This window comes from Ovis aries, chromosome 12, assembly GCF_016772045.2.
Source record: "Ovis aries strain OAR_USU_Benz2616 breed Rambouillet chromosome 12, ARS-UI_Ramb_v3.0, whole genome shotgun sequence".
Lineage (NCBI taxonomy): Eukaryota > Metazoa > Chordata > Mammalia > Artiodactyla > Bovidae > Ovis > Ovis aries.
Window position 1 is genome coordinate 42768685 of NC_056065.1, and position 60948 is coordinate 42829632.

The 60948-nt window shown below is 43.1% G+C and overlaps 1 protein-coding gene across 1 annotated transcript; it reads right to left on the reverse strand.

The window, feature by feature from the left end:
* Window positions 1-36658: 36658 nt before the first annotated feature.
* Window positions 36659-53767, reverse strand: RBP7 (retinol binding protein 7). The gene is given in 5 exon segments (XM_004013735.6): window positions 36659-37106; window positions 37108-37163; window positions 37591-37733; window positions 37736-37783; window positions 53639-53767. Coding segments are annotated over 5 exon segments (378 nt in total). The 5' UTR covers window positions 53712-53767; the 3' UTR covers window positions 36659-37048.
* Window positions 53768-60948: the final 7181 nt, after the last annotated feature.

Here is a 60948-nt window from a genome sequence, read left to right on the forward strand (position 1 = left end):
GGCACCCCACTCCAGTACTTTTGCCTGGAAAATCCCATGGACAGAGGAGCCTGGTAGGCTGCAGTCCATGGGGTTGCTAAGAGTCGGACATGACTGAGCAACTTCCCTTTCACTTTTCACTTTCATGCATTGGAGAAGGAAATGGCAACCCACTCCAGTGTTCTTGCCTGGAGAATCCCAGGAACGGGGGAGCCTGGTAGGCTGCCGTCTATGGGATCGCACAGAGTCGAACACGACTGAAGCAACTTACCAGCATGATGAGCAAAGCACTATGCAAGATACAAAAATGAACTGGTGAATAAGACATGTTAAGTGTTCTCCTACCCATAAGATACAGTCAAGGAGAGAAATCAAACACTTACACAATTCTCCTGGGCATATATATATCCAGAGAAAACTATAATTCAATAAGATACATGCATCCCAATGTTGACTGCAGCACTATTTACAATAGCCAAGACATGGAAACAACCTAATGTCCATTAACAGATGAATAGGAAAAGAAGATGTGATACATATATAAATGGAATACTACTTAGCCATATAAAAAAATTTAAAATGCCATTTATACCAACATGGATGGAACTAGAGATTATCATACTAAGTGAAGTAAGCAAGACAGAGAAAGATAAATTATTGTATGACATCACTTATATGCAGGATTGAAAAAAAAAGATACAAATGAATTTATTTACAAAACAGAAATAGACCCACAGGCATAGAAAACAAACTTATGGTTACCGGAAAGGAAAGGGGAGGAAGGGAAAAACTAGGAGGTCGGGCTTATCAGACACACGCTGTCTTGTGCTGTGCTTGGTCACTCAGTCATGTCCAACTCTTTGTGACCTCATGGACTGTAGCCTGCCAGGCTCCTCTGTCCGTGGGATTCTCCAGGCAAGAATACTGGAGTGGGTTGCCATGCCCTCCTCCATGGGATCCTTCCAACCCAGGGATTGAACCCAGGTCTTCCACATTGCAGGTGGATTCTTTACCATCTGAGCCACCAGGAAAGCCCCAGATATACACTACTATATATAAAATAGGATCTACATGTAGCACAATATTATACTCAATATTTTGTAATAACCTATAAGGGAAAATAATATGAAAAATAATATATGTATATACACATATATATTTATATAGCTGAATCACTGTGCTGTATACCTGAAACTAACATGGCATTGTAAATCAAGTATACTTCAATAAAGTTAAAAAATGTAAAAGTTAAAAACAAACTGCAGAACACATACACAACTATAAGAAATGGTACATAGTGTTAGCGAAAGTTGCTCAGTCATGTCCAACTCTTTGCAACCCCATGGACTATACAGTGGGTAGCCTTTCCCTTCTCCAAGGGAACTTCCCAACCAAGGGATCCAACCCAGATCTCCTGCATTGCAAGCAGATTCTTTACCAGCTGAGCCACAAGGGAAGTCCAAGAATACTGGACTGGGTAGCCTATCCCTTCTCCAGAGGATCTTCCCAACCCAGAAATCAAACTGGGATCTCCTGTCTTGCAGGCGAATTCTTTACCAACTGATCTATCAGGGAAGCCCACAAAGTGTTTAAGTGCCATAAAAGAAATTATAAGGAGGAATTCCCTGGCAGTCTGCTGGTTAGGACTCTGCACCTTCACTGACAGAAGCCTGGGTTCAATCCCCAGAGAGCTAAGATCACACACACACACACACACACACACACACACACACACACACACACACACACGTTCCAGGAAAGCACTAGAGAAACCAACAGGGTAAAGAGACTATTACTTCTGATTTGGAGGGCATTGCTCTGACTCACTGAAGCAGGCAGGTATTCTGAAGATAATCTACTCAACAGCCTTCCTCCCAATGATCTCAACTAATGTCAGTATTTCCCCACATTTTAAAACATGATCTCCTGGAAAGCCGGAGCAACTTGACCCCACATTTCATTTTACAGCCAAATGAGCTGACTCCATCTCTTTTCAATAAAAAAATTTCTATTCCTGTTATATGTACTTAAAATTTAATATTAAAAGTTTCACTTAATTTTTAAAACCTAATGAACAGTTGTATTTGAACAAAAACAAGATTTAACATGTTTGCAATCAGATGAACTACTCTCAAACTCAATATCTACATTTCCTCATTAAGTGAAGGGTATTACCTGCATAAAACTCCTGTTGTCTATATTTTCGTCATGTCACCTACTTTCCTCTCTCTCTGCTCTTACAAAAGAACTGATAAATGTGTCAGCGAGCGTAACAATGGAACATGATAGAAGAAACCACCTCACAAAGGAATAAGTCACTCACATCAGATTCAAAGGGTTTGGAAACAATTTTTTTTTAATTAAAAAAAAAGGGGGTTGGGGAGAAGAGTAAAGTACATCACAAGCTAAAAAAATACTAATTGTGTCCCATTCCCCTACTTCTCCTCTCTTAATATTTCCAGTAGCTTCAAATGTGACCTGGCTGACATCACAACAGACCCAACAGAGGCCAAAAAAATTTATACACTGAATTTGGGAAAGCATTCAAAAAAGTGTAATTTGTTTTGTTTTATAAGGCTAAAAGTTCAATATGAGGGAAGGATAAAGACAGCATATTCCTGCCTCTGGCAACTTCCAGCAGTGTGTGTGTTTAAGAACAATTGAGGTGGTCCAACGGCTAAGAATCCTCTTGCAATGCAGGGACATAGGTTTGATCCCTGGTTAGGGAACTAAGATCCCGCATGCCTTGGGACAACTAAGCCTTCAAGGCAATTACTGACCACGTGTATCACAACAAAGATCCCACGTGCTGCAGCTGAGACCTGACACAGCCAAATAAATAAATAAAATTTTTTTAAAAAAAGAGCAATTGAAGAGGAACTAGAACCATTACAAAGAAGGCAAATCAATGATGTAAACTGTAAAACATACATGCATTTCAATTTTTTGCAATCACATAAGAATCACGTTTTCGTCAACATTATATCTATGGTTTTAAGAGATCCAAAAATGTGTATGAGGTTCCAGGATACAGTTTTAGTTTGCACAGTTCTGAGAAACAGGTTTTTAAGTGATGTTCTAGAACATTTCTCTCCAACTGGACTTAATCACGGAGGTAGTGCCTTTGTTTCTGGAAAATTGTGCCAACGATAAAAATAGCAGAGCAAACAGTGAAAGATCTGTAACTCTTATCCATTTCTCTAAGGGTATCTTTTTTCTCTATTAAAAAAAAATGTTTTCTTGTGAAATATAACACATATACAGAAATAGGCATAAAGATGATTATAAGTTAAACCTGTATATTCACCACCTTCCAAAGAAGCCTGCATTAGTAGACCTTAGTCACCTCTCAATCACAACCCTGTCCTTTACGTCTAGTGAGGTCACTGTCCTGATTTCCGTGGTGATCATTTCCTTGCTCTTATTCACAGATAAACACTCTTCAAAGTGATGAGGTAAACCTACAACTCCTCATTAAAAAAAAAAAGATTCACCTAATTTTATGGCTACTGACTTTTATATTCACAGAAAACATTTTCATGGAGGGAGATGGGATTGGAAATGTACCTGTTAAACAACCTAAACCAAAGCTTGTTTATTGTTACTGGTTAGATGACTGTTTTGCAAAGGGCCCAAAATATTGCACCCAGAAGATATAATTGAATACTAATGAGTACATCAGGTAAGTCTCAGAAACAACCTGTCATCTGTGGCAAACTGAAGAACTTTCAAAAGAAGGGAGGCTGGGAAAATTAGGGAAAATAATATCCTATAAAAGATCTCAGAAAATAAAGTGGAGCTTCTTGCCCTGGGAAGAAACGAGTGAATACAGAGAGCATTCATTGGGAATCCCCTGGTGGTCCAGTGGCAAGGACTCAATGCTTTTACTGCCTGCCCCAGTTCAATACCTGGTCTGGAAAGAAGATCTGCAAACTGCAGTGCAACATAAACAGCATTCATTTTAAGGGTATCTGCTGAAGTCAAGATCTGAAACTCCAGAAGAAGTTATAAAGTAACAATAGTGGGACTTCCCTGGTGGCCCAGTGGCTAAGAGTCAGCGCTCCCAATGCAAGGGGCCTGGGTTCAGTCCTTGGTCAGGGAACTAGATTCCACATGCTGCAGCTTTGTTCACATGTCATAAGTAAACGATTCTGCAACTAAGACCCGAGGCAGCTAAATAAATAAATAATTTTTTTATATAAAGTAAAGTAGTAATAGTCAGCAAGCGGGATCGAGGGGACTTTTTGAAGTGATGGACTTGCTCTGAAACTAGATGGTGAGGATGGTTGCACAACTATAAATGGACTAAAAATGATCGCACTGTACACTTTATAATAGGTGAATTTTATGGTATGTAAATTGCAATTCAATAAAGCTATTAAAATTAAGAAAAAAAAACCCAAACAAGAATCTTATTCTAAGTAATTGCATTTTTATTACAAGCCACATTGAATTGCTTGTCCTCCTCCCCATCCTGTTGCTTCTTCTTTTTCCTTCAAGTGCATCCAGAGGATGTAGATAACAGAGGTATTCTTTTGCTAAGGATGAGCCTTTCTTGCTGGTTGTCTGAAGTGCCAACATCTGCTAGTGATTTCACGGAAAGATCTTTGATCAGTGCTCCTTTTAAATAAAAACTTGAGAGATGCAGAGTCAAAATCCATGAAGTTTCTTTATGAACAATAGAAACATTGAGCTTATGTTTTCATTTCAGTTTTAGTGAGGTATAATTGATGTATAATGGTGGTCTTAATCAAGTTTTCTATTTGACCCAGCTGGTTGGCAAGTCAAAACCGGAATCTGGCCCATCTTGTCCCGGAGGCCATGCCTTATCCTGGGAGATGATGTGGAGCCTTGAGAAAAAAACATGTAACTCACAGAATCCGAAGATGGAGAGTGCTGTTTTCAACTCCCTTTTTGTCAAGTTCTTTCCTCGCCTCACTACTATAGTTAGAAACCAACACATCTGAATTCAGGACCAGTGACCTGAACCTAGGGATAAAACTGCTGTTTGTATGGAGCCTTGGAATATACAAAGTTCATAGCATCTTAAGTGTCCCTGGGTTCCAAACAACCTGCACGTACAAGCACAAAGTGTTTATGGAAGGAATGAAGAAATGAGTAACTGAGAGTTTTCTCATAGACATAGTCTCCTGGTGTTCTAGTGGCCAAGATAGCAAATGTAAGGGGAGAAGTGTGCATGAGGAACAAGGGGCAACATTTTATGAAGCAGCAAAGTTGACCCAGGATGAAGTGATGCATTATGTGGGAAATACTAAATGTTCTCCAGCAAAAGTTTACAATTACAAGTATAGACTCTGGAACCCAGACTTTTAAGTCTGACTTCCTTGGTGGTCCAGTGATGAAGAATCCACCTGCCAATGCAGGGGACATGGGTTCAATCCCTGGTCAGGAAAATAAGATCCAACATGTTTCAGTTCAGTTCAGTTCAGTTGCTCAGTTGTGTCTGACTCTTGCAACCCCATGAATCCCAGCATGGCAGGCCTCCCTGTCCAACACCAACTCCTAGAATTTACTCAAACTCATGTCCATCGAGTCAGTGATGCCATCCAGCCATCTCATCTTCTGTCGACCTCTTCTCCTCCTGCCCCCGGTCTCTCCCAGCATCAGGGTCTTTTCCAATGAGTCATCTCTTCGCATGAGGTGGCCAAAGTATTGGAGTTTCAGCTTCAGCATCAGTCCTTCCAATGAAGACCCAGGACTAATCTCACTCAGAATGGACTGGTTGGATCTCCTTGCAGTCCAAGGGACTCTCAAGAGTCTTCTCCAACACCACAGTTCAAAAGCATCAATTCTTTGGCGCTCAGCTTTCTTCATGGTCCAACTCTCACATCCATACACAACCACTGGAAAAACCACAGCCTTGACTAGACAGACCTTTGTTGGCAAAGTAATGTCTCTGCTTTTTAATATGCTGTCTAGGTTGGTCATAACTTTCCTTCCAAGGAGTAAGCATCTTTTAATTTCATGGCTGCAATCACCATCTGCAGTGATTTTGGAGCCCCAAAAGATAAAGTCTGACACTGTTTCCACTGTTGCCCTATCTATTTCCCATGAAGTAATGGGACCAGATGCCATGATCTTCGTTTTCTGAATGTTGAGCTTTATGCCAACTTTTTCACTCTCCCCTCTCACTTTCATCAAGAGGCTTTATAGTTCCTCTTCACTTTCTGCCTTAAGGGTGGTATCATCTGCATATCTGAGGTTATTGATATTTCTCCCGGCACTCTTGATTCCAGCTTGTGCTTCTGCCAGCCCAGCATTTCTCATGATGTACTCTGCATAGAAGTTAAACAAGCAGGGTGACAATATACATACAGCCTTGATGTACTCCTTTTCCTATTTGGAACCAGTCTGTTGTTCCATGTCCAATTCTAACTGTAGCTTCCTGACCTGCATATAGGTTTCTCAAGAGACAGGTCAGGTGGTCTGGTATTCCCATCTCTTGAAGAATTTTCCACAGTTTATTGTGATCCACACAGTCAAAGGCTTTGGCATAGTCAATAAAGCAGAAACAGATGTTTTTCTGGAACTCTCTTGCTTTTCCATGATCCAGTGGATGTTGGCAATTTGATCTCTGGTTCCTCTGCCTTTTCTAAAACCAGCTTGAACATCAGGAAGTTCACAGTTCATGTATTGCTGAAGCCTGGCTTGGAGAATTTTGAGCATTACTTTACTAGCATGTGAGATGAGTGCAATTGTGCGGTAGTTTGAGCATTCTTTGGCATTGCCTTTCTTTGAAATTGGAATGAAAACTGACGTTTTCAGGTCCTGTGGCCACTGCTGAGTTTTCCACATTTGCTGGCATATTGAGTGCAGCACTTTCACAGCATCATCTTTCAGGATTTGAAACAGCTCAACTGGAATTCCATCACCTCCATTAGCTTTGTTCATAGTGATGCTTTCTAAGGCCCACTTGACTTCACATTCCAGGATGTCTGGCTCTAGGTAATTGATCACACCATCGTGATTATCTGGGTCATGAAGATCTATTTTGTACAGTTCTTCTGTGTATTCTTGCCACGTCTTCTTAATATCTTCTGCTTCTGTCAGGTCCATACCATTTCTGTCCTTTATCGAGCCCATCTTTACATGAAATGTTCCGTTGGTATCTGTAATTTTCTTGAAGATCTCTAGTCTTTCCCATTCTGTTATTTTTCTCTATTTCTTTGCATTGATTGCTGAGGAAGGCTAACCCACATCCAAGGTAAGAGAAACCCAAGTAAGACAGTAGGTGTTGCAAGAGGGCATCAGAGGGCAGACACACTGAAACCATAATCACAGAAAACTAGCCAGTCTGATCACACGGACCACAGCCTTGTCTAACTCAATGAAACTAAGCCATGCCATGTGGGGCCACCCAAGAGGGATGGGTCATGGTGGAGAAGTCTGACAGAATGTGGTCCATTGGAGAAGGGAATGGCAAACCACTTCAGTATTCTTGCCTCGGGAACCCCATGAACAGTATGAAATGGCAAAATGATAGGGTACTGAAAGAGGAACTCCCCAAGTCGGTAGGTGCCCAATATGCTACTGAAGATCAGTGGAGAAATAACTCCAGAAAGAATGAAGGGATGGAGCCAAAGCAAAAACAATACCCAGTTGTGGATGTGACTGGTGATAGAAGCAAGGTCCGATGCTATAAAGACCAATATTGCATAGGAACCTGGAATGTTAGGTCCATGAATCAAGGCAAATCGGAAGTGGTCAGACAGGAGATGGCAAGACTGAACATCAACTTTCTAGGAATCAGAGAACTAAAATGGACTGGAATGGGTGAATTTAACTCAGATGACCATTATATCTACTACTGTGGGCGGAAATCCCTTAGAAGAAATGGAGTAGCCATCATGGTCAACAAAAGAGTTCGAAATGCAGTACTTGGATGCAAAAACATACCTCAGTGTGTCTAAAAAAGTAAAGAAAGAAGAAAATTTGAAGAAGTTTAAACACTGTCCTAAAATTTACAGATGCGGCACAGTGATGAAGAATCTGAATGCCAACGCACAAGACACAAGAGATGAGGGTTCGAACCCTGAGTCAGGAAGATCCCCTGGAGAAGAAAAGGGCGATCCATTCCAGTATTCTCGCCTGGAAAATCTTATGGACAGAGGAGCCTGGCGGGCTACAGTGCCTGTGGTCAGAAAAGAGTTGGATACAACTTAGCGAGTATATACGAACATTCTATCAATACTGACCCTGTGATCTCAGGCAAGTAACTTAATGTAGGTAAATAAGACAATTTATGTCTAAACTGTCTCACGTGTAAAACTGGAACAAGGGACTTATCTGGCAGTCCAGCGTTAGGACTCCTTGCTTCTTCTGCAGGGGGCATGGGTTTGATCCCTGGTTAGGGAACTAAGATCTCACATGCCAAATGGCCATAATAATAATTATGGAAATAAGAATGGTAGCTCTTACATATGTTATGAAAATCAATGAGTTGAGCTCTGTAAAGTACTAGAACTTTGCTTGACCCTTTGTAAACATATATAAGTGTTTTATTATTATCAACAATTTTTTCAACTTCCCTTTTAGCTTTTTCTATTCTTCCCTATATACCATACATACCCTTCCATACTGAGACTCATTCTTCACTACCAAAGATATCTCTCCTCAGCTTGATATCGTGTCCTCCGTCACTAACCAACTTTGTGACCTGCACTTACCCTTTCTGAAACTCAATATCCTCATCTGTAAAATGGGACTAAGACAACATTGCCATGTTAACTTCAGTGGAGCCAAATGAAATCCCCCAAGCAAAATGAAAATCCCATCATCCACTTCATTAGTTAGAAAGCTAAATGACAGCTCCTCCTGAGAAATAAGTGACTAAGTAAATTGTGGTAAGTTGCTAATTTTGATGATATCAAGGATAGAGCTAGGTTTTGTAGTACCTAAAACAAACAATTTTGGAAGCTTTCTTTAAGAAAACAGAATATAAAATTAGCCTCAAATGTCAATTTTAAAAATCAGAAAGATAACAGGTTTACTAACTGCCTCTAAATAACTGTTTTCTGCAACATACTCATCACCTCTTCATCAGTTCAGTTCAATTCAGTTGCTCAGTCATGTCCAACTCCTTGCGACCCCATGGACTGCAGCATGCCAGGCCTACCTGTCTATCACCAACTCCCAGAGTTTACTCAAACTCATGTCCATTGAATCAGTGATGTCATCCAACTATCTCATCCTCTGTCATCCCCTTCTCCTCTTGCCTTCAGTCTTTCCCAACATCAAGGTCTTTTCAAATGAGTCAGCTCTTCACATTAGGTGGCCAAAATATTGAAGTTTAGCCAGAAATTTAAATTTTTCAACTCACTCCCTTTTTTAAAAAAATTTATTTTATTCAAGAATAGCTGATTTACAATGTGGTCTTAATGTCTGCTGTACAGCAAAACAATTCAGTTATACATTCTTTTTCATTTTTTTTTTCATTGTGGTTTATCACAGGATATTGAATAAAGTTCCCCTGCTATACCGTAGGACCTTGCTCTTTATCCATTCTATATATAGTAGTTTGCATCCTCTAATTCCAAACTCCCAATCCATCCTTTCCCCATGGCAATCACGTCTGTTCTCTATGTCTGGACTCCCTCCTTTTCTTAAGCGGGTTATCACATAATTTCAGGAACTATTCACAGTTATTCAAAAATTATCTGTATAATAAGCTGCTTCTTTGGGTATAACTTAAAAACAATTTTAGGGGGTTACAATTCACTCCTGTTTTTAGATTTTATTTATTTTTATTTTGGTTGTGCTCAGGCTTTCTCTAGTTATAGTGAGTGGATTACTCTCTAGTTGTGGTGTTCGGGCTTCTCATTGAGGTGGCTTGTTTCCAAGCACAGACTCTAGAGCACGTGGGCTCAGTAGTTGCTGCGCAGGCTGAGTTGCCTCCTGGCATGTGGAATCTTCCTGGACCAGGGGTTGAACCTGCATCCTCTCAATTGGCAAGCAGATTCTTAACCACTGGTGCACAGGGGTGTGCTGTGCCCTAAGTCACTTCAGTCATGTCGGATTCTGGGCGACCCTGTGGACCATAGCCCGCCAGTGTCCTCTGTCCATGGGTTTCTCCAGCCAAGAATACTGGAGTGGGTGGCCATGGCCTTCTCCAAGGGATCTTCCTGACTCAGGGATTGAACCCAGGTCTCGCACATTGCAGTGGATTCTTTACAGCTGAGCCACTAGGGAAGCCCAAGAATACTGGGTTGCCATGCCCTTCCCCAGGGGATCTTCCTGACTAAGGGATCTAAGGTACCCAGGTCTCCTGCATTGCAAGCGGATTCTTTACCAGTTGAGCTACCAGGGAAGCCCTCTTAATGTTAGAGTCATTTATGTGGCTCTTTTTATGACTTCACTTTTTATGACTTTTGCTTCATATTCTCAGTACCTAGTTAGTGATACTTGTTGAACATCTCCTAATGCCCACTGAATTGAATTAAATCTAAGCAATTGTGATAAAAAGGCATCTAACAGTTAACTATAGTAAATCTTCATGAAGATGGCCTCTTGCATTTTAAAATGACAGAGGGATCCTTGGCGTAATATATTTTCTTGCTTGTTTTATGGAAGCATTCCAAAATGTCTTTCCAAATTGATATTAAAGCAGTGGGGCCTAATTTACAATATTTTGTCTTTGTCTTTGATTCCTAGCACAGAGGTCCAAAAACCCTTGGAGTTTACTGAGTGATAGTGTTGCAGGAAAGAGCCAATTCTGACTCCATGATAGACCTGGTTCTTTGACTTTAACCTTTGCTTTTAGTTGCTTTTGTTATTATAATCATACATAAGGACCTGCCTCTGGGATCCCTGCCCCTCCCTGAGGTTGGCCATTCCAGGAAATATTTGCAAGATTGTTTTTGTTCAGTCACTCAGTCCCGTCAGACTCTTTGTGACCTCATAGACTGCAGCGCGCCAGGCTTCCCTGTCCATCACCAACTCCCAGAGCTTGCTCAAACTCATGTCCTTTAAGTCAAGGACGCCATCCAACCATCTCGTCCTCTGTCATCCCCTTCTCCTCCTGCCTTCAATCTTTCCCAGGGTCTTTTCCAATGAATCAACTCTTCACATCAGGTGTCCAAAATATTGGAGCTTCAGCTTCAGCATCGGTCCTTCCAATTGTCAGGTAGTTAGAATAGGAAAAAGGAGTCCAAAATAGCAGTGGCTAAAAGACAAAGGAAAAAGCTTGTGAACATAGAACAAAGGAAGGTCCAAGGACCAGGACTAGAGTGAGAACCTCAGGTGAAACAAAGAGCCCTTCTGGCTAGCCCAGTTTACATAGGGCAGGCTCAGGGGGAGGAGGAAAAAACATAAGAAGAGGAGCCAAAACTGAGCTTCTTTCTTCTCTTCCTCTTTGGGTAGGCCTGCCCACATGCCTTGAGGTTGTATTTTCCTTTGCTTGCCAAATAAAACTGAGCTGTAAATGAGCTGTAACACTGGTCCACTGTTTCAAATTTTTGCTGCGGTAAGACAGAACCAAGGAAATTACACACTCCCCCGACACAATGAATACTCAGGATTAATTTCCTTTAGGATGGACTGGTTGGGTCTCCTTGCAGTACAAGGGACTCTCAAGAGTCTTCTCCAGCACCACAGTTCAAAAGCCTCAATTCTTCAGCACTCAGCTCTCTTTATAGTCCAACTGAAACCGTTTACTACAGATTGTGACTCGAACCCACCTGGCTGGGACTCAAACCCAGCCAAGACCCATAGTACCTGGTTTCAGGACCTAATGAAGCTCAGGTTCTTGATGTCTCATCACATAAAGAATTTAGTGAGAGACAAAATGATAGGTAAGAAGTGGATCTATTCAGATACAAAGAGAAGCACACTTCACAGACAGTGTGGGCCATCGCAAAGGGTGAATGTGGCGGCTGTGAAATGTGGCATAGTAAGTTTTTGAAGGCTGGGTAATTCCATATGCTAATGAGTGGGAGGACTATTCCAATTATTTTGGGGAAGGGGCGGAGATTTCCTGGATTTGGGTCACTGCCCCCTCCTTGGTCTTATAACAATGTCTTTGGAAAACTCAGCAGTGGCCACAGGACTGGAAAAGGTCAGTTTTCATTCCAGTCCCAAAGAAAGGAAATGCCAAAGAATGTTTGAACTGCCACACAGTTGCACTTATCTCAGGTGCTGTCAAGTTCAGTTCAGTTCAGTTCAGTCGCTCAGTCATGTCCGACTCTTTGCGACCCCATGAATTACAGCACACCAGGCCTCCCTGTCCAACACCAACTCCCAGAGTTCACCCAAACTCATGTCCATGGAGTCGGTGATGCCATCCAGCCATCTCATCCTCGGTCGTCCCCTTCTCCTCCTGCCCCCAATTCCTCCCAGCATCAGAGTCTTTTCAATGAGTCAACTCTTCACATGAGGTGGCCAAAGTATTGGAGTTTCAGCTTTAGCATTAGTCCTTCCAATGAACCCCCAGAACTGATCTCCTTTAGGATGGACTGGTTGGATCTCCTTGCAGTCCAAGGGACTCTCAAGAGTCATCTCCAACACCACAGTTCAAAAGCATCAATTCTTCAGCGCTCAGCTTTCTTCACAGTCCAACTCTCACATCCATACATGACCACTGGAAAAACCATAGCCTTGACTAGATAAATGAGCTATTTTCCCCTTTTGATAGTAATGGCTGTTAAATTCTCTAAAATAAGAAAGAGACTGTGGTGGTAGTTTAGTCGCTAAGTTGTGTCCTACTCTTGAGATCCCATGGACTGTAGCCGGCCAGGCTGCTCTGTCAATGGGATTCTCCAGGCGAGAATACTGGAGTGGGTTGCCATTTCCTTCTCCAGAGGATCTTCCTGACCCAGAAATCAAACCCAGGTCAGAAAGAGACTCAGTTCAGTTCAGTTGCTCGGTCATGTCTGACTCTTTGCGACCCCATGAATTGCAGCACACCAGGCCTCCCTGTCTATCACCAACTCCCGGAGTTCACTCAAACTCGTCCATTGAGGTAATGCTAAAAATCCTTCAAGCTAGGCTTCAACAGTACATGACCTGAGAATTTCCAGATGTACAAATTGGATTTCTAAAAGGCAGAGGAAGCAGAGACCAAATTGCCAACATCAGTTGGATCATAGAAAAAGCAAAAGATTTCCGGAAATACATCTACTTCTGCTTTATTGACTATGCCAAAGCCTTTGATTATGTGGATCACAATAAACTATGGAAAATTCTTAAAGAGAAGGGAATACCAGACCACCTTACCTACCTCCTGAGAAACCTGTGTACAGGTTAAGAAGCAATAATTAGAACTGGACATGGAACAACAGACCAATTCCAAATCAGGAAAGGAGTACATCAAGGTTGTATATTGTCACCCTGATTATTTAATTCTATGCAGAGTACATCATCTGAAATGCCAGGCTAGACAAAGCACAAGCTGGAATCAAGATTGCTGGGAGAAATATCAATAACCTCAGATACATAGATGACACCACCCTTATGGCAGAAAGTGAAGAGGAACTAACAAGCCTCTTGATAAAAGTGAAAGAGGAGAGTGAAAAAGTTGGCTTAAAACTCAACATTCAAAACATTAAGATCATGGCATCTGATCCCATCACTTCATGGCAAATAGATGGGGAAACAATGAAAACAGTGAAAGACTATTTTGAGGGGGTTCCAGAATCATTGCATATGGTAATTTCAGCCATGAAATTAAAAGATACTTGCTCTTTGGAAGAAAAGTTACTACCAAACTAGACAGCATATTAAAAAGCAGAGACACTACTTTGCCAACCAAGGTCTGCTCTAGTCAAAGCTATGGTTTTTCCAGTAGTCATGTATGGATGTGAGAGTTGGACCATAAAGAAGGCTGAGGACCAAATAATTGATGCTTTTGAACTGTGGTGTTGGAGAAGACTCTTGAGAGTCCCTTCGACTGCAAGGAGATCCAACCAGTCCATTCTTAAGGAGATCAGTCCTGAATATTCACTGGAAGGACTGATGCTGAAGCTGAAGCTCCAATCCTTTGGCCACCTGATGTGAAGAAATGACTCATTTGAAAAGCCCCTGATGCTGGGAAAGATTGAAGGCAGGAGGAGAAGGGGATGAAAGAGGATGAGACGGTTAGACGGCATCACTGACTCAATGGACTTGAGTTTGAGTAAACTCCAGGAGTTGGTGATGGACCGGGAGGCCTGGCGTGCTGCATTCAATGAGGTCACAAAGAGTTGGACACAACTGAGTGACTGAACTGAACTGGCACTCTTATGGCACCTCTGGATGTGTATTTCACTTGCGGATTCAGGATCAAGGTCTAGTCTTGTTTGCCATCTTGGTCCCATTTGGTTATAATCAGTTTTTGTTGTGTTCTTGGGCTTTGTCATTCTTTCTAAAGTTGTGCCTTGCCGCTTTCCCTCCTGTTACACAACTCTCACATCCATACATGACTACTGGAAAAACCACAACTTTGACTTGATGAGCCTTTGTCAGAAAAGTAATGTCTCTGTTTTTTAATATGCTGTTTAGGTTGGTCGTAACTTTTCTTCCAAAGAGCAAGTATCTTTTAATTTCATGGCTGAAATTACCATATGCGATGATTCTGGAACCCCCCCAAAATAGTCTTTCACTGTTTTCATTGTTTCCCCATCTATTTGCCATGAAGTGATGAGCTTAGATGCCACGATCTTAGTGTTTTGAATGTTGAGTTTTAAGCCAACTTTTTCACTCTCCTCTTTCACTTTTATCAAGAGGCTCGTTAGTTCCTCTTCACTTTCTGCCATAAGGGTGGTGTCATCTGTGTATCTGAGATTATTGATGTTTCTCCCAGCAATCTTGATTCCAGCTTGTGCTTTGTCTAGCCTGGCATTTTGGATGATGTACTCTGCATAGAATTAAATAATCAGGGTGACAATATACAGCCTTGACATACTCCTTTCCCAATCTGGAACCACTCTGTTGTTTCATGTCGGGTTCTAACTGTTGCTTCATGGCCTGTATACAAATTTCTCAGGAGGCAGGTCAGGTGGTCTGGTATTCCCATCTTTTTCAGAATTTTCCACAATTTGTTATGATCCACACAGTCAAAGGCTTAGGCAGAAGTAGGTGTTTTTCTGTAACTCTCTTGCTTTTTCCATGATCCAATGGATGTTGGCAATTTTGTAACAGGAGGGAAAGGGGCAGGGCAAAACTTCTGAAAGAATGACATAGCCCAAGGAAACAACATAAACCAATTAGAATCAAATGGGACCAAGATGGCAGACAAGACTAGACCTTGATCCTCAAAGAGCAAGTAAATGACACACCCAGAGATGCCATGACGGTTCCAAGGCAATGTTAAAAGACCAAGGAGTGAGCCATGGCCCAAATCCTGGAAATCTCCACCCCTTTCCAAAAATAGTTGGAATAATCCTCCAACTCAATAAGCTATAAAATTACCTAGCCTATAAAAACTAACCAAGTCAAACTTTGGAGCCGCACTCGCCCTATGAGTTTTTGAGATTGCACCCAAGCACTGCATTTCAGACTCTTGTTGACTATGAGGGCTACTGCATTTCTTCTAAGGGATTCTTGCCCACATTAGCAGATACAATGGTTGTATGAATTGTACCAAGCCCATTAAAACTAACCGTGTCACATTTCTCCTGAATATTCATTGGAAGGACTGATGCTGAAGCTGAAACTCCAATACTCTGGCCGCCTGATGCGAAGAACTGACTCATTTGAAAAGACCCTGATGCTGGGAAACATTGATGGTGGGAGGAGAAGGGGACAACAGAGGATGAGATGGTTGGATGGTATCACCGACTCAATGGACATAAGTTTGAGTAGACTCCAGGAGTTGGTGATGCACAGGGAGGCCTGGCATGCTGCATTCCATGAGGTTGCAAAGAGTTGGACAAAACTGAGCAACTGTACTCAATGACTGACTGATGTCACATTTCTCAGCCCTACTCACCCTCTGGGATGGCCCATACTCTGTCTGTGGAGTGTGCTTCTCTCTGAATCTGAGTAAATCCACTTCTTACACTTTGCATCTCACTGAATTCTTTCTGCAATGAGACATCAAGAACCTGAGCTTCATTAGGCCCTGAAACCAGATACTGTGGGTTTTGGCTGGGTTCAAGTCCCCGCCATGTGGGTTTAAGTCCTAAGCAAGGTTTTGACTGAGTTTGAGTCCCAACCACATGGTTCAAGTCCCAATCTGTGGTAAACGTTTTCAATTTGATCTCTGGTTCCTCTGCCTTTTCTAAATCCAGCTAGAACATCTGGAAGTTCATGGTTCATGTACTGTTGAAGACTGGCTTGGAGAATTTTGAGCATTACTTTGCTAGCATGTGAGGTGAGTACAATTGTGTGGTAGTTTGAACATTCTTTGGCATTGCCTTTCTTTGGGATTGGAATGAAAACTGACCTTTTCCAATGCTTTGGCCACTGCTGAGTTTTCCAAATTTGCTAGTATATTGAGTGTAGCACTTTACCAGCATTATCTTTTAGGATTTGAAATAGCTCAACTGGAATTCCATCACCTCCACAAGCTTTGTTCATAGTGATGCTTCCTAAGGCCCACTTGACTTTGGACTCCAGGATGTCTGGCTCTAGGTGAGTGATCACACCATTGTGGTTATCTGGGTCAAGAAGATCTTTTTTGTATAGCTTTTTGATGTATTCTTGCCAGGTCTTCTTAATATCTTCTGCTTCTTTCAGGTCCATACCATTTCTCTTTTTTCTATTGTGCCCATCTTTGCATGAAATGTTCCCTTGGGGTCTCCAATTTTCTAAGAGATCTCTAGTCTTTCCCATTCTACTGTTTTCCTCTATTTCTTTGCATTGATTACTGAGGCAGGCTTTCTTATCTCTCCTCACTATTCTTTGGAACTCTGCATTCAGATGGATATATCTTTCCTTTTCCCCTTTGCTTTTAGCTTCTCTCCTTTTCTCAGCCATTTGTAAGGCCTCCTTAGACAGCCATTTTTCCTTTTTGCATTTCTTTTTCTTGAGGATGGTCTTGATCACTGTCTCCTGTACAGTGTCATGAACCTCTGTCCATAGTTCTTCAGGCACTCTATCAGATATAATCCCTTGAATCTGTTTGTCACTTCCACTGTATAATTGTAAGGGATTTGATTTAGGTCATACCTGAATGGTCTAGAAGTTTTCCCTACTTTCTTCAATTTAAGTCTGAATTTGGCAATAAGGAGTTCATGATCTGAGCCACAGTCAGCTCCTGGTCTTGTTTCTGCTGACTGGAGCTTCTCCATGTTAGGCTGCAAAGTATATAATCAATCTGATTTTGGTAATGAGTATCTGGTGATATCCATGTGTAGAGTCTTCTCTTATGTTGCTGGAAGAGGGTGTTTGTTATGACCAATGCGTTCTTTTGACAAAAATCTGTTAGCCTTTGCCCTGCTTCAGTTTGTCCTCCAAGGCCAAAGTTGCCTGTTTTCCAGGTATCTCTTAACTTCCTACTTTTGCATTCCAGTATGATGAGAAGGACAGCTCTTTTGGGTGTTAGTTCTAGAAGGTCTTGTAGGTCTTCATCAAACCGTTCAACTTCAGCTTCTTTGGCATTACTGGTTGGGGCATAGACTTGGATTATTGTGATATTGAGTGGTTTGCCTTGAAAATGAAGAGATCATTCTTTCAAATTTGAGATTGGACCCAAGTACTGCATTTTGGACTCTTTTGTTTACTATGAGGGCTACTCCATTTCTTCTAAGGGGTTCTTGCCCCCATTAGTAGATGTAATGGTCATATCAATTGTACCCAGCCCATTAAAACTAACCATGTCACATTTCTCAGCCCTACTTGCCCTCTGGCATGACCCACACTCTGCCTGTGGAGTGTGCTTCTCTCTGAATCTGAATAAACCCACTTCTTACCTACCATTTTGTCTCTCACTGAATTTTTTCTGTGATGAGACATCAAGAACCTGAGCTTCATTAGGTCCTGAAACCAGGTACCATGGGTTTTGGCTGGGTTTGAGTCCCAGCCAGGTGGGTTCAAGTCCAAGCAGGGTTTTGGCTGGGTTTAAGTTTTGTTTGCACTGGAGGTTCAGCAGTAGAATTCTTGCCTCCCACAGGGGAAATCCGGGTTCAATTCCCAGCCAGTGCATCATGCTCACATCAGTTTTGGGCTTCCCTTGTGGCTCAGATGGTAAAGAATCTGCCTGCAATGCTGGAGACCTGGGTTCAGTCCCTGGTTGGGAAGTTCCCCTGGATGAGGGCATGGCAACCCACTCCAGTATTCTTGCCTCGAAAATCCCCATGGACAGAGGAGCCTGGCAGGCTACATCTGTGAGGTTGTAGAGTCAGACACGACTGAACGACTAAACACAGCACAAGTCCTGGTCATGTGGGTTCAAGTCCCAGAGTGAGTTTTCACTGGGTTTGAGTCCCAGCACATGGGTTCAAGTCCCAATCTGTGGTCCCAATCAGTTTCAGCAGGCATGTCTTTTTCATTCATAAGGCACAACTATGGATCACACTTGAGTTTGTGCTAACAGGATAGCTAAGGGCATTGTTTGCTGTGCTAAGTCACTTTAGTCATGTCCGACTCTTTGCAACCCTATGGACTGTAGCCCACCAGGCTCCTCTGTCCATGGGATTCACCAAGCAAGAATACTGCAGTGGGTTGCCATGCCCTTCTCCAGGGGCTTTTCCTGACTCAGGGATTGAACCTGTGTCTCCTACATCTCCTGCACTGGCAGGCAGGTTCTTTACCACTAGTGCCATTCCCCCGCCCACCCCAGGTACCCCAGGATGAGAGCTGGTCATCAGAACCACCAAATACTTTATCAGAGTTTAGGAGCCAGCCTCTGGGAGAAGAACTGGAGATTGAGATCTATTTTTAAAAAGTCTGAGGTTCAGGATAGTTTCCAAATTGGTGAAAACATGGATATTCCAGGAGGAGGATGGACTCGAAGAGGACATGGAAACTCCATGTCTCCCTACCCTTCCCCTATGCATGTCTTCCCTTTGGCTGTCCCTTATTTATGTCCTTTGTTATAAACCAGTAATGAAACCAAGCAGGAGCAAAGCCTTTCTCTGTCCCCCATTGTTACTTGTAGGGAATAGATTCCAGCCTCCATGACCTTCCCTGAGTCCCAAAGGATAGAATGGAATGGCTGCTAATCAGAGAAGGGAGGGGATATGGAGACAAATAAGGAGCAGCCTTGAGGCAGGGTCTTGGTTCTGCTCCAAGGGATATAGGTAATAATACCTTTGAACTTTTCACAGAACTAAAAATCCCTCAATAAGTGAAAGGTATTCCTACTCTTTATTTCATCTTAAAGGAACCATTAAAGGAACGAAAGAAGCATCTTTCCAGATTATTAGGAGCCCACCTGAGGCCAGATTAATGGAGAGGGATTGCTGACAAGATTAGAGTGTGTGCAGAGTTCATATACCCTAATCTTATCAGCAACCCCACCTTAGAATTGGTGCTATAAACCCCTCACCAAATCCTCCTGCTAGGACACACAGTGTTTGAGAGAAGGGGCCAGCTGTATCCCCTTTTGCTTGGCAAAGCAATAAAGCTGTTCTTTCCTACTTGGCCCAAAACTCAGTCTCCAAGATTCAGTTCTTGGAGATTCAGAGGATGAGATGGTTGCATGGCATCACCGACTCGATCGACATGAGTTTGAGCAAGCTCTAGGAGTTGGTGATGGACAGGGAAGCCTGGCATGCTGCAGTCCATGGGGTCGCAAAGAGCTGGACAAGACTGAGCAACTGAACTGAAGATTCGGTTCAGCATAGAGGCCATGTTTTCAACATCAGTAACAGTAAGTAAAGTCCTCTCTTGAGTTCTGTCAGTCATTCCACTTGAACCTGAGGGGACTGTTGTGGGAACACAAAACACTGCATATCATAGAATTCCATTTATATGAAAACTCCAGAAAAGGCTGTTCCATAGAAGGTGGATTCATGAATTCCAGGGGCTGTGGGGAAGGAGTTGACTGCTAATGGGTAAGGGGTTTCCATGTGAGGTAATAAGAAAATTCTAGAATTAGACAGTGGTGATGACTGCACAACATTGTGAGTGTACTTACTGCCATCAGATTGTACATTTTAAAAATAGTCAAAATGGGGACTTCCTTGGTGGTCCAGTGATTAAGAGTCTGAGCTTCTGCTGCTGAAGAATTGGGTTAAGATCCCAGATGCTGTGCACTGCACACAAAAAAGTTAAAATGGTAAACTTTGTTATGTGTATTAATAAATTACCACAATTTTTAAAAATGCACCCACTAGGATGGCTATTGTACCAAAAAAGCAGAAAACACTTGTCAGTAAGAATGTGAAGAAACCGGAACCCTTGTGCACTGTTGGTGAGAATGTAAACTGCATTGCTGCTATGGTACACAGCTGGCAGTTCCTCAAAAAGTTAAATGCAGAATTAAGAATCCACCTGCAATGCAGGAGAGGAGGGTTCAATCCCTGGATTGGGAAGATCCCCTGGAGCAGAAAATAGCAACCTATTCCAGTGTTCTTGCCTGGGAAATCTCATGGACAGAGGAGCCTGCTGGTCTACAATCCATGGGGTCACAAAAGAGTCAGACACAGCTTAGGGACTAAACAACAAATATACTCAAAATAATTGAAAGCAGGGACTCGAATGGGTATTTGTACACCTATGTTCACAGCAGCATTATTCACAACAGCCAAAAGGTTGAAACAACCCTAATATACATTGAGAGATGCATCGGTACACAAAATGTGGCACATTCATAGGATACAGTGGAGCCTTTAAAGGGAAGGAACGTCTAACACCGGCTACAGCATGGATGATGAGCCTTGCAGACATGCTGTGTCAAAATTGCCAGACGCAAAAGAATAAATATATGATTCCACATACAGAAAGTAGAATGGAGGTTGCCACAGACTAGGAGGAGGAGGATTGGGAAGTTGTTTCATGGGGACAGAGTTTCAATTTGGGAAAATGAAAAAGTTCTGGAGATGGCTAGTGGTGGTAGTTTAACAAGAATGTGAGTGGGTTAATGCTACTTAACTGTACTCTTACAAATGGCTAAATTTGGGGTTATGTATAGTTTACCATAATTTTTAAAAATCATAGGAAAAAAGCAAAAGAAAAAAGAGAAGAACATAAGAACATTAAGGGCCCTCCCTCCTCCAGTGCCAGGGAGAAGAGGATGCGAGGCTCGTCCAGAAGGGGGCGCCCTGAGGTCCCCCTGCTCCTCTGCAGCATCCGCATGCTACGTAAGACGAGTCACTCCACCCCAGGCTGCAGTAAATGCAAATTCCCTGGAGGGGTTCCTCTTCTGGACTCTCCGGGCCCTCCTCCTGTTTGGGTGGCGCAAGACGCTGCCTGATCTGCAGCGCGCACGGTTGCCCGAAAACTCCTGCCCTCCCGGAAGCCTTCCTTTGCTTCCCAGGTTGGCAGAGCCCGCGCCCGTTCATCTATTTCACTGCTGCTCTCCCAGACTGTCAGCTCTTTGCAGGGGCCGGCAGAGGGGCCAGCGGTAACTTTGGGGAATAAACAGCCTCAGTGCCTCACCCTCCCACGTGGCGGGAAGCGTAGCAGCTGCTCTCAGAGCCGCCTAGAAAAATCCCAGCAGCCCTCCCTCGGTGGATCTCTCCTGATTGAAACAAAAACGCCCTCGTGGTGACTAGTTTCTGAGCCCTTCATCACTGGAGCCAAAATAACACCCATTGGAAGCTGTATACCAGATTTGTCCTTGGAACAGAAGAGTTTAATTTCTAATGCTTAAAACTTTTAATAAAATGCCTGAAGAAACACACATCTGCAAGGGTAAAGGAATGAGGGTTCAAAGTACAACAGCTCCTACCTTGATTTGGTACGTGGGATAAACGGGGATTTTTTTTTGTTTTGTTTTGTTTTTTTAAAGAAATGTTTCCAAGTCATGAGGTGAGAAGAAAGAGAAAGAGAAAACAAGGACTAGCTATTGCTGATTACTTGTTGCAGCTTTAATTCAAGTCCTATGATAGAGGAATGGAGCAGAGCCAGCCATTCTAGAGTTGGTGAACCTGCAGATGGAGGTGGAAGGGAGCATGATGTTGTTTAGTCAATAAGCCTCTTCCCACTCTTTTCGACCCCATGGACAGTAGCCCTCCAGGCTCCTCTGTTCATGGGATTTCCCAGGCAAGAATATTGGAGTGGCATACCATTTCCTTCTCCAGGGGATCTTCCTGACCCAGGGATCAAACCGGCATCTCTTGCTTGGCAAGCAGATTCTTTACCACTGAGCCACCTGGGAAGCTGGAAGAGAGCATGCCTTTGCTAAAAGTGATTTTGTTTTCCTGTAACATTTGAGTCCCATAACTTGGGGTCTCGAAGGGCTGAAAAAAACAAGCAAACAACAAAAACTGCTCTCTCTCATAAGCTGAAGTTCCAGGTGCTCCCAAGCAGAGGTCTAGCAGATAAGATTGTCCAAAGTCACCTCGCTCTGCCAAAGGCCACCTCATCTCCTCCTACTCTAGGCCTTTTGCTTCCTCTGCCTTTTGCTGCATCCCACGAGCAGATATCCTTTCACTTCAGGCCCTCTGAACTTGTTCTCTTGTCCTCCATCTCTCCACGAAACTTGTTTCCTTGTCTAATGTGAAAGTGAAACTGTGAATGTGTTAGTCGTTCTGTCATATCCGACTCTTCCCGACCCTATGGACTGTAACCCGCCAGGCACCTCTGTCCATGGAATTCTCCAGGCAAGAATACTGGATTGGGTTGTCATGTCCTTCTCCAGGGGATCTTCCCAACCCAAGGATCTAACCTGGGTCTCCTGCATTGCAGGTAGATTCTTTACCATCTGAGCCACCAGGGAAGCACTTCCTTGCCTTATGCCTCTGCCTAAATGTCACTATTATGAGATTTTCTTAACCGTCTTGCTTAAAGGGGCACCATCAACATTCTGTTTTATCTATCCTGATTTCTTACTTTTTTTATAGCACATATCACTGCGTTTTTTAAAACATTTTTTATTTGTCTCCTCCCTTTGGTCCATAAGGGGAAGAATTTTTCATTGCTAAAAAATTCCAAGAAATAGCACAGTCCTGGGGATAGCAGGTCCTTCAGAATTTTTGTTTATTTTTTTGTGGGAGGGGAGTCTTTTTGGCTGTACTGTATGGCTTGCAGGATCTTAGTTCCCAGAACAGGAATTGAACCAGGGGCCACGACAGTGGAAGTGAGGAGTACTGACCACTGGACCACCAGGGGATTTCCATATTTGGATAAATTAATAAATGCTGATAAAACTTTGCCTTCCCACCAAAGCTTATTGTTTCAAACTGCCTCAAAGCAATGCTGTTATGTTAGGAATTTTCTATAAATAAAAAATGGTGATTTCATGGCCTGCAGTCTCTGATTTGGGTTACTCACTATGTAATTTTTCAAATCTTATTAGACCTGGGTTCGATCCCTGGGTTGGGAAGAGCCCCTGGAGAAGGGAAATGCTACCCACTCCAGTATTCTGGCCTGGAGAATTCCATGGACTGTATAGATCATGGTCGCAAAGAGTTGGACACGACTGAGCGACTTTCACTTCACTTCACTATTAGGTCTGCAGCCTTAGTTAATACACTTACTAAAACCATCCCAAAGAAAAAGAAATGCTAGAAGGCAAAATGGTTGTCTGAGGAGGCCTTACAAATAGCTGAGAAAAGAAGAGAAGTGAAAAGCAAAGGAGAAAGGGAAAGATATACCCAACTGAATGCAGAGTTCCAAAGGATAGCAAGGAGAGACAGGAAAGCCTTCCTCAGTGATCAGTGCAAAGAAATAGAGGAAAACAATAGAATGGGAAAGACTAGAGATCTCTTCAAGAAAATTAGAGATAACAAGGGAATATTTCATGCAAAGATGGGTACAATAAAGGAAAGAAATGGCAAGGACCTAACAGAGCAGAAAATATTAAGAAGAGGTGGCAAGAATATACAGAAGAACTATACAAAAAAGATCTTAATGACCCAGATAACCACAATGGTGTGATCACTCACGTAGAGCCAGACATCCTGGAGTCCAAAGTCAAGTGGGCCTTAGGAAGCATTACTATGAACAAAGTCAGTGGAGGTGATGGAATTCCATCCTAACTATTTCAAATCCTAAAAGATGATGCTGTGAAAGTGCTGCACTCAATATGCCAGCAAATTTGGAAAACTCAGCAGTGGCCAAGGACTGGAAAAGTTCAGTGCCGGGGGCCAGCGTGAGGAATTCCGCCCATGGCAAAGGTCATGAGGAAGGAGGCTTGGCATACGCAAAGGCGTGATCAAGCCTCAGGAAACCCCCTGTTCCCGAGCATCTAACCCCCAAACCAGAGTCTGTTTTATGCTCTCACCTACACCTCTGACTTTACGGGGGGGTTCTTCCCCATAACCGTTTCTCTCGGAGAAGGAGTAAACGTGCAGCTCCAAGGCGATAAAAATTCTTGGGCGTGACAAGAGTATTTCAGCTTACGGACTCCTCTGAAGGTTATCTAGCCCACTTGTATAGGTTTGTCCGGCCACATGTGATTGCTTACAGCCTCCCAACCTGAGAGGCACGAGATGTTTTAGACTTACTAAAGGCAAATTCTTTTGGGGAGTTAGAAATTACTAGTATAGTTGGTTAGGAATTATATTGGTGAAGGGTCTCTTCATTTGTTGTGTCAATAATTGCTGCTAATTCCCTGCTCTGGGTGGGACAAGGATGTCTCAGGTCAAACCTCTCTGCTGACAGACTAGCTTGTGTGACAGGATTATGTTTACTGCTGCCGCTAGGCACATGATTGTTTACTACCTCTCAACCATAAACAGCACAGAGAGTTTTGGAGTATTTTGAGAGTCTTAATTAGCATAGGACTTTTTCTTCTTGTTGAGTCAGGCCTCCATATCCTTAGGCACTTGGGAATATATTAATCAATGTATTTGGAGTATAGCAAAGGAAATATAGTAGTTTTTGATGTTAGCAATACTAGACTTTTTGAGTTAATGGATTTTCTCTTTTGTAATAGATCACTGTACTTTGTTATAAATCACTGTGTCCTTGCTATGTAAGAATGTAACTTTATCATATCTTAAGACTAAATAGATCTTAAGGGGAGCATTGGTGAAAGGATTTTCATTTGTTGGGCTGATGTTTGCTGCTAAATCTCCATGTTCCCTACCTTTATAATGAATATAACTAACATATAGGAGAAATAAGTATTAACTTTTAAACATATAGGAGAAATAAGTATTAACCTTTAAGCATATAGGAGAAATAAGTATTAACCTTTAAGATTAATCATGTTAACCTTGGGTGAAATAAATTCCTTTCTTGATTGTAACTCACTACACCCTCACCCTATAGGAATGTAACTTTATCTGGAGGGTGGTGCCTGGTTTAAGAAAAAACACCCTTGGAAAAAATAAGTTTTTTGGTTATCAGAAAGAAAGGATCATAAAATGTCAGCAGGTCTCACTCATGGCCAGAAGATGATGTAATATTCCTAAGACCTTTTTTTTATACATTTATGTGAAACACTTGATTTTGATAAAGGTCAGGACTGCTGACCCCCGCGTGACTCTGTATTCATCCCTATGTGTAACAAAAGGTATATAAGCAAACCCAAAAATAAAGAAATCGGATCAGTTTCCGGAAAGACTGATTCCCCCATGTCGCTTCTTTCTTGCTCCCGTTTTTCTGGCTGAATTCCCATCTGGAGCATGGATGCTATTCCACGTAATCCAAATTATTCAGCCTCCTTTTCTCCACTAATCTTCCTACAACACTATCCATTTCTAATCTCTCTATATCTGTGATTAAATATGTATTTTTCCAAAGACGCCGACTCCGTCCCCCCACCTTCGAATCACCCTGGATCCACCGGGGCTGGACCCCGGCAGTTCAGTTTCATTCCAGTCCCAAAGAAAGGCAATGCCAAAAAATATTTGAACTGCTGTACAGTTGCACTCATTTCTCATGCTATCAAGGTAATTCTCAAAATCCTTCAAGCTAGGCTTCAACAGTACGTGACCTGAGAATTTCCAGATGTACAAATTGGATTTAGAAAAGGCAGAGGAACCAGAGATCAAATTGCCGACATCTGTTGGATCATAGAAAAAGCAAGAGAATTCCAGAAAAACATCTACTTTTGCTTTATTGATTATTCTAAAGACTTTGGCTGTGTGGATTACAACAAACTGTGGACAATTCTCTAAAGAGATGGGAATTCCAGATCACTTTACCTGCCTCCTGAGAAACTTATATGCAGGTCAAGAAGCAACAGTTAGAACCGGACATGGAACAATGGACTGCCTCCAAACTGGGAAAGGGGTACTTCAAGGCTGTATATTGTCACCCTACTTAACTTATATGCAGAGTACATCATGCGAAATGCCAGCCTGAATTAATCACAAGCTGGAATCAAAATTGCTGAGAGAAGTATCAACAACCTCAGATATGCAGATGACACCACCCTAATGGCAGGAAACAAAGGAATTTAAAAACCTGTTGATGAGGGTGAAAGAGGAGAGTGAAAAAGCTGGGTTAAAACCCAACATTCAAAAAATTAAGATCATGGCATCTGGTCCCATCACTTCATGGCAAATACATGGGAAAAAAGTGGAAACAGTAGCAGATTTTATTTTCTTGGGCTCCAAAATCACTGCGGACAGTGACTGCAATCACGAAATTAAAAGACGTTTGCTCCTTGGAAGAAAAGCTATGACAAAGCTAGACAATGTATTAAAAAGCAGAGACGTTACTTTGGAAACAGAGGTTCGTACAGTCAAAACTATAATTTTCCCAGTAGTCATGTACAGATTTGAGAGTTGGACCATAAAGTAGGCTGAGTGCCAAAGAATTGATGTTTTTTAATTGTGGTGCTGGCAAAAACTCCTGAGAGTCCCTTGGACAGCAAGGAGATTAAACCAGTCAATCCTAAATGAAATCAACCCTGATGTTCATTGGAAGAACTGATGTTGAAACTGAAGCTCCAATACTTTGGCCACCTGATGGGAAGAACTGACTCATTGGAAAAGACCCTGATACTCGGAAAGATTGAGGGCAGGAAGAGAAGGGGACAAGAGTGGATGAAATGGTTGGATTGCCTCACTGACTCAATGGACACGAGGTTGAACAAACTGCAGGAGATAGTGAAGGACAGGAAAGCCTGGTGTGTAACCCATGGTGTGGCAAAGAGTCCAACACAATTTAGCATGTGAACAATGAACAAAATAACATCCTGGAAAAAAAATCTCATGTTCTTTCTATATGGTGGGATCACAATATCTGATTGAATCTACAATTGTCTTCTGACTTCATTTGGCTGCAAGCTCACTGCTTCTAAAGTCAAACTAACAACTTGTTGTCTGTTATTCATGTAAACTGAAATGCACAACCTAAAAGTTGAGAATTATGTTTTATTTGGCCAACTTACCAAGGACTTAGCCAGGGATACCACGTCTCAGCTCTGAGAGACATCTCTGAAGAAGTAAGGTAAACCAGGTAGTCAGGACATCAAAAGATTATTGTTAGTTAATTTTTTTTTCTTGAATTAAGACATCTCATCTCTAAGCAGACATCTCAGGTTAATGAATTTAGCACTTTTCTATGTATGGGAAGATGTCAGAGTGTGGGCTCATTGAAATCATTCCCTTGATATGCAGTTTAACTCTCCTGGGCCAGTATCCTATTTTTCTCCATCCTAAGTCCCCTCAGGGTGCACAGTTGGGGGTGGCTGCAGTGGCTGATGGCTTGATGGCTGGAATATCTTTGGTTTACTGAAATGGCAGGCCATATTTTTCATCCCTACTTAAAACAAGAGTTGTATCTGATACTCAGACTTTAACTTCCTATAAATTTCTGTCATCACCAGCAGACTGTAAGCTCTTTAGGGGCACAGACCTTTCCTCTGCTGTTGTCCATGGAATCCCTAAAGCCCAGCTTAGAGCCTAGCACGCAGTGACTGCCAAGTGCTAACTGTAACCCTTTCCTTACTTGCCTTATCTGGCAGGGGCTCTATGGTCCATCAGTTCTGCCCATCTTACCAAGTTGCTCCCTGCTAAGATTCCCTGACAGTACCACCACCTTCCTTCTTTTTTATTTTTTAACCATTTTTATTACCTATTTATTGATGCTTGTGCTGGGTCTTCATTGCTGCAAGCAGGCTTTCTCTAGATGCAGCAAGTAGGGGCTACTATCTAGTTGCGATATGTAAGCTTCTCATTGCAGTGGCTGCTCTGGTGCAGAACACAGGCTCTAGAGTTGTTGTGGCTTAGTTGCCCTAGGGGATGTGGGATCTCGCTGGCCCAGGGACCGAACTCATGTCCTCTGCATTAGCAGATAGATTCTTAACCACTGGACCACCAGGAAAGTCCTACCGCCACATTCCTTTGGCTTCTCACTGTCTGTACCCCTTCACCTCTTCTGGTTCCATAACCATTCGTGTGCATCTTCAGGACCAGTTGCACTGTTAAACCATCCTCACCCACATGGCAAAATCCTCTGTCTCACCTTATGGAAACCTTGGTCATCTCAGCAAATGCTCGACACTCCTCAACCCTGAAATATTTCCTTCCTTCGCTTCCCTGATGCCGTCTTTATTTCTCCAGCCCCTCTGGTCCCAGGACTGTGGGATTTATACCTCAGGTTTCTCTCTTCTCTCTTTAAATACAATGTCCCAGACATTGCCTAGTTTATGTATTATCCATATGCATAGTTTATATGCTTCACAATGAGAGAGTCAATTCCTAGGCAAGTTGATAAGAAGTCCAGGGGTCCCCGAGGAGACAGGGGTCTGGGGTTCTCAAGGAGAAGGAAAGGACAAACTTTTTTTTTCCCCTCTACATTTCTTAGTCTTAGTCACATAAAACGTTTTCTTCTTTAAGTCCAGAACTGATGATTACACAACAAACAACTCAGTTTTAACTCTGTGCTAGGGAGTACCCTGGTGGCTCAGAGGTTAAAGGGTCTGGCTGCAATACAAGAGACCTGGGTTTGATCCCTGGGTCAGGAAGATCCCCTGGAGAAGGAAATGGCAACCCACTCCAGTATTCTTGCTTGGAGAATCCCATGGATGGAGGAGCCTGGTGTCCTCGGGGTCACAAAGAGTCAGATATGACTGAGCGACTTCACTTTCACTTTCAGAGATTATATAACAACAGTGTATATGCTTGAGGACAGTTTTTCCTTCCTGAAAACCTTCTGACTAATCCTAATATCTTAGACTGTATATCATGGGAGTGGGTCTGGTAGGATCTCTCTGTTGTTGAATTCTAGTCCTGTCATCCTAAAATTTAAATTGTGGGAGTGGGTCTGGTAAAATTTTCATAAACTGGAGACATCTTTTTGAATTATTGTAATAATTAATTAAAAAGTATATAACTCCCTTGCTAACACTAGTGAGGGGGACATTCTCCGTCCCACTTCTGATGTCTATGTCAGAAGCTTTCTCTGTCCCTTTTAACTTTAATAAAACTCTGCTATACAAAAGCTCTTGAGTGATCAGTCCTGGTCCCCGGTCCCAAAGTTAAATCTTCTTTGGAGATCACGAATCCAGCACAGTTCACCAGAAGCCATCAACAACTTGTTTGTGTCTCTGGAGTCATCTATTCATTGTCTCCCGGCAGCCTGGCTCTCACTGGGCACAGCCACCTCGGAAGCTGAAGCTCTGGCTTCGCTTCTTTCTCCAAAGTGTTATTTGTTTGTTTTGGCCGTGCTGGGTCTTCGCTGCTGCTTGAGCTTTTCTCTAGTTGCGGAGAGTGGGAAGCTGCTCTCTAGTTGCCGTGTGTGGGCTTGTCGCTGCAGTGGCTTCTCGTTGTGGAGCGTGGGCTCTAGGGTGCACAGGTTTCAGTTGCAGCTCACGGGCTCTAGAGCATGGGTTCAATAGTTGTGGTGCACGGGCTTAGTTGCTCATGGCATGTGGGATCTTCCCAGATCAGAGAGCGAACCTTCTGCATCGTGTCAACTACAAATTGGCACTTACCAAGAGCATTGCCAATGACTGAAGAACAAAGGCCTTTGCCATCTGCCTCTACGGAGACTGAACCCCATGCTGCCAGAGCTGCTGCCCTTCAACAGTGCCTGAGGGAGTAGGCATTCTGTGCTCCAAGGAATCTGGTGGGACAGGTCTTTAGATAGTTGGATGTTTTTAGCAACAGAACTTATGATCTCAATCCTTGCATCTCCTCTTATCTAGAGAAGCACTAAATCCCTTCTTGGTGACATCAGACCCTCATGACTAACAAAAAACCTTTTGTAAAATGAGTGTTTCACAACATTGAACTCCTCCTTCACCAAAACCTTATGTATTGACTTTCCCCCACTGCCGCTTTGGAGCAGTCTCTCAGAGCTATCTGAGATGCTCCCTCCCAGACTGCAGTCCTCATTTTGCCCCAGATAAAACTTAACTCACAACTCTCAAGTTGTACATCTTTTTTTAGTCGACAATTGGCGGCTAGATTCTTTACCACTGAGCCACCAGAGAAGCCCTGTTATTTTCTTTTGATGGGCCTCAACCTTGCTATAACTGCCTGATCCAAAACAGAACACCTCCTTGATTCTTCCCCTAGCCAGCATCCCTCCATCACATCCGTCTCTTTGGATTATAGATTCTGCCTCCTAAATACCTTGTTACTTCTCTCCGAGGCCCAATAGTCTATTTCTCTGTTTTTCAGACCTGGGCTTTGGATGATCCTGAACAATGTCACCTTACACTCTGATTTCTACTGGGTTTCTAAACTGCCTCTTGAATTGCATCCCCCACCTACAATCCTTTCTTCCCTCAGCAGTCAGAATTACTTTGTTATTATTTTTAAGGCATATATTTATTTTTGGCTGCATCTGGTTTTAGTTTCAGTGCGTGGGCTTCTGTTTAGTTGGGACACATGGGATTTTAGTTCCCTGACCAGGGATTGAACCTGCATCCTCTGCATTGGAAGGTGGGTTTTTAACCATGGGACCACCACAGGAGTCTCCAGAGTTACTTTCTGTGAGCCAACCTGGTTGTACATATCTGCTTAATACAGGTCACCATATTCCTGTTACTTTAGGGGCAAAAATCTCACCTCTTTACCCTAGCATTCAAGATACTTCATGGTAGAGCCACTGACATGTCAGTTACCCCTGCAATCTCTACCTACCCTATCCCACCCAACACACCCTAAGCTACGGTTAAAGTAATCTTTTCAGTTCTTCAAACATTCCTCCAACTTTTGACTAGGGTGCTTCCTGATACTTCCTGCCTACATTTACTTCAGGTCCCAGATTAAAGATCACTTCCAGAAATACCCCAGGCCCTTACCGCCACTTGCTCACCCCCTGGAAGGTGGGAATTACAACTTGTTCATCATTGGTGTGTCAATGGTATGCCTAGAAAGCTTCCAAATATTTCTGAAAATAAGGAGATACGTTAAAGTTAGAAGGAAAAAGTCAGAATCATTGGACAGGTTTATTGAAGCTGAGAGTTTTTCTCACAATCCAAATGGCTTCTGGTATAGGCTGTGTGACGTCTCTTTGATCACAAGGCCCCATCTACCAAACCCCAACAGATCATTCCTGTCCTGTTCATTCTGGGATATAATTCATCAAGCTGCCCCCACATGTGGACTCTGCTGTTGGATACAGATCAAGCTCTCTGGAACATCTGCTTGCACACTTGGCCTTCACAGAATAGTTCCTAGGGACAGGGAGGAAGGGAGAACAGAGATGAGTTGGCATATAGTCTATTATTATTGGGGCTTTCCCGATGGCTCAGCAGGTAAAGAATCCACCTGTAATGCAGGAGACACAGGACACTCAGGTTCGATCCCTGGGTCAGGAAGATCCCCTGGAGAAGGAAATAGCAACCCACTCCAATATTCTTTCTTGGAGAATCCCATGGACAGAGGAGCCTGGTGGGCTTCAGTCCAAAGAGTAGCAAAGAGTCAGACATGACTGAGCAACTGAACAGCAGCAGCAGCTATTATTATTATTAGTCATACTTCTGACACCAGGTACATGATGTCTTTTCCAATTGCACATCTCCAACCCTCTTACAACAAACTGGACAGCCAACAATTTGATTTAGTTTGGACACTGAGGATCAGAGCTCCACAGGTCAAGGGCTTAGTCTCATAAGATTGCCCTTACTTCAGACATCAATCACAAGTCACCTATACATCTGACTGATCATCCCATATCGGGGATTCCCACAACTCCCTTCTCAGGTTCAATACTTTGCTAGAATGGCTCACATAAACCCTTTTTGCTTACACTTACAGGTTTATTATAAAGAATGCAACTCAGGAACAGCCAAATGGAAAAGAGGCATAGGAAAAGGTATTGTGGTAGGGGTGGGGCATACAGAGCTTCCATGACCAGTCTAGCAGAGCTCCCTTCCAGCACTTCTGTGTCTTCACCAACTGGAAAGTTCTCTGAACCCCTTTGTTTTTGTTGTTCAGTTGCTAAGTCACGTCCAGCTCTTTGTGACTCCATGGACTGTAGCACACCTGGCTCTTCTGTCCTCCACTATCTCCCTAATTTTGCTCAAATTTATGTTCACTGAGTTAGTGATGCTATCTAACCATCTCATTCTCTGTTGTCCCCTTCTCCTTTTGCATTCAATCTTTCCCAGCATCAGGGGCTTTTCCAATGAGTCAGCTCTTCACATCAGGTGACCGAAGTATTGGAGCTTCAGCTTCAGCAGCAGTCCTTTCAATGAATATTCAGAGTTGATTTCCTTTAGGATTGACTGGTTTTACCTTCTTGCAGTCCAACAGACTCTCAAGAGTCTTCTCTAGCACAGCAATTTGAAAGCATCAATTTTTCAGTATTCAGTCTTCTTTATGGGTCCAACTCTCTCATCCACACACGACTATTGGAAAAATCATAGCTTTGACTATGCACACCTTTGTTGGCAAAGAGATGTCTCTGCTTTTTAGTACACTGTCCAGGTTTGTCATGGGGCTTCCCAGTTGGCACAGTGGTAAAGAATCCACCTGCCAGGGCAGGAGATGCAGCAGATGTGGGTTTGAACACTGGGTCTGGAAGATCCCCTGGAGTAGGAAATGGCAACCCACTCCAGTATTCTTATCTGGAAAATCCCACGGTCAGAGGAGCCTGGGGTCCAGTCCTTGGAGTCAGACATGACTGACTGACTGAGCACGCACACACACACACAGGTTTGTCATAGCTTTCCTTCCAAGGAGCAAACGTCTTTCAATTTCATGCCTGCAGTCAGCATCCACAGTGATTTTGGAGCCCAAGAAAATAAAATCTGTCATTGCTTCCAGTTTTTTTCCCTTCTGTTTGCCATGAAGTGATGGGACCAGATGCCATGATCTTAGTTTTCTGAATATTGAGTTTCAAGCAAGCTTTTCACTCTCCTCTTTCACCCTCATCAAGAGGCTCTTTACTTCCTCTTTACTTTCTGCCATAAGGGTGGAGTTATCTGCATATCTGAGGTTGTTGATAATTTCTGCCAGCAATCTTGATTCCAGCTTGTGATTCATCCAGCCCAGGATTTCATGTACATGATGTACTCTGCATAGATGTTAAATGAACAGGGTGACAATATACAGCCTTGTTGTACTCCTTTCCCAATTTTGAACTAGGTCAGTTAATCCATGTAAGGTTCTAATTGTTGCTTCTCGACCCACCTACAGGTTTCTCAGGAGACAGGTAAGGTGGTCTGGTACTCCAGTCTCTTTAAGAATTTTCCGCAGTTTATTGAGATCCACACAGTCAAAGTCTTTTGTGTAGTTAATGAAGAAGTAGATGTTTTCCTGGAACATCCCTTGCTTTCTCCATGATCCATGAACTCATTTATGTAAAGGTTTTTATGGAGGTTTCATTACATAGGCATGATTGCTTAAATCATTGGCCATTGGTAATGGTCAATCTCTAATCCCTCTCCCCTCACCTGAGTTCAGGGGCTGGGCTGAATGTTCCAACCTTCTAATCCTACCTTGATCTTTCTTGGGACTAGCTCCCATCCTGAAGTTCTCTAGGGTTCCCAGCCACCATTCATCTCAGTAGTATACAGAAGACACTCTCGTTACTCTGGAGATTCCAGGGGTTTTAAGAACCAGGTACAAAGGCCAAATATTCATTGGTTTTCATTATATCACAGCTTATAAAAATCATAAGCCTCTTGATGAAGGAGAAAGATGAGAGTGAAAAATCTAGCTTAAAACTCAACAGTCAAAAAACTAAGCTCATGGCATCTGGTCCCATCACTTCATGGCAAATAGATGGGGAAACAATGGAAACAGTGACAGACTTTATTTTCTTGGGCTCCAAAATCACTGCAGATGGTGACTGCAGCCATGTAATTAAAAGACGCTTGCTCCTTGGAATAAAAGCTATGACCAACCTAGACAGCATATTAAGAAGCAGAAATGTTACTTTGTTGATATATGTCCATATAGTCAAAGCTATGGTTTTTCTAGGAGTCATGTGCAGATGTCAGAGTTGGACCATAAAGAAGGCCGAGCACCAAGGAATTGATGCTTTTGAACTGTGGTGTTGGAGAAGACTCTTGAGAATCCCTTGGACAGCAAGAAGATCAAACCAGTCAATCCTAAGGGAAATCCATTGTGAATATTCATTGGAAAGACTGATGCTGAAGCTAACGCTCCAATATTTTGGCCACCCAATGGGAAGAGCCAACTCACTGAAAAAGCCCCTGATGCTGGGAAAGATTGAAGGCAGGAGGAGAAGGGGACAACACAGGATGGGATGGTTGGATGGCATCACTGTCTCAATGGACATGAGTTTGAGCAAACTCCAGGAGATAATGAAGGACAGAGCAGCCTGGTGTGCCGCAGTCCCTGAGGTTGCAAAGAGTCAGACATGACTGAGCAGCTGAACAAAAGCAACAATAAGAATCATCTCAAGAATGTCCTTAGACCAAGGGTCCTTCTACCCTCTGCTTGGGCAGAGTTCTTGGACACGCCAAAGAAGGATGCAGCAATTTGAACATTACTCCTTACAGCCACATAATCTGAATTCTTAAACATATTTGTATTTCCTTTGTAGTTCCGTACTACATTTTTGTGATGGCAAGTTTCTTAACTTTGTTTTTATTGCCAGAAGAGTGTGAGATTTGTCCATCTAAGAATTGAAGTATCTTCAATGCCTTCATAATCAAAGACCACCACCTCAAAGACCACCCATATCCCACTCTAAGTGCTCTAATTTTGTTTTCATGGATCTGACCTAGACTTCACATGTACATTGGGACCAAAAAGGCATAGAGTTGAAAGCACACATTCTTGTCAGACCTAGGTTTGAATCTTCACTCTGCACCTTGGGGAATTTCTAAACCTAAATCTCATCGTTTGTAAATGGGAAAAAAATAGTGTCTCTTTCACAGGATTGGCTTGAAGACTAAGTCAGAAAATGCACTCAAAGGATTTAACTAAGTAATTGCACACAAAGTCATCATTCGAAAATGTAAGCCATTGTAACACACATATATGGCAAGAAGGAATTCTCATTTTAAAAGCCATAATTAAGCCTTTATGCACAATTTTATACTTTATAGATTATATTTAGAAATTATTGATTAGGTTGACCTATAACTTGTATGGTCTTGAAGTGCTGGTGGCTTAAGAAATTGATATACCCCTTTTGGAAGTGGATAAGGCAACATAGTAGCAAGAAGCAACAATGTCTGGGACAACACTGATCCCCTCTGTAAATTTTTCCTAAGGAAATAAATCCATGGATGCAAAAAGCTCTATTTATGTGAATTTAAGAGACAGCAGAAAACACTCTGAAACAATATTTCTGGACATTGCAATTAAGAAAACATTTTACTAAAATGAAAGTTCATGAATCTGATGGAATAGTACACAGTGGTTGGCTACCTTATTATATGGATTCAACTAACACAAAATGAATACAACAGGACAATTGTTAGAAAGTTGGAATATGTTTTTCTATTAAATGAAAAGGCAGAATACTCTCTCAGACTGGAAGGCAAGACATCAAATTGAAAACAGTTGCGTTGGGATGGTAGGATGCTGATCACAGTTTCCTAACCTCATTTGAAAAATAAGAACATTTAACAACAACAAAACAAACAACCCAACCTGAAAATGGGCAGAACACCTAAATAGACATTTCTTCAACGAAGACATGCAAATGGCCAGTAGGCACATGAAAACATGCTCAACATTGCTAATTATTAGAGAAATGCAAATTGAAACTATATGAAGTACCACCTCACAAAAGTCAATGAAGTCTACAAATAACAAACGCTGGAGAGGGTGTGGAGAAAAAGGAACCCTACTACACTGTTGGTGGGAATGTAAATTGGTGCAGCCACTATGGAAAACAGTATGGAGGTTCCTTAGAAAACTAAAATAGAATTACCATAGGATCCAGCAGTCCCACTGTTGGGAATATATCCAGACAATACTATAATTCAAAGAGATACATGCACCCCTATGTTCACAGCAGCACTATTCGCAATAGCCAAGACGTGGAAACAATCTATATGTCCATTGAGAGATGTACAGATAAAGGAGATGTAGTACATGTATACAATGGAATACTACTCAGCCGTAATAAAGAACAAAATAATGCCATGTGCAGCAACATGATGCAACTAGAGATTATCCCACTGAATGAAGTAAGTCAGAAAGAGAAAGACAAGTGCCATATGATGTCATTTATATATGGAGTCTAAAATATGCCACAAATGAACTTCTCAATGAAGCGCAAACAGACTCGCAGACGTAGAAAACAGACTTGTGATTGCCAACAGGGTGCGGGTGGGGATGCGGGAGGAATGGACTGGTAGTTGGGTGTTAAAAGATGCAAACTATTATGTATGGAATGTATGGACAACAACGTCCTACTGTATAGTACAGGGAACTACATTCAATGTCCTGGGATAAACCACAATGGAAAAAAACATAAAAAGAATGTGTATACACACACACACACACATATATATATGTATGTATGTATGCATGTATGTATGTCTGGAGGAGGGCACGGCAAGCCACTCCAGTATTCTTGCCTGGAGAATCCCATGGACAGAGGAGCCTGGTGGGCTACAGTTTCTAGGGTCGCACAGAGTCAGACACGACTAAAGCAACTTAGCACACATGCACGCGTGAATGTATGTATAACTGAGCCACACTATTGTACAGCAGAGATTCACACATTGTAAGTCAACTATGTCAATTTAAAAAATACAGGAACAAAACAGGGCCAGTACCAGGTGAAGCTGGTCCTCTTCAATCCTTCTTTTCCCCCTTCTGCACGCAGGTGAATTTGTCATTGTCCCAAGTGACCAAGCTCTGCATGAGGGATGGGAGAAAATACTGATTTGCTCTGGCAGCATCCTCAGATATGACTAGAGAAGGTGTCAAGGACCTTGCAAAACTAAAAGTCTATGTCACGACTTTAATTTTTGCCTTGCGGGCTTCCCTGGTGGCTCAGTGGTAAAGAATCCACCTGTCAGTGCAGGAGACACAGGTTCGATCTCTGATCGGGGAAGATCCCACATGCCTCGGAGCAACTAAGCCCATGCACCACAACTGTTGAGCCTGTGCTCTAGTGACTGAGAGCCACAACTGCTGAGCCCACGTGCCTTAGAGCCTGTGCTCTGCAACAAGAGAAGCCACTGCAATGAGAAGGCTTTGCACCACAGCTAGAGAGTAGCCATGATCGCCACAACTAGAGAAAACAGCCCACATGGCAACAAGCACCCAGCACAGCCGAGACTAAATAAATGATTTTTATCTTGCATTTTCTGTTATCCATGCCTTTGTTATCCCCATCAACTTCTTCTCCGACCTTAAATTTCACAACATAGTTCCTGAAGGTGCTGTTCGTGTGGATGGTTAAAGAATCCCCATTCTGCTCACTTTCTGTGGCTTCAGCATCTTAGCTATCTTATGAGTGGCAAAGTCAATATCTTAAAAATAATTTTTTAGAAAGAAAATACATTTAAACATTTACTTGAGATGCAAAAGCTAAGGATTTGGCAGCTGTCCTCAAAATCATTGCATCTGATGGCTAGTGTTTCTCAGAGTTTTGGTATAGACAGTTCCCATTCAATGGCTTTGAACGCATTATGAACTAGAGATAAAGGCTGCTTATTTTGTTTATTTGCTTTAATATTTATTTATTTGGCTGCCTCGAGTCTTAGTTAGCAAGGGGCGAGGTCTTCAGTCTTCGTTGTGGCACGTGGGATGTTTAACTGTGGCATGCAACTCTTAGTTGGAGCATGTAGACTCCAGTTCCCTGACCAGGGATTAAACCAGGGCTCCCTGCATTAACAGCGCAGTCTTAGCCACTAGACCAGCAGGGAAGTCCCAAGGTTGCTATTTTAAATAGAGAAAAAGTGAAAGTGAAAGTGAAAGTGAAAGTCATTGAGTCATGTCTGACTCTTGGTGACTGCATGGACTATACAGTCCATGGAATTCTCCAGGCCAGAATACTGGAGTGGGTTCCCTTCTCCAGGGGATCTTCCCAACCCCAGAATTGAACCCAGGTCTCCCACATTGCAGGCAGATGCTTTATCAGCTGAGCCACCAGGAAGCAAAGTGCAATTTTAGCCAGAGCTGAGGGAGGTGACAAAGTGAGTGGTGAGTTGTGCAGATCTTGGGGGGAAAGAAATATAGGACTGGAGAAGGAAATGGCAACCCACTCCAGTATTCTTGCCTGGAGACCTCCATGGAGTCTGGTGTGCTACAATCAGAGGGGTCACAGAGTTGGACACTACTTAGCAACTGACCAGCAACAGCAAGTGTACAACAGAGCTCACTAGAACTCTCAGGAGGTGCATGTCAGATGGTCTCAGGAACCTTCAGGAGACTGGGGTGGCTAAAGAAGAATGAGGGAGAATGAGGAGGAGGGGAGGACCTAGAGATGAGATTCAGGGTAGCATAAAGGACCATCGGGCTTTAATTCAGAGCATGATGGAGTTGGATGGGAGCCACTGGAATATTTAGAGCAGGTGACATGATCTCATTGGCAGGCAGCCACAACTGCTGGCTTGTCATCCTGAACATTCCTATGAGTCATGGGACATGGTTCTCCTATTTAGGGAATGTCCTGTTCATGTAGAATGAAGTTTCAGGAATCATTTCAGAGATTTATATGCTTCGTTGCAGAAAGCTTGGTCCCAGAATTGTCCCTGTTTTAACTTGTTTGCCTAACAGATTCTTTTTTTCTGACATGACTGGCCCTCAGAGCTAGCTGTGCTTTTCAGGGCTGGGTGCCTCACATCTCCATTTCCAGCCTAGAAAATGTAGCCAAGCCCTTCATAGGGCTCCATGAACATCGCATTAGCCCCTACCCATTTCTTTTTTCTTTTTATTTTTTTAATGTATTTTTTGGCTGCACCACACAGCTTGCAGGTTATTAGTTCCCGCAAATCTAGGATTGAACCCCAGGCCCTCAGCAGTGAAAGTGCTGAGTCTTAACCAGTGGACCACCAGGGAGCTTCGAGTTCTATGCATTTGCTCGATGATGGTGTGAATGTCGTTGTCTTAAGAAAGCTGTTTTTTTTCCGGCTTCCCTGGTGGTCCAGCGGTCGTGAATCTGCTTTGTAATGCAGGGGACACCAGTCTGATTCCTGGTCCAGGAAGATCCCACATACCACAGGACAACTAAGCCCCTGTACCACTGCTACTAGCCCATGTTCAGCAGTTACTGAAGTTCGTGTGCCCTAGAGCCCATGTTCCCCAACAAGAGAAGCCACTGCAGTGAGAAGCTGGCACACTGCTGCTAGAGAGTAACCCCCCCAACACCCACGCTTTCTGCAACTAGAGAAAGTCCATGTACGATAACAAAGACCCAGTGCAGCCATAAATACATACATAATTTTTTAAAAGCTAGCTGCCTGGAAAAAAAAAGGCTTTCTTAGAATGGAATAATGTCATTTTTGGTATGTTGTCACCCTGCTTATTTAACTTATATGTAGAGTACATCATGTGAAATGCCAGGGTGGATGAATCACAAGCTGGAATCAAGATTGCCAGGAAAATATCAACAACCTCAGATATGCAGATGATATTAACCTAATGGCAGAAAGTGAAGAGGAACTAAAAGAACATCTTGATGAAGGTGAAAGAGCAGAGTGAAAAAGCTGGCTTGAAACTCAACATTCAAAAAACTAAGACCATGGCATCCAGTCCCATCACTTCATGGTAAATAGACGGGGAAAAAATGGAAACAGTGGCAGATTTTATTTTCTTGGGCTCCAAAATCACTGAGGACAGTGACTGCAGTCATGAAATTAAAAATGCTTGTTTCTTGAAAGACAAACCTAGACAGCATCTTGAAAAGCAGAGACCTCATTTTGCTGACAAAGGTCCATATAGTCAAAGCTATGCTTTTTCCAGTAGTCATGTATGAATGTGCTATGCTTAATTACCCTTTGTGTCTGACTCTTTGTGACCCCATAGACTGTAGCTCACCAGGCTCCTCTGACCATGAGTATTCTTCAGGGAAGAATACTGGAATGGATTGCCATGCCCTTCTCCAGGGGATCTTTCCAATCCAGGTATCGAACCCAGGTCTCCTGCATTGCAGGCTGATTCTTTACCATCTGAGCCATCAGGGAAGGCCAAGAATACTGCAGTGTGTAGTCTATCCCTTCTCCAGGTGATCGTCCTGACCCAGGGATCGAACCACATTGCAGGTGGAGTCTTTACCAGCTGAGCTACCAGGGAAGCCCATGGATATGACAGCTGGACCATAAAGAACGTTGAGTGCTGAAGAATTGATGCTTTTGAACTGTGGTGCTGGAGAAGACTCTTGAGAGTCCCTTGGATTGCAAGGAGACCAAACCAGTCAATCCTAAAGGAAATCAACCCTGAGTATTAATTGGAAGGACTGATGCTGAAGCTGATGTTCCAATACTTTGGCCACCTGATGGGAAGAGCTGACTTATCGGAAAAGACCCTGATGCTTGGAAAGACTGAGGGCAGAAGGAGAAGGGGGCGACAGAGGATGAGATGGTTGGATGGCATTATTGACTCAATGGACATGAGTTTGAGCAGACCTCGGGAGACAGTGAAGGTAGGAAAGCCTGGCATGCTACAGTCCATGGGGTCACAAAGTCAGACACAACTTAGCAACTGAACAACATCATTTGCAATATATTGGATGGACCTACAGATGATCATACTAAATGAAATAAGTCAGAAAGAGACAAATACTGTGTGATATCAGTTACTAATATATGTGGAATCTAAAATATGATACAAATGAACTTATCTATGAAACAGAAACAGACTAACAGACGTAGAGAATACACTTGTAGTTGTGGAGAGTCAGGGAGTGGAGAAGGAAAATATTTCCCGTTTGAGATTAGCAGAAGAAGCTGTTATATATAGGATGGATAAACAGCAAAGTCCTACTGTATAGTATAGGGAACTATATTCAATATCTTGTGATAAACCATAATGGAAAAGAATATAAAAAAGATATATACATATATTTAACTGAGTCACTGTTATACAGTGGAAATTAACAGAATATTATAGATCAACTTTTTTCAATAAAATGAAAAAAACTTTTAACCTAGAACTCTAGCTTTTAGCATGAAATGCAAATGATCCAGTCTTTACTTATTTTCAGCAATCTTTAAACATGGAGGCTAAACCCTTAAAATATTTATCTGATTATTAATATGATCAAGCCAAATTTAAAATAGTTATCACTGACTTTCCTTAAAGCCTTTTCTTTATGTATAACAAAAACAAATAAGAAACCAAACTTTAGATGATTACTATATATCAATTATGCTTTTACAATCAGTGAGATGATTTGTTGCTAGTAAATTTATAATTGGTACTACCACATTATAAGACTGTCACTTAACAGATTGGTGGTTGCCGGCTGGCTTTTTAAAGATCAAAATTCAAACTAGCTTAGGTTCTGGTCATTTTCTGCCAGGTCTACACATGACCTCAGTGACCAAATTGCTCACAAGGCTTTTGTCCAGGTCAAACCATACTTTTCCACACCACTTATTTTTTAAGTAGGAAGTATGACATTCCAGCAGAAGGAAGTGAAGTGGAAGTCGCTCAGTCATGTCCGACTCTGTGGCCCCATGAACTATATAGTCTATGGAATTCTCCAGGACAGAATACTGGAGTGGGTAGCCTTTCCCTTCTCCAGGGAATCTTCCCAACCCAGGGATGGAACCCAGGTAACAATCTACATGGCGCACATACCATTATAAGCATGTGAGCATATACATTTTAGGGCAGGATCTCAAAGAGGCCAACACAAACACATACTTTTTTAAACTTCATCTGTTCACATTAACCCTTTATTTCACAGCCACTTCTTTTTGAAAAATTTTTTATTTTTATTTATTTATGTTATTTGGCTGTGCCGGGTCTTAGTTGTGGCATGTGGGATTTTTGCTTGAAGCATACAGGATCTTTTATACATATATAACTGATACGTTTCATTCAAAAAATTTTATAGTTTGTGAGTGACAAAATAAACAGTGTGTAATGTGATGTGACCAAAATTATGTTTTAAAAGTGCATTCATACACAGAGTTTAAATCTCATGTAAAAAAATAAAAAATAGCCATTTAATATTGTCAAACTTTTATCCCATTACATGTGAATATTGTGTCAGATTTGATTAATTTGTCTTACAGCAAGATCTTTAGCTGTGGCATGTGAAACATGCAGCATGTGAGATCTGGCTCCCTGATCAGGAATTAAACCTGGGCCCCCTGCCTTGGGCGCTCATTCTTAGCCACTGCACCACCAGGGAAGTCCCCCAAAGCTACTTCTAATTTTGAGGCCATGTGGGTCTTGGAGCCAACAGAAATTGGGCTTTAAATCCCATCTTATGCAGTAACTTTCAATAAGTTGGTAGTAACATCCTTATGTTCTCATGTTCATGATGAGATTAAAGGGAAGTCCTGGACAAGATGGTCAAGCTCTGTAGGCATTAGCTTCCTTCCTGCCTAGAGTGTCATACCCTGGGTCATCCTTGGCTATTGTGGGGCCCACCAAGAACTCTCAAATCTGCAGCCAACTTCTCCAGACTATAGAACCCAAGCAAACTTCCTTCAGTGTCCAAAGGACAAGTTGCCTTTCTTTTCCCTTCGATTTGGCAGAAGCTAGGAAAGAGCAATATTGTTGGATTTGCAGGATCGGCTCTACTCAAAAAGGAGTTATTTCCCTCCTCAGAAGAGATGCTGGCTGGGACTCATTGAAACAAACTCTGTGGGGCCCACCTCATTGCAAATCTCTTCTGTGTCTTTCCTTTCTTTTTTTTTTTTTTTAAAAAATAAACTTCATTCAGCTTCCCTGGTGGCTCAGACAGTAAAGAATTCACCTGCAGTGTGGGAGACCTAGGTTCAATCCCTGGTTGGGAAGATTCCCTGGAGGAGGGCCTGGCAACTCACTCCAGTGCTCTTGCCTGGAGAATCCCTTGGATAGAGGAGCCTGGTGGGCTATAGTCCATGGGATTGTAAAGAGTCAGACATGACTGAGCGACTGGAAATCATCAGTAAGTTCAGGGGTTTTGAGTATGAGCGACCCATTCTCCTTGCTTGGCTCTGCAATAAAGCTTTCTCTGCTCCAAACTCTGATGTTTCAGTTTATTTGGTCTCACCATCATAAAATAAAATTCATAGTTTATGACAAGACAAGGGAAATTTAAACATAAAAATTCTTTGTCTTTTGGCCTTCCTCTCTAACTCCCTCCCCACCACACTGTGTATATGTGTGCATACTAAGTCACTTCTGGTGACCCCAGATGGACGGGTCATAATGAAGAGTTCTGACAAAACGTGGTCCACTGGAGAAGGGCATGGCAAACCACTTCAGTATTCTTGCCTTAAGAACCCCATAAATAGTATGAAAAGGCAAAAGATATGACACTGAAAGATGAACTCCCCAGGACGGTAAGTGCTCCATAAGCTACTGGAGAAGAGTGGAAAAATAACTCCAAAAAGAATGAAGAGACGGAGCCAAAGTGAAAACAACGCCCAGTTGTGGATGTCACTGGTGATGGAAGTAAAGTCCAATGCTATAAAGAGCAATATTGCATAGGAACCTGAAATGGTAGGTCCATGAATCAAGGTCAATTGGAAGTGGTCAAACAGGAGATGGCAAGAGTGAACATCAACATTTTAGGAATCGGTGAACTAAAATGGACTGGAAAGGGCGAATTTAATTCAGATGGCCATCATATCTACTTCTGTGGGCAAGAATCCCTTAAGAAATGGAGTATCCCTCATATTCAATAAAAGAGTCTGAAATGCAGTACTTGGGTGCAATCTCAAAAATGACACGATGATCTCTGTTCGTTTCCAAGGCAAAACCATTCAATATCACAGTAATCCGAGTCTATGCCCCAACCACTGCCAAAGAAGCTGAAGTTGAACAGTTCTATGAAGACCTACAAGATCTTCTATAACTAACACCAAAAAAAAAAAAAAAAAGATGTCCTTTTCATCATAGGGGACTGGAATGCAAAAGTAGGAGTTTGACCTTAGAGTACAAAATAAAGCAGGGCAAAGTCTAATAGAGTTTTGTCAAGAGACTGCCCTGGTCATAGCCAACAGCCTCTTCCAAGAACACAATAGTTGACTCTACACATGGACATCACCAGATAGTCAATACTGAAATCAGATTGATTATATTCTTTGCAGCTAAAGATGGAGAAGCTCTATATAGTCAGCAAAAACAAGACCAGAAGCTGACTGTGGCTCAGATCATGAACTCCTTATTGCCAAATTCAGACTGAAATTGAAGAAAGTAGGGAAAACCACTAGACCATTCAGGTATGACCTAAATCAAATTCCTTATAATTATATGGAAGTGACAAACAGTTTCAAGGGATTAGAATTGATAGACAGAGTGCCTTAAGAACTATGGACAGAGGTTTGTGACATTATACAGGAGGCAGTGATCAAGACCATCACCAAGAAAAAGAAATGCAAAAAGGCCAAGTGGTTGTCTGAGGAGGCCTTACAAATAGCTGAGAAGAGAAGAGAAGCGAAAGGCAAAGGAGAAAAGAAAAGATATATCCATCTGAATGCAGAGTTCCAAATAATAGCAAGGAGAGATAGGAAAGCCTTCCTAAGTGAACAATGAAAGAAATAGAGGAAGAAATAGAATGAGAAAGACTAGAGATCTCTTCAAGAAAATTAGAGATATCAAGGGAACATTTTATGCAAAGATGGGCACATTAAAGGACAGAAATGGTATGGGCCTAACAGAAGCAGAAGATATTAAGAAGAGATGGCCAGAATACACAGTTCAGTTCAGTTCAGTCGCTCAGTCGTGTCCGACTCTTTGCGACCCCATGAATCGCAGCAGTGCAGGCCTCCCTGTCCATCACCAACTCCCGGAGTTCACTCAGACTCAACGTCCATCGAGTCAGTGATGCCATCCAGCCATCTCATCCTCTGTCGGCACCTTCTCTTCCTGCCCCCAATCCCTCCTAGCATCAAAGTCTTTTCCAATGAGTCAGCTCTTCGCATGAGGTGGCCAGAGTACTGGAGTTTCAGCTTTAGCATCATTCCTTCCAAAGAAATCCCAGGGCTGATCTCCTTCAGAATGGACTGGTTGGATCTCCTTGCAGTCCAAGGGACCCTCAAGAGTCTTCTCCAACACCACAGTTCAAAAGCATCAATTCTTCAGTGCTCAGCCTTCTTCACAGTCCAACTCCCACATCCATACATGACTACTGGAAAAAGCATAGCCTTGACTAGACGGACCTTAGTCGGCAAAGTAATGTCTCTGCTTTTCAATATGCTATCTAGGTTGGTCATAACTTTTCTCTCAAGGAGTAAGCGTCTTTTAATTTCATGGCTGCAGTCACCATCTGCAGTGATTTTGGAGCCCAAAAAAATAAAGTCTGACACTGTTTCTACTGTTTCCCATCTATTTCCCATGAAGTGATGGGACCGGATGCCATGCTCTTTGTTTTCTGAATGTTGAGCTTTAAGCCAACTTTTTCACTCTCCCTTCTCACTTTCATCAAGAAGCTTTTTAGTTCCTCTTCACTTTCTGCCTTAAGGGTGGTGTCATCTGCATATCTGAGGTTATTGATATTTCTCCCAGCAGTCTTGATTCCAGCTCGTGTTTCTTCCAGTCCAGCGTTTCTCATGATGTACTCTGCATATAAGTTAAATAAGCAGGGTGACAATATACAGCCTTGACATACTCCTTTTCCTATTTGGAACCAGTCTGTTGTTCCATGTCCAGTTCTAACTGTTGCTTCCTGACCTGCATACAGATTTCTCAAGAGGCAGGTCAGGTGGTCTGTATTCCCATCTCTTTCAGAATTTTCCACAGTTTATTGTGATCCACACAGTCAAAGGCTTTGGCATAGTCAATAAGCAATAATAGATGTTTTTCTGGAACTCTCTTGTTTTTTCCATGACCCAGCGGATGTTGGCAATTTGATCTCTGGTTCCTCTGCCTTTTCCAAAACCAGCTTGAACATCAGGGAGTTCACAGTTCATGTATTGCTGAAGCCTGGCTTGGAGAATTTTGAGCATTACTTTACTAGTGCGTGAGATGAGTGCAATTGTGTGATAGTTTGAGCATTCTTTGGCATTGCCTTTCTTTGGAATTGGAATGAAAACTGATCTTTTCCAGTCCTGTGGCCACTGCTGAGTTTTCCAAATCTGCTGGCATATTGAGTGCAGCACTTTCACAGCATCATCTTTCAGGATTTGAAACAGCTCAACTGGAATTCCATCACCTCCCCTAGCTTTGTTCATAGTGATGCTTTCTAAGGCCCACTTGACTTCACATTCCAGGATGTCTGGCTCTAGATGAGTGATCACACCATCGTGATTATCCAGGTCGTGAAGATCTCTTTTGTACAGTTCTTCTGTGTGTTCTTGCCACCTCTTCTTAATATCTTCTGCTTCTGTCAGGTCCATACCATTTCTGTCCTTCATCGAGCCCATCTTTACATGAACTGTTCCCTTGGTATCTCTAATTTTCTTGAAGAGATCTCTAGTCTTTCCCATTCTGTTCTTTTCCTCTATTTCTTTGCACTGATTGCTGAAGAAGGCTTTCTTATCTCTTCTTGCTATTCTTTGGAACTCTGCATTCAGATGCTTATATCTTTCCTTTTCTCCTTTGCTGTTCACCTCTCTTCTTTTCATAGCTGTTTGTAAGGCCTCCTCAGACAGCCATTTTGCTTTTTGCATTTCTTTTCCATGGGGATGGTCTCTATCTATCAGATCTATGCCCTTAAAGCTATTTCTCACTGCCACTGTATAATCATAAGGGATTTGATTTAGGTCATACCTGAATGGTCTAGCGGTTTTCCCTACTTTCTTCAATTTCAGTCTGAATTTGGCAATAAGGAGTTCATGATCTGAGCCACAGTCAGCTCCTGGTCTTGTTTTTGTTGACTGTATAGAGCTTCTCCATCTTTGGGTGCCAAGAATATAATCAATCTGATTTCGGTGTTGACCATCAAAAGATCTTAGCAACCCAGATAACCACGATGGTGTGATCCCTCACCTAGAGCCAGATATCCTGTAGTGCGAAATCAAGTGGGCCTTAGGAAGCATCACTACAAACAAAGCTAGTGGAGGTGATGAAGTTCCAGCAGAGCTATTTCAAATCCTAAAAGATGATGCTGTGAAAGGGATGCACTCAATATGCCAGCAAATTTGGAAAATTCAGCAGTGGCCACAGGACTGAAAAAGGTCAGTTTTCATTTCAATCCCAAGGAAAGGCAATGCGAAAGAATGTTCAAACTACTGCACAACTGCACTCATCTCACATACTAGCAAAGTAATGCTCAAAATTCTCCAAGCCAAGCTTCAATAGTACGTGAACTGAGAACTTCCAGATGTTCAAGCTGGATTTAGAAAAGGCAGAGGAACCAGAGATCAAATTGCCAACATCTATTGGATCATCAATAAAGCAAGAGAGTTCCAGAAAAACATCTACTTCTGCTTCATTGACTACATTAAAGCTTTTGACTGTGTGGATCACAAAAAAATGTGGAAAATTCTTCAAGAGATGGGAATACCAGACCACCTTACCTGCCTCCTGAGAAATCTGTATGCAGGTCAAGAAGCAATATGGATTCTTCGTCAAGCATCAGACATGGAACAACAAACTGGTTCCAAATTGGGAAAGGAATTTGTAAAGGCTGTATATTGTCACCCTGCTTATTTAACTTATATACAGAGTACATCATTCAAAATGTCAGGCTGGATGAAGTACAAACTGGAATCAAGACTGCCAAGAGAAATATCAATAACTTCAGATATGTACATGACACCACCCTTATGGCAGAAAGCGAAGAGGAACTAAAAGCCTCATGATGAAAGTGAAAGAGAAGAATGGAAAAGCTGCCTTAAAACTCAACAGTCAAAAAACTAAGATCATGGCATCCAGTCCCATCACTTCATGGCAAATAGATGGGGAAAAAATGGACACAGTGACAGACTTTATTTTCTTGGGCTCCAAAATCACTGCAGATGGTGACTGCAGCCATAAAATTAAAAGACAACTTGTTATTGGAAGAAAAGCTATGACCAACCTAGGCAGCATATTAAAAAGCTACTTTGCCAACCAAGGTCTGTTTAGTCAAAGCTATGGTTTTCCAGTAGTCATATACAGATGTGAGAGTTGGACTATAAAGAAATCTGAGTGCCAAAGAATTCATGGTTTTGGTGTTGGAGAAGACTCTTGAGAGTCCCTTAGACTGAAGGGAGATCCAACCAGTCTATCCTAAAGAGAATCAGTCCTAAATATTCATTGGAAGGACTGATGTTGAAGCTGAAGCTCCAATACTTCGGCTACCTGATGGGAAAAACTGACTCACTGGAAAAGACCCTGATTCTGGGAAAGATTGAAGAAAGGAGGAGGAGGGGATGACAGAGGATGAGATGGTTGGATGGCATCACCGACTCAATGAACATGAGTTTGAGCAAGCTCTGGGAGTTGGTGATGGACAGGGAACCCTGCCATGTTGCGGTCCATGGGGTTGCAAAGAGTGGGACACCACTGAGCGGCTGAACTGAACTGAAGTGAAAGCTTGGACTCTGCCCCAATTCTCTCTGGAATCTCCTCTGCTCAAGTCCCTACTAGAATAGCTTAAAAATTCCCCAATTTTGCCATTCAAGGAGACACTACTTTGAGAAAGATCTCCACTGTTGTCCTTATTTGCTTTAAGTAATTATAAATCCTTTCTTCTCCTGATATTTGGCTTGTTGTTTCTCTTGGATGCATGCCCACGAAGAGGAGAATTCGATTTTCAGGTGACACTGCAAGATCTCTTGGTTTGTATTTTAGACACTCTTAGAATATCAAATATCATCCAGCCACCTCTAACAAATTGGGAATCTAACAGAATTCAGAGGCTGTATAGCTTTGATTCTATTACCAACAATCAATGGCTACTTCTGGGTTTCCAGTTTGGTGCTCTGCTATACAAACTAGCCTCTCTATTCCAGAAATCCCTAGCACACTTATATTTCTTTTGGGAAACAGACTGCAAATAAGAGTTAATGTGTTGTCTGGATCCAGTATCTTTCTGGAACCAGAACCAAACATTAAAAAGGGAGTTGTGGGACTTCCCTGGTGGTCCAGTGGTTAAAACTCCATGCTGCCATTGCAAGGAGCACAGGTTCAATCCCTGGTTGGGAAGCTAGTCTCCCACAGGCCATGCAGTACAGCCAAAATAAATAAACAAAATTAAAACTTTAAAAAATAGGAGCTGTGAGGCAGGATATTGATTCAATACTATTTGGTTAATCCTTTGTGAAATGGGTTGGATGATAAATGAATACACTAATATAAATAAGGGCTTCCCAGGTGGTACAGTGGTAAAGAATCTGCCTTCCAGTGCAGGAGACACAGGTTTGATGGTTCAATCCCTGATCGGGAAGATCCCCTGGAATAGGAAATGGCAACCCTCCAATATTTTTGCCTGGAGAATCCCATGGACAGAGGAGCCTGGCAGGCTACAGTCCATGGGGTTACAGAGTTGGACACAAGTGAATTGACTTAGCATGAATGTGCGCAATATAAATAAATAGAGCCTCTGTTAGCCTCTAGGATCTCATACAATGGTAGATAATGGATAAACTTCTACAGAAATCATGAAAAAAGAAGTCTCAAACAAGGAGTCACAGCATAACGTACAGAAAAGTAAGACAGTATTGGGGACAGGTGAAGGATTTCACGAATACACATTTGAAAAACACTGATTACAACAGTCAGAAGGCTTTGCGATACTCAACAGGCTTAACAAAAGATGTTTCCACACACTTGAAACAGTCACCCTGACTCCATTCCCTGTTTTCTTCTCTAAGAAATTTGCTCTAAAAGCCATGGGAATGACTAAAAAGAAAGCACTGCAAGGCAAAATTCAAAGCCATGCCCTGATCTCTAACACTTTATCCTCCACAAAGACATCAGATGCTAGCCAGAGAAACCAGGGAAGAAAGCACTTATGAGGACTTCCCTGGCAGTCCAGTGATTAACAACCCATAAACTCCCAATGTAGGGGCACAAGTTTGATCCTTACATGGGGAACTAAGATCCCACATGCCGTGGGTTGTGACCAGAAGCAACCTCCCCACCAAAAAACCACAAACAAGCAGAAAAATAAAGCGCTTATGATCATATGTCCCCACTAATTTGGGGGTGAGGTGATAAGTAAATTGTCAGGGCTTACTACCTTTAGGAAAAATAATCATTAATTCCTCCTTATGAATTAGAAACAGAGAGGAAATGAGATTCGGATTAAGGGTAGCAGAATATGCCACTCCAAGATATGCCGCTTTTTCATATTGACTATTTTGAAATGAAGGCCATGGGAAAGCAGAAAAGCCCTGCCCTCCCCCAGAGCAGGACATCATTTTGTAAACGTGTCCCCTGCTCTCCCTCTACCAGGTTGGACAGAAATTAGGGACACAACTCTGAACTCCTATCAGTCTAGAGACAGCATCAGGAGAATTTACATAACAGACTTGACTAACTCGTTCCTATTTACCATTAGTTCCTGCATGTATTTATCTTCCCACAATTTGTCACCCCTGGAATCTCAAAGCCCTTTTCTTTGTCTTGTCACTTCTCTACAGAATTATTACTCTTTGCTCAGGTGCCATATAACTTCCTTTTTTTTTTTTTTCTTTTCTTTCCTCTTCTTTTAAAAAAAATTTTGGCCACACCTGGTGGCATGTGGGATCTTAGTTCCCCAACCAGGGATCAAACCCATGCTCCCTGCATTGGAAGTCGAATCTCAACCACTGGCCCACCAGGGAAGTTTCCTAAGCTTAGCTTCTAACCACTCTGAGATACTCATCACTGAATGCTCCTGAGTGTATTCACCATGCATGTGTTAACAAGCTTCTGTTTGTTGTTTGTTTCTGTTTGTTTGTTACTCTGTGCTAAGTCACTTCAGTCGTATCCGACTCTGTGTGACCCCATAGACGGCAACCCACCAGGCTCCCCCGTCCCTGGGATTCTCCAGGCAAGAACACTGGAGTGGGTTGCCATTTCCTTCTCCAATGCATGAAAGTGAAAAGTGAAAGGGAAGTCGCTCAGTCGTGTCCGACTCTTCATGACCCCATGGAATGCAGCCCACCAGGCTCCTCCATCCATGGGATTTTCCAGGCAAGAGTACTGGAGTGGGGTGCCATCGCCTTCTCCGTGTTACTCTGTCTCTTAGTATAAGTTACAGGGTCCCAACCAATGAAACTAAGAAAGGTAGAGAACTAACATTTTTTTCCTTGCCTATAAGGTTTCTGTCAGTATTAATCTGATTTAGTTTGAGAAGTTCCAGGCCTCCCTGCTTAGTGTGAGAAAGGGAGGGTAAAATTCTACCATAGGTTGGGAGATCTTACAGACACACTGGAACCTTAGAATTGCTGTTTAGTCACTCCGTCATGTCTGACTCTTTGCAACCCCAAGGACTGTAGCCTGCCAGGCTCCTCTGTCCATGGGTTTCTCCAGGCAATAACACTGGAGTGGGTAGCCATTTCCTTCTCCAGGGGATGTTCCCAACCCAGGAATCAAACCTGCATCTCCTGTGTTGGCAGGCTGATTCTTTACCACTGAGCCACCTGGGAAGACCAAAATGGTACATTCGAAAACGGCTAAAATACCTGATTTTATGTTATTTTTTTTTTTTTTAGGTGTGGTTAAAAAAAAGAAAAAAATGGACCTGCTACTCTCAGTTTGCAGATGGAGAAACCCAAGCCCAGGTCAGATAATGCAGAAGAGGAGCCAGAGCAGCCCCCAGTCCGCCAGACTTCTGGAAGCTCCGGCCCTATCAAAATTGTCCCTGATGAGGGACTTCCCTGGTGAGCCAGTGTCTAAGACTCCATGCTCCCAATGCAGGGGGTCTGGGATCCATTCCTGGTCAGGGAACACGTCCCACCTGCCCCAACCAAGAGTTTGAATGCTGCAACTAAAGATCTCACATCTTGCAACTAAGACCCAGCGCAGCCAAATAAAAAAGTAAAGTTCAAAGAAGATGCCCTATCTCCTTTCACCATTCCGATAGCCTTCGCAAGTTCTGCTGGCTGGTAGGGTAGCCAACTTCCACTTGTGTCCGTTGAATATTAGGAACATGGCTACTTCTGGCTTGAGGTATGCTGCCAGCTTAAAATGAACTCCTATTTAACAACAGCAACACAAAAAGGTGCCTCTGATTGCTGGTATTTAGTCAGAAGCGCTAGGCATGAGCAGGTGCTCAGAACCACCAACGCTGACGAATTATATTACCCGCAGGAGGAACTGAGCATCAGTACCAAAGGGAAGCATTCTACCGTCAGGGCAGGAAAGAAACTCTGCGGACTCCGTCGCCCCTCTACACCCCCTGAGGCCCCTCCCGTACTTCTTTCTCCCTGCCCCGCAGGGGAAAGTGGAAGCAAACCCTCCAAGCACTGACCCACAGTCCTCCTGGCTGGAATTGGGCCCCGGGGGGAGGGCGGGGAGGGGGTAGCGGCTTCTAAAGGGTCTGGGTTTATTAATCCCCGCCCCTCGATGAGAAGAGGAAACCAGAAAACTAAAGATTTCAAATGTGTCTCCAGAACTCTAACCCGCACTAGAGCCGCCGGAGGTCTCAGGGCGGGGGGCGGGGCGAGGGCGGGGCCTGAGGCCAGGCTCGGGACGCTCCTCTGGGGTCCCGGAATCTGCGTCCCGGAGCATCTCCAGGGGGCGCTGATGCTGCGGGCCGGGACCTCCCCTGGACTCGGGGATTCCCTCAGCCCATTGCCCAGAGACCCGCGTTAAAGCGGCGGCGGGGCGAGGATCTCCGGGGAGAGGCTTCGGGTCGCAGCACCTCCCCCGACACCCATGGGGAACCCCATCGTGTCCCCAACTCTCCCTGCGAGGTGGCCTACGCCACGGTCGCCCCCACCTGCTTGGGAGTCCGAGATGGGACAGGAGCCTTGGCCGCGTGGACCGGGCACCGGCGGACAGAGGGGAGGACAGACAGACTGGCGGAGTAGGAGAGAAAGGACGGGAGGGACCAGGAGACGGCCAGACGCGTGGAGAACAGGGGGATGCGGGAGACCGAAGGATGGGGGGACAGGCGGCTGGACTGAAGGACTGGCAGACGGACGGAGGTGGGAGACCTACGACAGTCAGATGGACGTTCAGGGGGATGGAGGATAGACGAGGGTGGGGAAGTGGGGGACCCGGTGAACCCGTAGTAAGACTCGGGGGACACACGGGTGCAGGTGAGGGGACGCAGGGAGACGGACCAGCAGGCAAGCCCGGCCGCCTCCGCCCCGAACTGGACGCGTGGCCGAGCCGGAGGCCCCCGCACGGCCCCTCCCGCCTACCTAGGGCCCGCATGTAGCCCTCGACGTTGTCGCTGCTGAGCAGGTTCCAGGTGCCTCTGAGGTCGGAAGCCATGGCGGGGCTGAGGACGGCACTGACCAGGGGCAGCGGGGACTGGGAGGCCAATGTCTGGCCGGGGAGGCAGGCCCGGAGGAACCGTGAGGGGACAGAGCAGGGAGGGGCCTTGCGGGGAGCTTTGGGCACAGGCCTCCTGGAAATCCGGTCCACTTCCAGCCTCCCTGTTGACGTGCTCCTGGGCCTCTGTCCTCTTCTGCTTTAACTCCAAAGTGGACGTACCCCACACCAGGATCAGAGCTACACTCTTTTCTCTGCCTACATGTTAATATGCCTTTCCCAGGTGGCTCAGTGGTAAAGACTCCGCCAGCAATGCAGGAGACACAGGAGACACCCGGTTAGATCCCTGGGTTGGGAAGATCCCCTGGAGAAAGAAATGGCAACCCACTCCAATATCCTTGCCTGGGAAAGCCACAGACAGAGGAGTTTGGCGGGCTCCAGTCCGTGGGGTTGCAAAGTTGGGCACGACTGAGCCCACGCACACACATTAATAACCAAGAGATCTCCTTCAAATACATGGCATGGATTGCTGGGTCAACTGCAAATAATATACCAATAAATCCAATGCTACTGGTCTCAATAAATAGGTGATTATCTTCCTTACCTATCAAGCTGTCCTGGGATAAGTGGCAACTCCATGACATAGAAGTGGCATCTCTGGACTTCCTTGGTGGTCCAGTGGTTAAAAATCCACGGCCATAAAAGGGGACATGGGTTCCCTCCCTGGTCCGGGAAGATTCCATATGCCATGAGCCACTAAGCAGGTACGCCACAATTACCTGGCCCCAACCCTAAAGATCATGCTCTGCAACAAGAGAAGCCATCGCAAGGAGAAGCCCACAGCCTGCGACTAGAGAGTAGTCCCCCGTTCCGCAGCTAGAGAAAAGCCTGAGCACAGCAATGAAGACCCAGCACAGCCAAAAAAACTTATTAATTTAAAATATTACATATTTTAAAAGTGGCATCTCTGTATTCTCCTGGCCTTTCATCCCTGCTGGTTACCTCACTGTCATGAGTTGGCTGCTGGAACATCCACATTCAAGGTGGGAAAGAAGAGGCAGAGAACCACCTGCCATTGTCCCTTCACCAGATTCCTGTTTACACTCATTGGCCAAAACCATGTCATAGGCTACTTCTAATTGCAAGGGAACCTGGGAAATCTAGTATCCGGTCTTCAGTCTTGACAGTAGAGAAAGGCAAAAGAGGAGGGTGTTGGGGATATGGGCTAACCTATAATGTTAGCCCCAAATAGCATCTCTATAGGCTGGCTCCAAGACTTACCTGTTCATTTCTTTTTTTTTTCCTTTAAAGAAAAAATAATATTTATTTGCATTATAAACAAAGTCCTGTTGCTGGTTTGGGAGATGTGTGTGTATACGGTCACAAATTATCCTTCATAAAACCTGAAGCAAAACTGGCCACCCTGTTGGCATACCCTCATTTACACAAATCTAATACGTTTTTCTGGGTTTTTCTTTTTAAAGGTAAAAAAGAGAGAGAGAAAGAGAAACATGTACACAGTACGGAAGCTTTTTGTCAATTTCTCAACTGTGGCAAGAGTTTCATCTGCTGCCTTGAAGAAGCTCTGAACACCAGTCCTGTGAGGTAAGATGCAGTTAGGCAGAGTTTCCATGGCCTCCCTCACATGCTGAGTGCTGGCTTGCTCAGGGACCCTCCCCCGGCCTTCACGCAGTCCCGCCACCTGGGAAGACGGAGTTTGGAGAAGGAACAAAACTGGAGGAAGATAATGAGGCTTTGTTCTCTGGACATGAGGCATTTCTTTCTTTTTTTAATTTTTATTGCTGTAGAGTTGATTTACAATGTTGTGTTAGTTTTAGGTGTACAGCTTATCTGTCCATTTCTGATCTCTCACATAAGCGCCAGACTCAAGTACATTAATAGTCAACATCTATTGAGTGATTAGTCATAACTTTTCTTTCAAGGAGTAAGCATCTTTTAATTTCATGGCTGCAGTCACCATCTGCAGTGATTTTGGAGCCCCCCAAAATAAAGTCTGACACTGTTTCCACTGTTGCCCCATCTATTTCCCATGAAGTGATGGGACCGGATGCCATGATCTTCGTTTTCTGATTGTTGAGCTTTAAGCCAGCTTTCTCACTCTCCTCTTCCACTTTCATCAAGAGGCTTTTTAGTTCCTCTTCACTTTCTGCCATAAGGGTGGTGTCATCTGCATATCTGAGGTTATTGATATTTCTCCCGGCACTCTTGATTCCAGCTTGTGTTTCTTCCAGTCCAGCATTTCTCATGATGTACTCTGCATAGAAGTTAAATAAGCAGGGTGACAATATACAGCCTTGACGTACTCCTTTTCTTCTTTGGAACCAGTCTGTTGTTCCATGTCCAGTTCTAACTGTTGCTTCCTGACCTGCATACAGATTTCTCAAGAGGCAGGTCAGGTGGTCTGTATTCCCATCTCTTTCAGAATTTCCACAGTTTATTGTGATCCACACAGTCAAAGGCTTTGGCATAGTCAATAAAGCAAAAATAGATGTTTTTCTGGAACTCTCTTGCTTTTTCCATGATCCAGCGGATGTTGGCAATTTGATCTCTGGTTCCTCTGCCTTTTCTAAAACCAGCTTGAACATCAGGGAGTTCACGGTTCAACGTATTGCTGAAGCCTGGCTTGGAGAATTTTGAGCATTACTTTACTAGCGTGTGAGATGAGTGCAATTGTGCGGTAGTTTGAGCATTCTTTGGCATTGCTTTTATTTGGAATTGGAATGAAAACTGACCTTTTCCAGTCCTGTGGCCACTGCTGAGTTTTCCAAATTTGCTGGCATATTGAGTGCAGCACTTTCACAGCATCATCTTTCAGGATTTGAAATAGCTCAACCGGAATTCCATCACCTCCACTAGCTTTGTTCATAGTGATGCTTTCTAAGGCCCACTTGACTTCACATTCCAGGATGTCTGGCTCTAGATGAGTGATCACACCATCATGATTATCTGGGTAGTGAAGATCTTTTTTGTACAGTTCTGTGTATTCTTGCCACCTCTTCTTAATATCTTCTGCTTCTGGTAGGTCCGTACCATTTCTTTCCTTTATCGAGCCCATCTTTGCATGAACTGTTCCCTTGGTATCTCTAATTTTCTTGAAGAGATCTCTAGTCTTTCCCATTCTGTTCTTTTCCTCTATTTCTTTGCACTGATTGCTGAAGAAGGCTTTCTTACCTCTTCTTGCTATTCTCTGGAACTCTGCATTCAGATGCTTACATCTTTCCTTTTCTCCTTTGCTTTTCACCTGTCTTCTTTTCACAGCTATTTGTAAGGCCTCCCCAGACAGCAATATTGCTTTTTTTGCATTTCTTTTCCATGGGGATGGTCTTGATCCCTGTCTCCTGTACCATGTCATGAACCTCATTCCATAGTTCATCAGGCACTCTATCTATCAGATCTAGGCCCTTAAAGCTATTTCTCACTGCCACTGTATAATCATAAGGGATTTGATTTAGGTCATACCTGAATGGTCTAGCTGTTTTCCCTACTTTCTTCAATTTCAGTCTGAATTCGGCAATAAGGAGTTCATGATCTGAGCCACAGTCAGCTCCTGGTCTTGTTTTTGTTGACTGTATAGAGCTTCTCCATCTTTGGCTGCAAAGAATATAATCAATCTGATTTAGGTGTTGACCATCTGGTGATGTCCATGTGTAGAGTCTTCTCTTGTGTTGTTGGAAGAGGGTGTTTGCTATGACCAGTGCATTTTCTTGGCAAAACTCTATTAGTCTTTATTCAAAAGCAGAGATATTACTTTGCTGACTAAGGTCCGTCTAGTCAAGGCTATGGTTTTCCTATGGTCATGTATGGATGTGAGAGTTGGACTGTGAAGAAGCTGAGCGACAAAGAATTGATGCTTTTGAGCTGTGGTGTTGGAGAAGACTCTTGAGAGTCCCTTGGACTGCAAGGAGATCCAACCAGTCCATTCTGAAGGAGATCAGCCCTGGGATTTCTTTGGAAGGAATGATGCTGAAGCTGAAACTCCAGTACTTTGGCCACCTCATGTGAAGAGTTGACTCATTGGAAAAGACTCTGATGCTGGGAGGGATTGGGGGCAGGAGAAGGGGCCGACAGAGGACGAGATGGCTGGATGGCATCACTGACTCGATGGACGTGAGTCTGAGTGAACTCTGGGAGTTGGTGATGGACAGGGAGGCCTGGCGTGCTGTGATTCGTGGGGTCGCAGAGAATCCGGCACGACCAAGTGACTGAACTGAACTGAACTGATTGAGTGATTACTATGTGTATTATCATTTATTACAAAATCCTACCTCTCCAATAGTTACTTTATTTATCTCCATTTGAAAAAGCCAAAACCTGAGACAAAGAGAGGTTAAGTGACTTACCCAAGGTCGTACAGTTGGTGGAAGAGTCTGGTTTCAATCTCAGATAGCTCGACTACCAAGCTCATGTGTCACCTCTCACCACTGAAGCTGCCTCTTGGATGTCCTAAAGGCACTAAAATGTAATATATCCAAAGCAGAAAGCATAAAATAAAATTATTCCTCAGCTTTCCTCATCTCTATAAATTGTACCACTAGTCACCTGTTAAACCCAAAGCCCAGTAAACACTGGATTTTTCCCTTTTCTACTCACCCATATCCAATCCACCAGCAAATCCTGTTGGTTCTTCCAAGCCACCATCATGTCTTGCCTCCTCCCTGGGCTTGTTGCTTCTACTCTTATCCAACCAAACTATTTTCCATTCTGCAGCCAAGAAAACTTTTGAGAAATATAATTCAGATTTCATTACTCCCAAGATTCAAATGCTTCAGTGTGTAAATATTTGAATCTCTTAAAAAATCTGAGTCACCTTTTCAGAGCAACCTTCTGGTATACAATTACTCTGCATCACAACTCTGCTTATATCCTTTGTAATTACCATAGTCCATAATTATCTTTTTTTTTTTTTGCTTTGTTTACTGACTACCTTTTTCATTAAAATGTCAAGAGTAGAGACTGTGTTCATCTTATTCACCTCTACAGTATCCCCAGTGCCTAGCATGCCTGGCAAGTGATTATTGAATGTTTGTTGAGTGAATGGCTATGAACTTTCCAGAGGAAAGATGCTATTTTTACTGAGGAAACCGTAGCAGCATTGTGCTTCCTTGGTGGCTCAGACAGTAAAGAATCTGCCTGCAATGCAGGAGACCCAGGTTCAATCCTTGGGTCAGGAAGATCTCCTGGAGAAAGGAATGGCTACTCACTCCAGTATTCATGCCTGGAGAACTCCATGGACAGAGGAGCCTGGCGGGCTACAGTCCATGGGGTCACGAAGAGTCAGATATGACTGAGCGACTAACACTTTCACATGGTGACATTCAGTTCAGTCACTCAGTCATGTCCCACTCTTTGTGACCCCATGGACTGCAGCACGCCAGGCTTCCCTGTCCATCACCAACTCCTGGAGCTTATTCAAACTTATGTCAACTGAGTCAGTGATGCCATCCAACCATCTCATCCTCTGTCGTCCCCTTCTCTTCTCGCCTTCAATCTATCCCAGCATCAGGGTCTTTTCCAATAAGTCAGTTCTTTGCATCAGGTGGCCAAAATACTGGAGCCTCAGCTTCAGCATCAGTCCTTCCAATGAATATTCAGGACTGATTTCCTTTAGGATTGACTGGTTTGATTTCCTTGCTGTTCAAGAGACTCTTTTTTTTTTTCAAGAGACTCTTAAGACTGTTCTCCAACACCACAGTTCAAAAGCATCAATTTTTTTTTTAAGGTTTAAAAGAAAAAGCACAGATAAATGTTTATTTGTACATTTTTACATTTGTGTGGAAGGAAAGTCAGAGGAGTCTTCTCTACTGCTTGTCAAACCAAGAAGAGGCTATTTACAGTACTAGTTTTACTAATAAAATTCAAATAGTAAACAATTATAATTTTATTATGCACACACACACATACACACACACACACACTGGGTTTTCCAGGTGGCGCTCGTGGTAAAGAATCCATTTGCCAATATAAGAGATGTAAGAGATGCGGGTTCAATCCCTGAGTGGGGAAGATCCCCTGGAGGAAGAAATGACTACCCCTCCAGTATTCTTGCCTGAAAAATCCCATGGACGGAGGAGCCTGGAGGGCTACAATTCATGTTGCAAAGAGTCAGACACGACTGAGCATTTAAGTATATATATATACAGTTGTTGGGGTTTTTTTTAAGTGAAGTGTTTCTTTACTGTTAGGCAAACGCTACATTAATTAGTGCTCTAGCAGAAAGAGCAGAGAAGGCAATAGCACCCCACTCCAGCACTCTTGCCTGGAAAATCCCATGGACGGAGGAGCCTGGTAGGCCGCAGTCCATGGGGTCGCCAAGAGTTGGACATGACCAAGCGACTCCACCCCAACCCCTCACTTTCATGCACTGGCGAAGGAAATGGCAACCCACTCCAGCGTTCCTGCATGGAGAATCCCAGGGACAGCGGAGCCTGGCGGGCTGCCGTCCAATGGGGTTGCCCAGAGCCGGACATGACCGAAGCGACTTAGCAGCAGCAGCAGTAGCAGAAAGAGTGTCAAAACTAATGGCCTTTGTTTTATTTAGAAAACATGTTGCTCAAAAGCATCAATTCTTTGGCATTCAGCTTTCTTTATAGTCCAACTCTCACATTCATACATGATTACTGGAAAAACCATAGCTTTGACTAGATGGAATTTTGTTGGCAAAGTAATGTCTCTGCTTTTTAATATGCTATCTAGGTTGGTCATAGCTTTTCTTTCAAGGAGCAAGTGTCTTTTAATTTCATGGCTGCAGTCACCATCTGCAGTGATTTTGGAGTCCAAGAAAATAAAAATAAAGTCTGTCACTGTTTCCATTGTTTCCCCATCTATTTGCCATGAAGTGATAGGACCAGATGCCATGATCTTACTTTTCTGAATGTTGAGTTTTAAGCCAACTTTTTCACTCTCCTCTTTCATCAAGAGGCTCTTTAGTTCCTCCTTGCTTTCTGCCATAAGAGTGGTGTTGCCTGCATATCTGAGGTTATTGATATTTCTCCCAGCAATCTTGATTCCAGCTTGTGCTTCATCCAGCCCAGCATTTCGCATGATGTACTCTGCATAGAAATTAAATAAGCGGGGTGACAATATACAGCCTTGATGTACTCCTTTCCCAATTTGGAACCAGTCTGTTGTTCCATGTCCAGTTCTAACTGTTGCTTCTTGACCTGCATACAGATTTCTCAGGAGGCAAGGTGAAGTGGTTTGGTATTCTCATCTCTTT